A 72,089-nucleotide genomic window follows, 5' to 3' on the forward strand; every position below is an offset into this window, starting at 1 on the left:
TTCATCTATGTCTTTACTCGTGATTCTTGATCTTAGACTTTCCACATTTTAAATCACTAGGCCGCATGTTCTAACTCGAAACAAACTGCCAAAATCCAATGTGCGGGGTTTTTGATTTATTTATCAGGCACATAGATATGAGGTTGGCTGTTAATGGGCTTTTCTTAATGAAATCTTTTCACTTCTGTATTTGTGTGAATTTCCCTATTTCCCTCCCAATTTTCTTGCCTTGGTACAATACAAAATTTTATTTTTTGTTGTTGATCTGCAAACTTCCTGATGCTTGCAGGTGAGGGTCTAGGCAGTGACAAACGTGGCCGTTCAGAACCAGTTATGGCAGGAGAAGTGAAGAAGGACCATTTAGGTGTTGGTGCTGAAAGACCTGGTGAAGTCAATCCCGAGGATGATATTTATGAGCAGTATAAGAAACGAATGATGCTTGGTTATCGTTACAGACCAAACCCAATGGTAACATGCGCCTTTTATTTTAAGTCTGTGTTGTTGCTAGCAGTTTAATGCAATGCGTCTAATGCGAACTTTTTGGTTTACTAATGCAGAACAATCCACGAAAACAATACTACTAGGTGGACAACAGGTGGTTAATGCTGTAAGAATTCTTTCAAGTGTTCTCTTTGATTGAAAAATTTGTACATGTTTCATTTATTGGTGGAGAGCTTTCTTTGTCAGGAGTGTGCCTGAAGAGCTTGGACCTTATGCACAACCGTAGGGACTTCATCAAAATTCTTTGCACTGATCTATCTGCTGAGTTCATCAAGTGTTTTAACATGAACTTAAGTTGTGTCTTGTCAAGGGGAAAGAAGGATGAAACAGAAGTTTCAAGTACTGTTTCTTTTTGTTGAATGAACTTTGATATGTCCACAGCTCAATGCATCCATCTTGATGCTGGAGAATTTATCATTCGATAACATCTTATTAGTTTACTAATTTTGTCTGTGTTTTTCTTTGTAATCAGTTAGTTTTGTTGAAGATGTGTCAATTGCCCAATGCAAAATTGTTCTTTGTTTGATCAGGAAATGGCGATTTGAATTATTCTAATTACCATCTCAAATCCCACAGGTTTCCCTGTAACTAGAACACCAATCACTGATAACTTATGAAGTTGATAACCAGGAAAGAACAGCATTGGTGCCTCTGCAGGGCACCATGAGAAAGGATGACAACTTGCATTCTTGTACCAAATGTATCCTAAATGGAGCACAGGCATATTTGACCCAGCACCGGATGGGGACAACAAGGCCATGACCTTGAGATCGTGTGTGAGAGATCATTGCAAATTTGTTTGAAGACGAAATGTTTTCATATTTTAGTATTTACTGCGATAATGATGAAAATTTCTGATCAAATTATTTTACTCAAATTTATTTTATTTTATTTTGCTTTTAATTGTTCCGGGACGGATTATTTAGTCGGTGAGCAATTTGCCGTCCCACAATCGCCACAGGCGAGCATTTTTTCTTCTGCTTCTCGATCTCCTCTCAGATCTGAGGAAGCTCTCGGCCCGCGCTAAGACCGCCTCGGATTGCTTCTCTTTGCTGGCCTGAGGCAGCCTTTTTCTGCGTTAGATTTCCGGAAGGTGCGCTTTTTCTACCTTTGACCTTCAACTTGAGATCTGCAGGCGCTCAGTACTTGAAGATTGCTTCAACAAGGTGGACATTATACTCAAAGAGTCTTGATGTTCTACACCAGAAGAAAAAGTCGGATCAGAAGCTTGATCATGTTTTTAGTGCAGAAGCAGGAAAAGTATCTTCCTTTTTTTTCCTGAAGAATTGGCTAAAGGATCCAAGCGTACTCGTATAAGTTGCCATTCTGTGGAGCTCAATAGCTAGCAGGAGATCCTATAAAATACAGAGTGATGCAGCGATGGAGGAATGTCTATTTGGCATGAGGTCAACTGTTAGGATGAAGGTCAAAGTTAAAGTGGTCAACGTCATGATGTCAAAGGGCCAAACGGAGGACAATTGTAATGGTCGGTTGGGCGGTTAGGCCCCGACCGGTAGGAGATGAGTCCGAGCTGACCCCCACTCTGGCTCGGGATAATACGCAAGACAATCGACGCTCAATACTGAGCAGCAGGACGTCGAGAGAGACCACATAACTGGTTGAACGGGGAAAGATATGTTACTACACGGTCACCACATAGAAGAACCATGGAGGCCGACATAGCGGAGGAGTCTCGATCGAGTGGCTACCATGCTCGGCCAAACACCGGGACCTGACCATGTACAAAGTGGAGTCCCGGTCGAGCGGCTACCCCACTCGGCTAAACAACGGAACCACTGTAATATCTCTTAGCATCCTCTTGGGAGATAGTGCCGCTGACATGAGGCATGGTCGACAGGCGGATCGTACGACAAAGGCTTTTACTGTTGCGTCAGGGATATACATACCCTGTTAAGGTATGATGTTAGAGATACTTTTCCTGACAAGGCATTTTGATAGGCCACATGGGAGAGCGTGCCCATGCCTCGAGAAGCGTGCATACTGTCCACCAGGACTCTATATAAAGGGAGGGTCCATCATCGGTGGAGGTACGCGTTATTCTTGAGTTCTACTGTTGCTTCGCTTTTCTCCACATTCCGGTGGCTGACTTCAGCGTCGGAGGGCCAACGCCGAAAACCCCTTCCCTAGCCCGGCACTGACGCCGTTTGTTTTGCAGAGCGGAGCGAAATCCACGTCTGGTTAGTGAAGCCGCCACCTCCTAGCTTTCCAGCTTCACTCTTTCGGATAGGATCATTTTGACACCGTCTATGGAAACGTAATCTGCATCCGAACGAGAAGATGGAAGACGCTGAATAATTCACAACGGTGACGCTGACGCAAGAGGAGCTCGATATGTTGATACAAGCTCGAGTTGCGAAGATAGTGGAGTAACAGCAACAACAAGCGTTGGCCGAACGCCAAGTGCAGGAGCCCGCAGCCTCAGCTGTCGGTCGCCTGGTTGAGCAGGGTGACCGAGCGGACCGAGTATCCGCTTGGGGTAATAGCAAGAAGCCAGTTGGCACGTATAGGGAAGCACCCAATCCCCTTTCACTAAGCGATGTTCAGGACTTCATTGGGGGAACGGGGCCGAGCAGACAAGAACCGGGGGTCTTCAGACGACGCGCCTGTTTGGGACATGAGGAAAGGGAAGGCACCTACAGAGGATGATTCGCCCGAGCGGATCAATCAGCAATTTTCAGAGGGGATTCTGAACGACCCTCTACCGAAACATTACACTCTGCTGGCGATCGGAGAGTGCAATGGAACCACCGACCCAGACGACCACTTGGCCAAATTTGACAATGTGGCAACGCTTCAGCAGTACACCGATGGAGTCAAGTGTCGGGTCTTTCTCACCTCCCTCTTCGGATCAGCACAATGCTAGTTCAAGAGATTGCCAGACGGATCGATCCACAATTTCAAGGACTTCCGGGTGACATTCCTTCACCACTTTTGCCAATTAGTCGCCGCCACCAGAAGACAAACGTGAACTTGTTCTTGGTCAAGCAATGGCCAAGAGAGGCATTGAGGGCCTACATCCAACGCTTTAATTAAGCGGCGATGGACATCCCAATGGTATCCTCGGACGTGTTGGTGAACGTCTTCACCCAAGGGCTCACCGAAGGAGAGTTCTTCCGATCGCTCATTCGGAAGCTGCCAAGGGACTTCGGTCACTTACAAAAGAAGGCCAACGAATACATCAATGTGGAAGAAGTCTAGGCGGCAAGGAAGAAGGAGACGCCTGCCGAGCCCACAGGAGCGTCTGAACAACGGTAGCAGAGCAGCCATCAACCCCCTAAGGGGCCTCGGTCGGGAGGAGTCCTGCCACACGAGCCTTGGATACATGTCGTGCAGCATGTGACGGCCGCTCGCCCAAAGGCTGCAAAAGGAAAGATGTGGACGCCGATGTTCTGCTCCTTCCATTAGTCGGTGTCACACAACACCCAGGACTATTACAATCTGGCAGCTAGCAGGTCGGCCCCGTGAGGATATTGCCGCCATTCCCCATCGCCTGATCGGTGACATGAGTACTGATCCACCGATCGAAGGGAAGAAGAAAAGACAATGATTGAACCACGCCACCATCAGCACTAGCGAAGGAACAACCCAAGTCTTGCCAGAGCCTCAGCCGAGCAGAGCAGACATTTGGCTCGAGAAGAGGAGAACAGAAGCAACGCCGCTCGGGGAGAAATAGGAATGCTCGTTGGTGGGCCGACCGGAGGTGATTCCAATCGAGCGAGGAAGTCGCATGCTTGGCGACTTGAGATTCATGCTGTGGGCTGTAGCAAAGAGAGGGCCGAAGGACCCGAGATCAGCTTCAGTCCCAGAGACTTGGAGGGAGTGGAGATCCCTCATGATGATGCGTTGATCATCCGAGCGGTAATCACCAATTACACTATTCATCGAACTTTTGTTGATACAGGGAGTTCGGTGAACATTATATTCAAGAAGGCGTTCGATCAACTGTAAATCGACCGGAGCAAGCTGTTGCCCATGATGACCCCGCTCTATGGTTTCCTGGGCAACGAAGTTTTGCCGCTTGGTCAAGCCAAGTTAGCCATCTCACTCGGGGAGGAGCCACTGAAGAGAACAAGGACCACAAACTTTATTGTGGTGGATGCGCCATCGGCCTACAACATCGTATTGGGCCGACCGACCCTCAACGAATTTTGAGCAGTGGTGCCCACCTACTGCCAAAAGATCAAATTTTCAGTGGACGACAAGGTGGGCGAAGTCAAAGGCGACCAATTGGCTGCTCGGCGATGCTACGTCGAGATGGTCAAATCAGAAGCCAAGGCTGCTCAGAAAAATCCGTGCTTGGAGGTGAACGCTATTACAGAGAAGCCTCCTACACTGGTCTACGAAGAAAAGTAGGAGGTTTAGATCCATCCCAGCCGGTTGGAGGCAACCACCTTTATTGCCGTCGATCTGGAGAGCGTGAAGAAGGCAGAGCTGGTCGCCCGCCTTAGACAAAATTACGATGTGTTCGCTTGGTTGACACATGAGCTTCACGGTATCTCCCCGAGCGTGGCTTAGCAAGAGCTCCACGCCCGATCGAACGCTCGGCCGATAAAGCAAAAGAAAAAGGACTTCATCGCAGAGCAAAACCTGATCATCCGGGTGGAGATAGAGAAACTGCTAGAGGCCAGTCATATACGGGAAGTCTAATTCCCAAGCTAGCTCGCTAACGTGGTGCTGGTCTCCAAGTCGGGCAACAAATGACGGGTCTACATTGACTTCCGCGACTTGAACAAGGCGTGCCCAAAGAATTTCTATCCGCTACCCCGGATAGATCAAATGGTGGACTCCACGGCTGGTTGCGAGCTAATCTGCATGCTCGACGCATACCAGGGCTACCACCAAGTGTCGTTGCTTGAGAGGATCAAGAAAAGGTCAGCTTCGTCACGACTGACGGAACGTTTTGCTACAACGTCATACTGTTTGGACTAAAGAATGCCGACACTACCTACCAGAGGCTCATGAACAGGGTGTTCTGGTGGCAGATCGGCCGCAACATGGAGGTATATATTGATGACATATTAATAAAGTCACTCTCGGATGCTGATCTATGTGTAGATATTGAAGAAACATGCCAAACCTTGAGGGCAGACGGGATAAAGCTGAACCCGAGCAAATGTCTGTTCGGCGCGAAGAGTGGCCGCTTCCTCGGATACATCGTCACTGAACGAGGCATCGAGGGGAATTCGAGCAAGGTGAAAGTGCTACAAGACATGTCTCTGCCTCATAGCTTGAAGGAGGCCCAACGATTGACCGGACTGATCACCGCGTTGTCCAGATTCATCTCTAAGTCATCCGACCGAAGTTTTCCGTTCTTCAAGGTGTTGTGCAGAGCTACAAAGTTTCAATGGGGCGCGGACTGCGACCTAGCTTTGGAAGAGCTCAAGGAGTACCTTAACTTTTTGCCTGTGTTAGCTATGCCGAGCTTGGTGAGCCGCTTTGGATCCACCTGCCATCCACCGAGTATGCGGTTGGCTCGACATTAGTTAGGCAGAATGGCCACAAACAGTAGCCCGTGTATTTTTTGAGCCATATATTGAAAGATGCAAAATCTCGCTACACTTGTCCTGAAAAGTTGACTTATGCGATGGTACTAGTCGCTCGGAGACTCCGCCCATATTTCTTGGCTCACCCGATCGTCGTGATGACCAACAGTGCTCTGGAAAGAGTCCTCTTGAATCCAGAGGCATTCGAGCGACTAATCAAGTAGACGACCGAGCTCAGTGAGTTCGACATCCAGTACTAGCCTTAAACGGCGATTAAAGCCCAAGCCTTGGCTGATTTCGTCACAGAGGTCTAGAACGCTGAGCTGGAAGCAACTTGGAGAATATATATCGATAGTTTGTCCACTCGGTAAGGTAGCGGGATCGACATACTATTAATTTCACTGCGGGAGGATCGGATGTAACTTTTCGTTCAGCTGGATTATCGGACCACCAATAATGAAGCCGAATATGAAGTGTTGATAGCCGGCTTACAGGCAGCACGACATGTTGGAGTTACAAAAGTCCTCATTTACTCGGACTCTCAGTTGGTCGCTTAGCAGCTATCGGGGACGTTCGAGATAAGCAGCGCCCAACTCAAGCTGTATGCAGAGGCCTTCGAGAAGCTGAAAGAAAATTTTCAAGAAGTTATTATACAGAAGATCTCCCGATCAGATAATCAAGTAGCAGATGAACTGACTAAATTAGCTAATTCATTATCCTCGATCATGATAAGCTAGCCGATCGAGCAGGTCTCACTAGTGGCATATATTGATCGGATGGAAGGGATAACCTTCCCGAGTGATTGGAGGACGACACTGATAGAGTTTCTCCAATCGGGTGTCACGTCTGCCGATCGGGAAGAAGCCCACTTATTGAAAAAGAGGGTCGGACGGTTCACTTAGGTCGGGGATTAGCTGTATAAGAGAGCCTTCTCCAGGCCCCTGCTCAAGTGCGTGGGACCAGAGGACGTGGAATACATCCTTCAGGAAGTGCATCAAGGCTCCTGTGGAGGTCATCCGAGCGGCCATTCGTTGGCTCAAAAGATCCTCCTGGCCGGATATTTTTGGCCCACTCTCCAAAGAGGAGATGAAGGCATCCACGGTATCTTGCCTGTTCGACCAGTAGGGGATATATATCGTGGGGCCATTCCCCATGGCGACCGCTCAGCAAAGATTCCTGCTCATCGCGGTGGATTACTTCTCAAAGTGGGTGGAGCCCGAGCCGTTAGCTAAAATAACTGAACAGATGGTCATCAAATTCATTTGGCAAAACATCCTATGTCGGTTCGGCATCCCCCGCCGGCTCGTCTCGGACAATGGGAGGCAATCCGATGGTCGGAGGCTCAAGGTGTGGTGCGAAAGTCACAACATCCAGCAAGCCTTCACCTTTATGGCTTACCCCCAAAGCAACGGCTAGGCGAAAGTTATCAACCGGGAGATCCTTAGAGGCTTACGAGCTTGTCTCGATCACGCAGGAGGTAGCTGGGTTGATGAGCTCCCCAGTGTTCTGTGGACCCTCCGCACGACTCCAAAGGAGGCGGTCAATGTAACACCATTTCATCTTGTGTATAGAGGTGAAGCGGTGGTCCTCGTGGAGGTCGGAGTAGAATCTGACCGGGTACAACTCTACGACGACGGGAGCACCGAGCAGAGACTCATGGAGCTCGATTTGGTGGACGAGGCGTGGGATAAGCCTACCATTTGATTGATGGCGTATCGACAGCGGATGAAGCAGAACTACAATGGAAGGGTGATCCCGAGATTCTTCCAAGTCGGTGACCTATTATGGAGGAGAATAAAGTCGGTTGACGACGTCACCAAGCTCGAGGCACCATGGGCGGGACCTTACAAGGTTGTGAAGAAGCTCCGCTCGGGAGCCTACTAACTAGAGGACGAAGATGGAAGACAGCTCGAGTGGCCGTGGAGCGTGAACCATCTCCAACCCTATAGGGTCGGGTGAGAGGTGCGTGAGTGTATCTGACGTATCAGTATAAGCGTTTGTGTGCCTTCTGAATGTAGGATAAACATGAATAAAAACACAAGTTTTCCAGACCCTTGAGCTGATCGGCCAAGTTAAAAGTCGAGCGGAGACTATGAACCCCTGTCTACACATTTCAATTGTCGAGCGGCGACATTAAACTCTAGTTTTCACCGATCGTCGAGCGGCGACGTTAAACCATAGTCTTCACCGTCCATTGAACGACGATGTTAAACCCTAGTCTTCTTTTCTCTGTCAGATTTCTTTCTTGAAAATGACTCCACCTGTTTATCTTCCATCATTTGTTTCCGTAGTTTCCTTTGTTCAGCGAGCTTTGCAATTTTTTCAGCCCTCTCCCTCGCAACCATTTCAGCTCTTAGCTTCACACGTACTTTTGTCCTTTCTTTCTCTTCTTTGAGTTTTACTTGTTGGGTCATGAAATCTGCTTTCATTTTCTCAAAGTCATCCCATTCTAATTCCTCTTGGTCATCAGTTCCTATTTTTGCTGCTTCAGCAATAGTTCTTGCCCACAATGTGTAGCATTGGGCTTGTAGTCGTTTAATTTTTCGACGCTCTTCCCATATCTTTTTTAGGGAAGAACTAATCCTAGATTTGCTCTGGTCACTACACAAAAGTAATTAATATTCATGAAGATGAAAGTGCCATTGAGATATCTATTCACAGCAATCTTATATGAATCATAGGTTGGAGTAAGATTTAACACAATGACTTTTGCAAACTGAAACAAATTACCTGTGCCTATGATGGAATTGAGACATCTTCTTCCGGACCTGAAGCCACACAAACAAATTATTAAACTTTAAGCGAGTATTGAGCATCACCAACCAACAAACATAATATTATTTACTTAGAATGCACGAGATTGTTTTACATGCCATCACCTTGGGGTTGCTTAAGGCCTCCAATGTTTTTTTCTTAATGCATTCACGAGTCTCTACAATCCACACAACATATAATGTTAGTATCAGCAAGGTCAAATTCGGATCACAATGGATGGGTAAAAATGGATATATGGCAGTACGCCATCATTATAACAAAGATACTAGGGAGAAACTAAAAAGTAAATGTCACCTTCACTGTGTTTCTTTCCTTTGTTCCAAGGTATCCTGCCTCTGTTTGCTGCGCCAATCTTCAGTCTTCTCTGGATTTCTTTATGGGAGACACCTTGAGCACTTTCACAATTAGTGGAACCTTTCTCATACTTCACACTGGATACAGAAGTCTGAAATCCAAGGCTGGCGGGTTTCTTGTCTTCACAATGCTCACTTATTTTCTTGCCTCTTCCCAATCATTCATTAACTAATCTCCTAATAATATAGGGAGAGTACTAGGAGTGGAGGTTGAAGATAAAGAAGCTTGAACAGAGGGTAAGGAAAAAATATAGAAGGGTGAGTCATGTGTAGATAATGGACATTCTCCCTGGAAAGACATAAGAAAGTTGGGGTCAGAGGCGTCGCCTGGTACAGAAGTAGTTTCCTGAATTTGAGTAGATTACGGAGTGGAAAGGGTCGGATAAAGGGCAGAGAATGTTGGTTCAGGAGATTGCCCTCCCATGCCCCCTTGGGCAGGATCTTCTTGTGTGGAAGGTGTTTTCCTCTGGGAAGAAGGGGTCAAGGTAAGTTTTTGCCTTTTCAATTTCTTCTTAGTAGTTACCTCCTCTTCCAAGGGAATAGTCTCGGGTAAGGGAGGTAAATTAGATGGTGGTTCTCCAGAAGTAGTTGTTGCACTAGAAGGGGCTGTCTGATTGCCAAAAGCTTTGCCAGAACACTTTGTGGCATGCCCTACTCGACTTAAAGTTTTTGCTCTTTAGTAAGAAATTCTTCGTCCTCTAGAATAATTGCCTTGTCAACTAAGGCCTCAAAAATAACATCCACTGTATAAAATAAAAAATATTTTATTTAGTTATAAGATAATGGATAATGAGTTATAACTTACTTAAGGAACTAGACAGGCTCTTTTGAATGAGGCTTAAGTGAAACAAATGTAGGAGATCTTCATGCAACCATTTGTGAATGAAAAAGTGATGATCGACCAATTTATTGGAATAAGTAAGAGAAGTAGGATCATGTTTGAGCATGTTCAGATCAGGAAGAGGGGAAAAAAGGGATTGCCATTTGGTAGACCAAGGGGCAGGCTCGGGCAGTCTCATGAAGAAAAGTGAGACTTCCAACCTTTATTGGAAGAAGACATTTCTTCAAAGAAGACCATCTTTGAACGAGATTGAAAAAGAAACACCCCGGATTCCGATTTCTTAGGAAAAGCAAATAGAAAAAGATTGATGAGGGTAATGCAAATGTCAAAAAGATGAAACAACATGTATAGCTCGCACATATAACGAAAAGCATTAGGGGGAAACTGTTGTAGGGGAATGTCGAAGTATTGACTCACCTCCGACATCAAGGAGGGAATAGGAAAATGAAGACCAACCATTAGTTGGTCCTTAAAAAAGGTAACGTGATTAGGAGGAGGGCAATGAGGATAAGCGTTTGTTGGTGCTGGAAGCATCCGACGATCGAACCTGAGTTTTGATAATGACAAAGGATTCAAAGTTAAGGTGTGTTGTGATCTAATGTGCTTGACTAAGTGTTTCAGGAAAGTCCTAACTGTGGTTAGGCAGGTGAAAACCCTAAGTCATAGGGGGTGGTAACCCTATGCGGAAAGTCTTGGTGGGTCGAGTGCTTCAGGCAAAAGTCCTAGGGGAGGGGGGTAACCCTAGGTGGAAAGTCCTGGTGTCACGAACCAGGTGAAAGACTGGACCAGCCGGGAAGCGGAAGTCCAGCAGAAAGTCCGAAAGCATCGAGCATCGAGCAAAAGTCCAGTCGATCTGGAGGATCGCACTGGCATCAGGTAAATCTCCTGAGTGGAGTAGGTGAGGACGCGTTCTCCGTGGAGGGAACAGTAGGCGTCGGGTCGACCTAGGGTTTCCGGTTGGAAATCCGAAGTCAGACCCGGACAGTCCGGAGACTGTCATTATAGTCTGTTATCATATTTACTGTTGTTTTGTGCTAACTTTGTTTTACAGGGTAAGTGTTTGACACTAACACTTTTGCAGGACCAAAGGAGCACAAGTTAACCTCGGATGAACAGTGTCCGAGGCGCCTCCATGGAGCTTGGAGGCACCTCGGGTGCAAGCCGAAGCCAGCTATCCAGAAGGGTTGGAGGCGCCTTGAAGGAAGCTTAAGGCGCCTTGGACTGGAGGCTGAAGGCGCCTTGGAGATCAGTGAAGGCGCCTTCAAGTGATAAGGTTCGACAAGTTCAGCTCTTATCTCCGCGGCTGATTCGGCTCACTCAAGGCGCCCTGGATGGGCTTTAAGGCGCCTTGAGCATGCTATAAAAGAAGGTCACCAGCAGCTCTTCAAAATATCAATCTTCGAGAGCTTTTTCTCCTGTGCGCTACTTACGTGACAACCTCAACGTGCTGTTTCAAGATCCCGACGACCCAGAGCACCATTTCTTTAGATTCTGTCGTTTGGTATATTTTTCTTATTGCACTAAATTGTATTAAGCTTGTAATATTTTCGATCTTATAGTTGTTGCCCACCGAAAGCGGTCAACGACCGCGGGCCTTCGAGTAGGAGTCGAGATAGACTCCGAACGAAGTAAATCCTCGTGTTCATTCTGCGTGTTTGTTACTTTTCTTTTCCGCTGCTTTACTCATACGATTTTACGATTCTGAGAAACGAACCGAGTGAAAGCCGCGAGCACTATTCACCCCCCCTCTAGCGTGTCTCGATCCAACAATTGGTATCAGAGCGTGATCGCGTTGATTTGATGTAACCACCAATCACGCAATTTTTTCGCGGTGTTTTAAATTTTTCGGAGTCAACTGAAATTAGTATTATTACTATATTCCAGTTTTTTTTCGTTCGTATCGATCTCACTCGAGGTTGGTGCAACACCACTCGAGTTAGTTCTTTTTCAATTCCTTACTCCCGCACTACTAATCCAAGACTTAGTCTTGGGACATATTTTTTATTTCTTTTGCATATTCTCTCAATGGCCCAACAAGAGAGTTTCAGCACCGTTCGTCCCCCCCTCTTCTCCGGAGAAGATTTCGGGTACTGGAAGGGACAAATGGAAACCTACCTGAAAATCCAATTCGAAACCCGGATGATAATCAAGACTGGTTTGGATTTTCCAACGGATAAAGACGGCAAGCCTACACCCTGCGAGAACTGGGAGCCATCTCTAATCAAGAAGGTGGAAGCCGACGCCAAAGCTACCTGCACCCTCCAGTATGGTCCTACCAAGGAGGAGCTCAACAGAGTCGGTCCATTTTCAACCGCAAAGGAGCTGTGGGAGAAACTGATAGAACTCCACGAGGGCACCTCCGACACCAAGGTAAGTAAAAGAGATATTTTACTTAATAAACTATATAATCTGAAAATGCAGGAAGGTGAGACGGCAAGTTCTCTACACGTAAAAATTCAAGACATCCTCAACTCTCTCCACGAAATAGGGCAAAAGGTAGAGAATCGGGATGTCATAAGGTACGCACTAAATTCGTTTCCAAGGAGCACATTGTGGGCATCAATGGTAGATGCCTACAAAGTCTCCAAAGATTTATCTTCAATAAAATTAGATGAATTATTCTATGAGTTTGAATTACATGAGCAGACTAATGCACAACCAACCGAGAAGGGGGTTGCTTTGGTTGCAGGTACCAATCGAACACGCGAACCGAGATCACGACAAAGAACTGAACCAGAGTTAGAAGAAGATACCGACGATGAACTCGATCAGACGAGTTTACTCGCACTGATGGCCCGGGACCAGATCGACGAATCCGAGAGCGAGACCGAGTTGGAGGCCGAGTCCGAGTGAAGCCATGGATCCGTATCCGTTTCCGAAGGGCCTAATCCCTCTGTAAGTATCCCTCGCCTTAATAATCTAGTTAATTACTTATTGCGAAAATTAACTAAGTCAAACCTTAGAGTTTAGTCACTTCTAAAGGAAGTAACTGTCCTTAAAGAAGTGACTGACTCCAAATCTTTGACTGAACCAGTTCAGACTGGAAACTCAATTCAAGTTCAAAAACTTGAAGAAGAGAACTCCAGTCTGAAAACTCAAGTCAAGGATCTGGAGAAAACACTAGAACGGTTTTCCTTAGGTTCCAAGAATCTTGACCTAATTCTTGGGACACAAAGAGCCGTTTATAATAGAATTGGTCTAGGATTTAAACTAAAAAGAAAATATAAATCTTATTTATCTCTTGTACAAAAATCAAATAGAAAAACAGTCCAAGCATGGGTCCCCAAGTCCAAATTGATTAATCAAGTTGGACTTGGTCAATATTGGATCCCGAAGGATCAAATACACTACCTCGATAGACTATATCGAGGCTATGATCCAGGGGGAGCAAAAAGAAAAACAATAGTAATAAAATGAACATAATTTCAAAATTTAAAATTCAAAATTCAATTAAAAATTTGAAAATAAATAAAATTCGAAATTAAATTCAAAATTCAATTTAAAATTCGAAAATAAATAAAATTTGAAATTACATTCAAAATTCAATTTAAAATTTGAAAATAAATAAAATTCGAAATTAAATTCAAAATTCAAAATTCAACTTAAAATTCAAAAATAAATAAAATTTGAAAATAAATAAAATTCGAAATTAAATTCAAAATTCAAAATTCAATTAAAGATTCGGAATTAAATTAAACTCAAAATTCAAAATTAATTCAAAATTTCAATTTCAGTCAAATAAAAAATAGAAGGAGGATTCAGAATAGTTGGCACCCACAACTAAACTACTTGACTGGGTAACCAAATTTAATCTACCCGAAATGGGTAAACAAGAGTAGACTACCTGGCAGGGTAATTAAAGTTAGATAAATGAGCTAGGTTTAACTTGACCCACGGTACTGGTGAAGTTTTTGGATGATAGTACGTTAGGGAACCTTGGGCATCGCATGTCTAGGAAGATATGACTTCGACCTGGTGCATTTGGCCAAGTGGAACTGACCGATGCTACCCTTAAATGGATCCTAACCAGTTAGACCAAGGTTTAGTATTAAGTTCAATGGGTAGGACTATTTGAAAAACCTCGAAGGCATGGTTACTTTAATGAGTTCCTTGTGACTCACCATAGCCCAGAAGTTTATTCAAAGAATGCTTATTTGTTGAACCCAAAGCTAAATCTGAATCTAACACAAAGTTAAACATAATCCTAAAATTGAACCTCAATTCATCTCACAAAAATTATAAGATTCCCTGATTGAAAATTTAGATCGGGTGAGATGACTAAGGAATTTAAAATTCAAATTCAAAATTAAACTCATAACTATAATTAATTCAAATTCTATAATCAATTAATCAATTTCAAAATCATTTTAAAAAATCTTTTAAAAACTTAATTTCAAAATTATTTGAAAAATCTTTTAAAAATTATTTTTCTTTTAAAAATTGAATTTCAAAATTATTTGAAAAATATTTTAAAAATCATTTTAAAAATCTTTTAAAACCTAATTTCAAAACTCCTTTAAAAATATTTCAAAATTATTTTAAAAATCTTTTCAAATTATTTTAAAATTATTTTAAAACTAAAGTTCAAAACTCCTTTAAAAATATTTCAAAATTATTTTTAAAATCTTTTCAAAATATTTTAAAATTATTTTAAAATTATTTTAAAATTATTTTAAAAATCTTTTAAAACCTAATTTCAAAACTCCTTTAAAAATATTTCAAAATTATTTTAAAAATCTTTTCAAAATCTTTTCAAAATATTTTAAAATTATTTTAAAAATATTTTAAAACTTAATTTGAAAACTCCTTTAAAATTAATTTCAAAATCTTTTAAAATCTTTTAAAAAACAATTTCAAAATTACTTAAAAGTTATTTTTCAAATTTAACTTAAAATTGTGTTTCAAAATCGACTTAAAATTCTTTTCAAAATTAATTAAATTAAAATTACTTTCAAAATTAAATTATTTTCTTTTAAACTTAATTAACTTAAAATTATTTTCACGATGAATTAACATAAAGAACTTTTATTCAACCATCTCACAATCACTCATAGGATTAACTGATTGTCAACTTAGATTGGGTGAGGTGGAAAACTAGGCAGCCTTCTTCAATTGAGCTATCTATCAATCCATTAAAAAGAAACCAATTCAACTACTTTATGTGTAGGAATTGGATCATTGGATGTTGGATAGTGGATGCTCCAGACATATGACTGTAGATAGATTGAAGTTTACTAAACTCAAACTAAAGAACCTAGGATCAGTTGCATTCGGCAACAACGGTAAACTTAAGGTAATCGGAAAAGGTAATATTGAACTTAGTTCCGATTTTATTATTCGAAAAGTTCTACTAGTTGAAAATTTCAATTTTAATCTTCTAAGTATAAGTCAATTGTGTGATAGTGGATACTTAGCTACCTTTGACAAATCTAGGTGTGTAGTTAAAAATATTGAAAACCCTGAAATCACTCTTAAGGGGCTTAGGAAAAATAACATCTACACAATTGACCTATCCACATCCTCTACAAAGTGTTTTCTAACACAACAAGAGGAAATTGATCTATGGCACAGAAGATTGTGCCACACTCACATTAGACTCATTTCAAAAATGAGTCAAAATGGTCTAGTTAGAGGTTTACCCAAACTAAAATTTATTGAAAACTCAATCTGTAATGCTTGTCAACAAGGAAAATAAACCAAGTCAACCCACAAATCAACTAATCTAGATAGAACCAACTCAAGTCACTAAGCAAGAACCAGTATTGCTTAGTTATAATTGATGACTATTCTAGGTTCACTTGGGTAAAATTTCTAAAAATGAAAGATGAAACCTTTGAAGTATTTAGTAATTTTTGCAATTTAATAGAAAATGAAAAAAATACTAAAATTAAAAGAATAAGAAGTGATCACGGGAGGGGGGGGGGAATTTGAAAATCATAGGTTTACCCAATTCTGTAGAATCAATGGGTATAAACATGAATATTCTTGCCCTAGGACCCCCCAACAAAACGGCCTAGTAGAACGTAAAAACCGAACCCTACAAGAAGCCGCTAGGACTATGTTAAATGAATATAATTTAAATCATCAATTTTGGGTTGAAGCAGTAAATACTGCAAACTATATCCAAAACCGAATTCTAATTAACAAATTTCACAATAAAACCTCTTATAAAATATATTATAATAAAATTCCTAACTTAAACTATTTAAAAGTTTTCGGGTGTAAAGTTCACATTTTAAACACTAAAGATTACTTAGGAAAATTTACACCTAAATCAAACCAAGGAATCTTATTAGGGTACTCTACAACAAGTAGGGCATATAGAGTCTATAATCAAAATACCCTAAAAGTTGAAGAAACAACTAATGTAATATTTGATGAAGAAAATAATCTACCAAATATGGATGAAAGTATTGACATTAATCCAAAAACTGATGAAGATGATGAAATTCATCCCAACACTAATAAACCAGAGAAACCGATTTCTGACCCAAATATAAGACCAACAAGAGCAAGTACCTCTCACCCATCTGACCAAATTTTGGGTGATCCAAACCTAGGAGTCAGAACCAGATCCTCATATAGGAACCTAAGTTAGATTGCGCTTATTTCAAAGATTGAGCCTAAGACTATAGAAGAGGCCCTACCCGACCCAGACTGGATCATTGCTATGCAGGAAGAGCTAGCACAATTCGAAAGAAACCAAGTCTGGGAACTTGTACCTAAACCCATAGATAAGTCCATAATTGACACCAAATGGGTATTTAGGAACAAATTGGATGATCAGGGTGAAATAGTTAGAAACAAGGCCAGACTAGTAGCCAAAGGTTTTAGTCAGGTTGAAGGTTTAGATTATGACGAAACCTATGCACCAGTAGCTAGACTCAAATCCATTAGGATGCTGCTAGCTTATGCAACACATAAAGGGTTTAAATTGTACCAAATGGATATAAAATCTACATTCCTAAATGGGTTCATTAAAGAAGAGGTCTATGTAAACCAACCTCCAAGATTCGAGGACTTAGACTACCCTAATCATGTATTTAAATTGAAAAAGGTCTTATATGGACTTAAACAAGCTCCTAGAGCATGGTATGAATGACTATCTAATTACTTAACATCCAAAGGCTTTAACCAAGGTCACATAGATCCAACTCTATTTGTAAAAACTATAGAAAAAGACATCTTTATAGCCCAAATCTATGTTGATGATATAATTTTCGGCTCAACCAACTCTAAATTTCTAAAAGAATTCGTTAAAGTAATGGAAAATGAGTTTGAAATGAGTATGGTTGGAGAACTAAATTTCTTCTTAGGTCTACAAATTAAACAAACAAAAGATGGAATCTACATTTACCAAACTAAATATGCTAAAGAACTAATTAAAAAATTTGGCATGGAAAACTCAAAAATCATAAATACCCCAATGGCCACTAACATCAACATTGACTCGGACCCAGAAGGAAAATCAGTAGACCCAAAGTACTATAGAAGTATAATAGGAAGCCTACTCTACCTAACTGCAAGTCGACCAGATATAATATTTGCAGTTGGTATGTGCACAAGATACCAATCTTGTGCAAAAGAATCACATTTAACATATGTTAAAAGAATACTTAGATATATAAAAGACACCCTCAATATAGGACTTTGATACCCTATAACTAGCACCTTTGACCTGTTTGGCTATTCTGACTCAGACTATGCCGGGTGCAAATTAGACAGAAAAAGTACAAGTGGTAGTTGCCAAATCCTAGGTCAGTGCCTAGTAAGTTGGTCAAGCAGAAAGTAACATTGTGTTGCTCTGTCAACCACTGAAGCTGAATACATAGCCCTAGGAGAGTGTGCCTCTCAACTTTTATGGATGATGCATACCTTAAAAGACTATCAATTAGAATACAAAAATATAAAAATCTTAATTGAGAATATAAGCTCAGTTAATCTAACTAAAAATCCAATTCACAACTTTAGGACTAAACACATAGAGGTAAAATACCACTTTGTAAGGGATCATGTAGCTAAAGGTGAACTTGCACTCAACTATGTTGAGTCCAAATCAAACCTAGCTGACATTTTCACAAAATCCTTACCTGAACTTGAGTTCAGTGCACTTAGAAGACAAATAGGGATGTGTTGGGTAGAATAGATATTAATTTTCAAAATTTATTGTCTTACTTCAAAACTCATTCTCTTATTCTTTTCAAAATCTAGGAAAAATTATGGTTTTAAAATCCCATTTTCTTAGAATTTTCAAAAAGTGGACTTAGTTTAGGCTCTACCCTAGAAATCCCGTTCCCCTAGATTTAAGCCAGAGCATCTCACAAACACCTAGGTATACCTTGCTCGTGTTTGAAAAACATAGAATGGTGTGAGATGCATAGGGTACAGCCTGGACTCAAGAATGCTTATTTCTGTGCATCAATATGAGTCTGGACATTAAATACTTTATTAACAGTAATCAAGTCAAGTCTTCCAGCCTTAGTCAAATCTAACTGGACTAAATGACTTAATTTGACTAACCAGGTGAAAGCTGCTGCCCTCTAAGCAATCAGCAAGTAGCTAAAGGTTAGACAGTTGGTGAAGGAAATAGAAATATTAATCTTAAGCATGCTTGTACTTTAGGGCTCTGATACCTGATCAAAACAAATTAATTTGATTGCTATTTAACTTGACCCATGCTTGGACTTAAGGACCAATTGAATAAATAAACCTAAATTAAATTTTTAGCTAGTCCCTCTTCGCCCAAAAATTAACAAATTCTTCAAATATAAGTATTGTTTTATTCAAATTAAGCTAAGTCTCTTTTTAACTTAAGCTATATTTTCAAAATTCAATAGTTGCAAAAGGCTTAGCTAAGTAACTTTATAAAATTCTTGCTAAAGATATTTTTCCTAAGTTACCCTTCAGATTCATTCTTTACTTCGCCAAAAGTATTAAAATTTATAGTTTTGCGAAATTTTAACTCATTGATTTCAAAAGTTTAGGTCAAAGAGAAAAATTGAAAATTGACTTATTTTTTGATAAATGACAAAGGGGGAGAGTAGGAAATTCAAAGTAAAAATCAAAATCTATCTAATTCAAAAGTAAAAGGAAGCTCTGTATTAAAGGGGAGCTTCACAAAGTTTAAGTGTTATCTTAAGTTATGCTTTTATTTGAATCTATATACTTAAGCTTGCTCACTTAAAACCTTTTAATATTTATGCATTTGTTTTAACTTAACTTTGAATTCGGGTTGCCATAATAAAAAAGGGGGAGATAGTTGGTGCGGGAAGCATCCGACGATCGAACCTGAGTTTTGATAATGGCAAAGGATTCAAAGTTAAGGTGTGTTGTGATCTAATGTGCTTGACTAAGTGTTTCAGGAAAGTCCTAACTGTGGTTAGGCAGGTGAAAACCCTAGGGGGTGGTAACCCTGGGTCATAGGGGGTGGTAACCCTATGCGAAAAGTCTTGGTGGGTCGAGTGCTTCAAGCAAAAGTCCTAAGGGGGGGGGGGGTAACCCTAGGTGGAAAGTCTTGGTGTCGCGAACCAGGTGAAAGACTGGACCAGCCGGGAAGCGAAAGTCCAGCAGAAAGTCCGGAAGCATCGAGCACCGAGCAAAAGTCCAGTCGATCTGAAGGATCGCACTGGCATCAAGTAAATCTCCTGAGTGGAGTAGGTGAGGACGCGTTCTCCGTGGAGGGAACAGTAGGCGTCGGGTCGACCTAGGGTTTCCGGTTGGAAATCCGAAGTCAGACCCGGATAGTCTGGAGACTGTCATTATATTCTGTTATCATATTTACTGTTGTTTTGTGCTAACTTTGTTTTGCAGGGTAAGTGTTTGGGACTAACACTTTTGTAGGACAAAAGGAGCACAAGTTAACCTCGGATGAATAGTGTCCGAGGCACTTCCATGGAGCTTGGAGGCGCCTCGGGTGCAAGCCGAAGCCAGCTGTCCAGAAGGGTTGGAGGCACCTTGAAGGAAGCTCAAGGCACCTTGGATTGGAGGCTGAAGGCGCCTTGGAGATCAGTGAAGGCGCCTTCAAGTGATAAGGTTCGACAAGTTCAGCTCTTATCTCCGCGGCTGATTCGGCTCACTCAAGGCGCCCTGGATGGGCTTTAAGGCGCCTTGAGCATGCTATAAAAGAAGGTCACGAGCAACTCTTCAAAATATCAATCTTCGAGAGCTCTTTCTCCTGTGCGCTGCTTACGTGACAACCTCAACGTGCTGTTTCAAGATCCTGACGACCCAGAGCGCCATTTCTTTAGATTCTGTCGTTCGGTATATTTTTCTTATTGCACTAAATTGTATTAAGCTTGTAATATTTTCGATCTTATAGTTGTCGCCCACCGAAAGCGGTCAACGACCGCGGGCCTTCGAGTAGGAGTCGAGATAGACTCCGAACGAAGTAAATCCTTGTGTTCATTCTACATGTTTGTTACTTTTCTTTTCTGCCGCTTTACTTGTACGATTTTACGATTCCGAGAAACGAACCGAGTGAAAGCCGCGAGCACTATTCAACCCCCCCTCTAGCGCGTCTCGTTCCAACAGCGTTGGGCTCAGGAATGATAATACAATAATCTTTAGGGATTTCGTACCGAAGGCGGAGGGCGGCTCTATCAGAGTTATCAAAATCCGAGCAAGTATGAGTGTACTAGGGGGAAAATGATTCTTCTTCCATGAGAAAACACAAGAATAAGGATAGGATGGGTTACTTACTGGAATCCTGGAAAGAAGTAGTAAAAAGAAGTGTGAAGAAGCAAGGAAATGCAAAGGGTTGCAAAGAAAAGAAATCGTAGGAGAAGGAGATTGAGGAACATAAAGGGCAAAGTGTTAAGAATGATGGTTGTTTAGGGTTTTTATCTGGTACAATTCAACGACAACCGTTCGATTAAAATGGCAAGAAGGAGGAGGAGCGTTGATGTACATGGAAGAAGGTGTTGTTGATTCATGAGGTAGAGCATGCCATCGCAGTTCATGAAGTGAAGAAACTCAGAAAAGATTGCAGAAAATGAGTGGCGATGCCACATGGCGTTTACCCATAAATGGGTATTTATCAGAAACGTGACGTCCTTAATACTTCTTCCTTATAAAATAGTCAGTTATCAATAAATGGTCTTTGGAAAAGTCACTAAGTGTATAAATACGAGTCTAAGCACGAATGGTGGAATAACCTTAGTAATAAGGTGAGCAAAAGAAGATAAGACTTAGGTCTAGTCAGTCACTTACATCTCCTTTGACTAGACTTGAAGGGGAGGCTAGTAATATGAGTTATGGTTAGTGGGTTCAGGAGATGATGTGGAGGGCAATTCAAGATGAGGTGGTGGTCAATGTGGAGAAAGAGTGATATTCGTTATTTGGTTTTGTTGATTGCTTGGCCTCGGAGTCCCTAAATCTCGTCCGTGTAGCTCCGAAGTAGAACACTTGTATAGGGCCGACCCATTGTAAGCTTGGTAAAATATAAGAATTCTAAGGTTTTATGAGGAAAAAGAGAAATAAGGCGCTTGGTCAGTTAATGGTCGGACAGACTTAGAAGAATTCGGTCGGGTGAAGCTCGACCGAATGTAAGACTTTCTTTGGGTGCTCAACCGAGCAAAAGCCTGAGCGGGCCTAAAGGTAATTAACCTTCTAAAACTCTTAACATACGTTCGATCGGATAAAAGCTGAACAGATATAATGTTCTCTGTGAACACCCGGCCTGACAAAGTCTGAACGAACCCAGAGATACTTAACCTTATATATAGAGATCTCGATACACGTTCGGTCGAATAAAAGCTGAGCGGATATAAGGTTCTCTATGAACACTTGGCCGGGCAAATCCCGAATGGACCCAGAGCTACTTAACATTATATATAAAGATCTAGATACGCGTACGGTCGGATAAAGGCTGAACGGATATAAGATTCTCCGTGAACACCCGGCCGGGCAAAGCCTCGATGGACTCAAAGATACTTAACCTTATATATAGAGATTTCGATACACGTTCATTCGGATAAAGGCTGAATGGATACAAGGTTATTTGTGAACACCAGGTCGGGCAAAATCTGAATAGACCCAGAGATACTTAAGCTTATATATATAGCTCTCAATATGCGTTTGGCTGGGTAAAGGTTGAACGAACATAAGGTTCTCTGTGAACACCCGGCCGGGAAAGACCCGGGTGGACCCAGAGATACTTAACTATATATAGCTCTCGATATGCTTTCGGTCGGGTAAAAGCTGAGCAAACAGAAGGTTCTCTGTGGACACCCAGCCGGGCAAGGTCGGGCGAACCCAAAGATACTTAACCTTATATATATATAGCTCTCGATATATGTTCAACCGGGTAAAGGCTGAATGAATATAAGGTTGTCTATGAACATCCGGTCGGGAAAAGATCGGACAGACCCAGAGATACTTAACCTTAATAGAGTTCTCAATATGCGTTTGGTTGGATAAAGACTGAACGAACATAAGGTTCCTTGTGAACACCCGACAAGGCAATGTCCGGATGGACCCAGGGATACTTCACCTTCTATAGAGTTCTCAATACAAGTTCGGCCAGGTAAAGGCTAAATGAATATAAGGTTCTTTGTGAACACTTGGTCGGGCAATGTCCGGACGAGTAAAGGCTGAACGAATATAAAATTTTCTGTAAACACCCGGCCGGGCAAAGCCCGGGTGGACTTAATAATATTTCATCTCATAAAAATATTTATACATATACTATTGTTCAGATGAGGAAATATTAAAGGTCAGACAAAATATTATATGTCCTAGTAAAGGTCCTCATCTGAAGGTCAGACAATAGTATATTAAAGGCCCGCAATGTCCTTTGTATGACTCTCTGTATAGGCCTGGCCTATTAAAGGTCGAACGAGTTTAAATTACCTTAAGGTATAGTACCTCTAAAATATAGTTCCAACATACATGCTTTATTATATGACTCCTCAAGTGAACTTATGACATAATAAGGGCATTATATTAGTTTTTGAACAAGTTCTTGTAGTATTTAATGTTTGGTTGAGCAGATTAATACAATAATAAGTAGTGTGGCCAACTTGGTGGAGAGGCTGAGATGCATTCAGCAGACAAATAGCAGACAAAATTTTGACAGTCTGTCATAATTATTGAGGAATATTCCCTTGAAATTTCCTATGAACTAATTGATTTTCCATTAGTGAGTCAGTTACAATAGCGTTCTCCTTCAACAACTTTAGTAACGGTGCGAAGCATAAATGACAAACGAGGTATATCTGTGGGTAGAAAAAAGATTTATCGAAACTATCATGAAACACTTAGGTTGTACTTTCTTCCATCACCTAACAAACTCTAACAAATCGGGGACCACCTCACGATTGTGGAGGTTATGTGAGGTGGTATCAAAATGGGAATCCTCTCCGCTGGTAAGGTACGCAAACATTCACATATGAAGCCCTACTTTCTTGCACTTCCATTACTGTTCTTCTTCTACTTTGAAGAGAGGAGACTGACTTGACTGTCGGAGGGCCTAGCCAAGGATTCCCACCTCGGTATTAGGTCACTAACGCTTTATTAGCTCATTTGATTGTGCGTAGAATTGTTGAGGAGTTCCTTCAGATCTTGAGTAGTCCATTATTCTTTGATTAACCACCCATCAGAGCCAACGTGCCATCTCATAACCTTTAGACAGGATCAATGATTCCGATAGACTCCAAAAAATTTAAAAATAATACCATAAAAAAATTGCTTGAATGATGGTTTCACCGATTCGAAGTGGCCTTGCTCTGATACTAATTGTAGGATCGAAAGTGCTCGAAGGGGGGTGAATAACGCTCGTGGCTTTTTTCATGATTTTGAAAAACATTCGGAGTAAAACGTAGTAGAACAAATAAAGAAAATAAAAGCAATGCTGACACTTTTAGTTTTATTTGGTTCGGAGCCTTTGATAACTCATACTCTAAGGCCCACACTCATTGAGTGTTTACTTTGGGCAATTCATTATCAATCCGTTGAATTACAGAAACAAGTATAAGTACAATTGAATTAGAGATTAAATGCTATCAATAAAAGTTATACCGATGACTTAGAGAGTTAGAGTTTCAAGTTTAGGTCATCGGAGTAGCGTTACGGCTTTGTTAACTTATCTTTTGACCAGTACACAATAGATAGATCGTGAGAATTCATTGTTCTGAAGTACTGGTCGAGACCTCCTTTTATAGTCAAGTTGAACCTAATCCAATCCATTGATCTCAAGATCACTATTCATGACTTAACTTTTATCGGTTGACTAATCCACCCCGATTGGTCGACTGATCCTTCTGTATCAGTCGAACTTTCTATCCAGATGCTGTCGCTTTAGATTATATCTTTATTCGGTTGACCTATCCTGTCGTTCGATTAACTGATTCCGCTATCCTCGCTGGTTTATCTAGTTTGATCAACTCTTTGTTTATCCATCATTTAGTCGACTGAACCTCCCTGTTAGGTCAACCGATCCCTCAGTCAAAAGCTCATTGCGAGCTAAAATTTGATCTTTTTGCTTAGGGGTTCGGGCGACTGATCCGGACGTTCGATCGATCGAACAAAGCAAAATCCTAACCTGCAAAATGTTAGGTGACATTTGGTTTAGGGGTTTGGGAATGAGGGAATGTATTCATTCCCAAACCTTGTGTTTAGTTGATGGGAATAGAATTAAAATTTTGGAATGAAACCCAAAAACTTGGGTTTTGATGAAACCAACCTCCTTCCTTGGGGTTTGATGGGAATGAGAATGAGAATGAGAATGAGAATGAGAATTAAGTTTTGGACGAAAATGCCATTAATATATTTGTTCAATTTTTCTTTCATATTACTTTTTCTCTCTTTATTCTCTTTCATCATACTTTCTCTCTCCTCAATTTCTCCCATCATACACTCTCACTCCTCATTTCCTCTCATCACACTTTCTCTCTCTTTAATTTCTCTCCCATCATACTTTTTTCTCATTATACTTTCTCTGATCTCCTCATTCTCTCTTATCATGGTCTCTCTCTCTCCCATCACACTCTCTTTTATCATTTTTTTCTTATTATAGTTGCTCTCTCATCATGCGTTCTCTCTCCTCAATCTCTCCCACCACTCCCTCTCCTCATTTTCTCTCATTATATTCTCTCATCATATTCTCTCTCTTCATCCTCTCATCATCATACTTTCTCTTTCCTCATCCTCTCTCATCATACTTTCTCTCTCATCACACACTCTCTCATTTTTTTTTATCATCATACTTTCTCTCTCATAATACTTTCTCTCTCCTTAATTTCTCCCATCACACATTATTTGTCCTCATTTTCGCTCATCACACTTTCTATCTCTTCATTCTCTCCCATCATAATACTTTCTCTCTCATCACATGTTCTCTCCTCATCCTCTCTCATCATGCTCTCTCCCATCACATTCTCTTTTCTTATTTTCTCTTTCTTCATTCTTTCCTATCACATTCTGTCTCTCTAATCACACTTTTTCTTTCATCATTCTCCCTCATCATATTTTTCTCTCACATTCAACTTTCTCTCACATCTAATTTTTTTTCTTATTTTTCTCTAAGGGTAAAAAAGAAGATTTAGGTTCATTCCGATAGAAAATATTCAACTAACTAAATATTATTTTTAAGAGTGATACTCATGCTCATACCCATTCCCATTCCACAATACTATGATTTCTATTATCATTTCAATTCCTAGGAAAGAACTAAACGTCACCTTAGTCCTCTTTAGAATAAAAGGTAAACAATATATAAAGAATAATTTTGACAGCTTTCAAACTGTCCGGTCCTGACTTTGAGTTTTGCTGAAACTCTAGGCCGAAACGACACCTACTATTCCCTCTTTAGGGAACGAGTCCTCACCTACTTATCTTAGGAGAAATTACCTTTTGCTAGACCGGTCCTCCAGATCGTCTGAACTTCTACTTAGCGTCTGAAACATCAGGACTTTAATTATGTTGGACGTTCGATCTTCGACCTGTCTAATCTTCAACCTGGTGTCCGCTACCCCCAAGATTTTCACCTAGCATCCTCGACTCTAGGATTTTTCCCAATGTACTCAAACCGTCAAGACTTTGCCAGTCCCTCAGACCAGGATTTCATTGCCTAACTGTAGCTATGACTTTCCACCTGCCTAGCGTCAACTAGGACTTTCTTGCCTAACATTACTTAGGACTTTCCTGCACACTTAGTTATACTTGTTAGATCATAAGTTAAACTTAACTTTGAACTCCTGTATCATTATCAAAATAAAGATTTGATTGTCAGGTGCTCCCAACACCAACAAATACCTCTCCCTCCCTCTCCCTCTCCTTGCCACTGACCACAATAAGAGGGTCTCTTTTTATTGCCATGGGTCATCTAAAGGAAGAAGATCTTTGTTTTGCTTCTTCAATTCCTCTTCTTGATCCTTCTCCTTCACTCGTGGTTAATACCTTCTGTAGGCGAAGCTTGTTCTTTTGGAGCTGTCTTGAAGAGCTGTACGTGAATATGAATAGAGGTGAGGTTCGATAGCATCGCAAAAGTTGATGCCCTTCTCGTTACAGGTCATCCGTAAGATATACCCAAAGTAATTATTATTCGATTTCGTTTTATTTTATGATCTTATTTACGTGATTATCTTTTGTATGCGTGTAGTGTGTGTAATATAATAAATTAATTTATTTATCATTAAATCTTCCGCTGTGTTTATTTAAAAAATTTTTTTTAGTATATACCGATCGGACATATCCCAACACAATTCTCTGGATTTGTTGAAATCCACCCGAAGGTAAGTAGATATCAGGCCTACAAATCAGAATAGGTGGTTGTGGAGGAGGGTCGCTGCTAGTCGTGCAGCAACCATCGACTCATTGCCTCCCGTGAAACCTGGGATCTTTGCCTCCCCTGCGATACCTGGGATTTGGACCTTCTCTGAAGTCTCTACCACCGGCTCCTGCTGCACTATCGGAGGCATTGGCAATGGCAGTGATGGTGGCAGGGGATCATTTCATTTCTCTTGCTCGTACAAAATCGCCTCCGCCGGCTTTTTCTTCCTATACAGTTTCCAGTTCGCTTCTTGAACCATAAATTCAAAGTCAACGGTGGCTTTGCTAAGGAGCTCAACCTTGAGTTTCTCCGTCTGAAGGGAAGCGTCCTTCTTCTCCACCTCGAGCTACAGCTCGGAGTCCCTGATTGCATCGCCCATGGTGGCCTCGACGTCGACCACCTTAGCCTGGCAGAACCACTCTGCCTTCTTCACATCAAGTTGCGCATTGGCAGCCGCAACCTCCACCTTGCTGCCCTCCCCCTCATTTTGCATCGAGTATGCCTTGGTCTCTACATCAATCTTGGCGGCGTTCTACAGCGTCTGGCCGCCGACCTCCTTGGAATCCATCTCGCTTTTTGGAGAAAAAGCTTTATCATTCTGTTTTGACTTGTCAAAATTATTTGTTGGAGTATTTTCCTTTTCTAGGTAATTGGAAAGTGCTCCCATTGATATCTTACTTTTTGTTGATTTTGATAATTTATTTTTATCAGAAAAATTAGGAAATATATGTTTGTTTTCGTATTTAGGAGGTCGACCATCTATCTTCTTTTCACTATCAAATCCATGATCGACGTCCTCACCAATAGAATAATCTCCGAACAATGTTTGAGTATAACCAAAAAGAAAGAATTAACTTTTCATCTTCTCTAATCTTTGACCTTGATTTTACTTTATCAGTCTTGTCAGCATCGCAAGTCCTCTCACCACGCCAATGCATTACCCTTGAGTCCGATGATAATCAACTTTATTTTCATCCAATCTAGAATTTACTTATATTTGAAGAAATACTCCACAAAAATTTACTTTCATCCAATCTAAAAATTATAAAATTATCAAAAATAATAATTAAAATATGCAGATCACCCTGCATCACAAATTTAGAACCCACACATCCAACATCGGTGCAAGCAAAACCTGCACAACCAGAACTTGCATATTCAGTATTAGCAGGAGCAGTTTCTGAATTCTCTCCAACAGTCACAGAATTAGGAATACAATCAGAGGCAGACTATGATCAATTCACTGAATCAGGGTTTGACCAACTCACAGCAGAATCATTTTTAGAAACAGACTCAGCCTCAGGTTTAGATTCAGAAGATGTATAAGGAGAGGAAGCAGGAAAGTACAAACAAGACTGGAATGATTGCACAACCAGTAATAGATCAAAGAGGGAAGGCAACAGATTAACTACACATTCAGGATTTGATACCATGATTGGCACAAGGAGCTTACCAGCTAGGGAAAAAAATCTGAGGTCAAGGAAGGCAGCTCATACAAAATTCAGACCCGGGCTAGAGCGTAAAAGAGAAGGATGAATATAGAAACACAAGCGCAAAACAAAAACAAAGAGGGATTGCACAAACTGTTGGCACAGAATTGCACAATGCTTTCTCACCAATTTATGATATGGAGGGGGAAGAAGTCAAGGAGATTACAGGGAACCTTCTGTGTAAAGCAAGGACAAGTTGGAAAGACATAGGGGGCCAATTCACAAACAAGGCAACAACAAGGAGACCGGATCCTCTGGTCCACTTTTTTGGATCAGGGGATGGTTTACAATGTAATTATGATCATGATTCGGTCGTAATTGGTTACAATCCCTCTTTAGGTTCACCTTTCCATTTAGATTATAGTTTGAGTCGGGATGGGAAGGCAGAGGCCGCCCGGTGGCTACCCCGCTCAGTGCCAGGTAGCCCGGCCACCCTCGCCCCCATCGTCGATGACCTCCGAGAGGCTTCCGTCGTCCATCCCGACCCAAACTATAACTTGGATGAGAAGGTGAACCTAGGGAGAGATCACAATTAGTTGCGGCGAATCACAGCCGTGATCCGATGACAATTGCATTGTGGACCATTCCCTGATCCAAAAAAAGTGAACCAGAGGATCCTCTCTCAACAACAAGAGCAGATTCAGCTAGCTTTGGTATGATCAAGGGGCAATAGGGTGAAGAGAGAATCCCAAGGGTCCAAACCAGCTCCATAGGAAGCATGATGTTCCCTCATACAGTGAAGCACAGGGCCAGAAATAGCAACGGCTCACCCTGCAAGGAGATCATGACTCAAACCTTGAGGAAGAGCTATCCAAGTCAATCATAGTGGAACTTACGGCTACAAAATGGTACTAAGACCTAAGAAATGCTGAACAAAATTTAAATCCAGCACAAAATAGAGACTTGAGAAATGCTGAACAAAATTTAAATCTAGCACAAAATAGGGATCAAGGCATGGGTAAGGAACTCCAACAGGAAGGTGGAATGATAGATTTTGGAATGAACAGGAAGGAGAGGGGCAGACACAAGAGGCTAGGTAGAAACAAGAAAGGAGGTCTAAAATCACTACTAGGAGGCATGTACCCCCCCCCCCCCCCTAAACACATATGAAGATAGGGTCATGGAACATTAGAGGCCTAAATACAGGTATCAAATAGAGGGAGGTTAATGTTGGGTTCGGAGCACAGCGGAAGACATATATTGAATCATGGATCTTTTCGTGGTACATATAGTTATTGTTGAAAGAGAGCACTAACACAGTAATTGCACCAAAATAGCAAGCATGCAATAAACAGGTAAATAGATGAGTAAGGTTAAGAAATTGGTATCTCCGGTTGAAGCGTCGGCGTGTCGACTGTCTTTAGAGAATTTATTGCCGCCCACGGTGCAGAGGCTCTCCGGCAAAATTCTCCCAAGATCCGACAACCACTCGCGTCGTCCGTAGGTGCACTCCAAGACGAACGTCGCACTCGGATTCAACCTCAGATCGTGGAACACTAAACCTCATAACAGGGAAAAACTAAACTCTCAGTGAGAAGGAGAAAGCACAGACAGATAGAGAAGGAGGAGAAAGCAGACTGCTTTGTTTTTTGGTGTGAGGAACGATGAACATTGGCGCAACATTTATTCACGCTGAAGCATTGCTTTGCCAGCGAACCGGGCAGGTGCGTCGCTTCCTCACGCGCGGGCAGGTATGCTGAACCAGACCAAACCAGAGACTAGCAAAAACAAACCAGGCCGCCTGCAAGCGCGAGGCCCACGAGCTGGGGATTTGCACCCCCCCTGCGCACGATGATCGCGTGCGTCGTGCCCGGTTTATGGATTTCCCGCTCGAACCCCCCGAAACTACCTGATTTGGGCTCAGCCCGCGTATGCGTGTAGGTCCCCTTAACTTTGCTAAGCAAGCATGGAAGGGCTCCATATATAAGGCCTTCCAACCTTTCTTTGCTTAGCAATGTGGGACTAAATGCATACATCTATGCATTACAAAAAACAAGAAATAGTTTGAATTAAAACTCAAAATCCCCCACTAATTCAAATTATTTTGGTCAAAAACACAGATATGTTCTGAGACTTGGTTGTAATGAGCTTTTAGTGAAAATACCTTCCAGTTTGAATTTTCACCTAAGCACACCAATCTTATTCACATAGATTTGAAGAGAACTCAGTCTGGATCTTAAACCTTTTATATGTGAAAATCAATTGATAACAATTCATCACGGGCGACGGTTGAATCCTTCTGGGTTGGTGCATTACGGCCATGCCACCGAATCTTGTTTCATAAGTGCTAAGGAGAGTTGCCTAGACCCCCCACACTGCGGCCGCACAGTTACACTTTCATAGGTGAGTTCTCCAAGGATGTACTGCGAGGATCCTGTCATTAAGAGCTTGAACTCATTAAGAGCTCCTAAGCTCATCCTTACTAGCAGTCAACCATCTATCCAGGGAAGAGACTATGAGATTACATCTCAATCAATTTGATGCTTACGGTTCACCCTTATAGCTTGTTTATACCACATTGAACCTACTTCTTGGGATCTCCAATCAGATAGGTTGGGTTGCCGCTATAGATGAAACCAGGATAGGCCTCAGTCCCATTCCCTTACTGGATCTCTTGATTTTCTCAGAATCAAGTCCTTTAGTGAGTGGATCAGCAATATTGTCTTTTGAACTTACAAAGTCCAATGACACCACTCCAAGAGACACTAACTCACGAATAGACTTTAATCTTATTCGTACATGTCTCTTCTGTTTCTGGTTATACTTGGAGCTTCTAATCTGAGCTATTGTTGTTTGATTATCACAGTGTATTGAAATAGAAGGTATTTGCTTCATCATCAAGGGAATTTCAGAAAGAAGACCCTTAAGTCAATCAGCTTCAGTTACTGTGGTATCCAAAACACACAATTCTGCCTCAGATGTAGAACGGGTTATAATCGTCTGTTTAACAGACCTCCAAGCAACTGCACCGCCTCCAAGTGTAAAGACATAACCAGTAACGCCTTTACACTCAACAGTGTCAGCTATCCAACTAGCATCACTATATCCCTCCAGGACTGCAGGGAATCTCCCATATCATAAGCCCAAGGATACAGTGCCTTTTAGGTATCTGAGTACTCTGTCTAATGCATCCCAATGCGTTCTGTCCGGACAGCTGGTAAACCTGCTCAATTTCGTTATAGCAAAAGTAATATCAGGTCTAGAACAATTTGCTAAATACATTAGACTACCTATTATTTGTGAGTATCTTAATTGAGACACTGCCACACCACTCTTATTTTTGTGGAGAGTTTTTGAAGGATCATAAGGTGTGACGACAGATTTAACTTGGCTATAGCCATATTTCTCTAATACTCTCTCAACATAGAGTGATTGAGAAATTACTATTCCTTCAGTTGAACGAGTCAACTTCAGCCCTAAAATCATGTCAGCACAACCCATATCTTTCATATCAAACTTACCACTTAAGAGGGCCTTAGTCTCATTAATAATAGAAAGGTTAGAACCAAAAAGTAGAATATCATCTACATATAAACATAAGATAATACAATTATCACTTTTCATTTTAGCATACACACATTTATCAGAGTCATTCATTTCAAAGCCAAATGATAGCATAGCTCTATCAAATTTTTCATGCAACTGCTTTGGGGCTTGCTTCAAACCATAAAGAGATTTGACTAACCTACAGACATTATTCTCATTTTCAGAGACTACATGTCCCTCAGGCTGATCCATATATATCTCTTCTTCAAGATCTCCATTAAGGAATGATATTTTGATATCCATTTGATGGACCTCAAGATGATATATGGATGTCAATGCTATTAACACTCTGATTGTAGTAATTCTGGTAACAGGAGAATAAGTGTCAAAATAGTCAATCCCTTCTTTCTGTTTGAATCCCTTAGCAACTAGGCGGACTTTGAATTTATCTATTGACCCATCAGGTTTTAGTTTTCTCTTAAACACCCATTTACATCCTATAGTGGTACACCCAGGAGGTAAATCTACCAACTCCCAAGTGGCATTAGAGATAATAGTGGTAAATCCTGGCCTAAATCCGTAGACACACGTTGCCTCTTGCTCCTTCTTGGTTCTGTATACTCACTAGATTCATCTAGTCTAGAGTGACTTGAGGAAGGTGTACCTACTACGGATAATGGAACCTCTACTGCAGCAGGATTATCTCTAGTAGTGTAACGACCCGCCTTTTACTGACTAGGCTGTGAGGCCGATCGCTACATTATGCTGTGCTAAATTACTATTGCATAAATCTGGATTGATTAAAATTTTACTAAACTGATTACTGTAAAATCTGAACTTAATATTCTAGGTGTACCTAGGAGTTGTACACATGCTAGGGAAGATAATCTATGCCTCTCGGATGTCCTGCTAGTTGTAATCAGGCATTTCAATCGATCCATGAATCGATTGGGCTGTCGGATCGATCCAGTGATCGATCCAGCACGCTACGAAGAAAATGGATCGGTCGGTGACCGATCCATAAGCTATATTGCTTCAGATATCTGATCGGTCTCCGACCGATCCAGAGTACACCGACGGTCGGCTTGACCGATCCTCAGCGATCGATCGGTGACCGATCGGTGAGCTTCATCTGTGCATCCGGATCGGTGGTGACCGATCTATAACAGATGCTAACTCTCGTTTCGTGTTGGATTGGTCGGTGACCGATCCAGGCACAATTCGATCGATCGTAGATCGATCCGGGTTCGATTTCAATCGAACCCCGATTTCAAAGACTATTTCGTGCCCAACTCATACACATCAAGTCTATAACAGCTAGAAACATTTTTAACATGTATTAGCTAACATTTTAAACATGATATCATGCATGGTTCACTAATTCATGACATGCAAATGTACTATGTGTAGAATAATAAGGTTCTAACAGTTAACTAATTTTGCTGAAAGTTCTAATGCACAAATAAAGCTTGTTAGATCCCTAAGATCTTTTATTCCAAGTTCCTTCCACACACATCTTCATCGCATTGTCCTCCAACCTCCGCTAGTCCATTTTCCCTTTACCTTTATCTGCAGTATAAGAAAAAAGTATCTGTAAGCTTAAAGTTTAGTAAGAAACCAGCTACCTCACAAAACATGCACACGATGCAATTTATGTTTTGAAAACATGCTATTTGAAATACGTACTGAACATAGATAAGCATGACATAGCAAAGTTACTAAGCACAAATACTGAAACATAGCATGCATATCAAAATCTAAGCATGGAGCTAACTCATGGTATCAGTCAGGAAGAACTAAACTGAAACTGAACTAAACTAAGCTGATACTGAATTAAATCCTGATCACATAGGTGACTGAGAGTTTTGAAAACTGTATACATAAGTAGATTAAAATAATAATCATGCTGCTGAGGGCCCTGACAACTGTACGTGCTGTGCGCGCACCCCTAGCTAGACCCGGGATTGCAAGTTCCAAATCTAGTAGGGTTTACTAGGTTATCTGAACCTAGGGACGACTGTGGGAGTCCAACCCAATGGATATCTGATCCTGTACAGTGCCACTGCTGAAAATAAAATACTGAATAGCTGTACTGTTTTATTTAGCCGTTTCTAGGTTATCTGAACCTAGAGCTAGGTTGTCTGAACCTAGAGGCGACTGTGGGAGCCCACCCATTGAACATCTAGTCCCATGAAAGCTGTAATAAAGCTAATTAACTGGATCAATACGTCTATACGGCATTTGACTGAGTTGAATAAATGCCCACTGAATCAAAAGCTGTCCTAATCTTTTTATCGAGCATTTGGTGTGCTCTAACTCTCCTCTCTAGTAGGGAGACCACCTCTAGGCACCCGACAACGTCTAACACCTCAAACTGAAGAGGGCAAACGCGTCCGGCCCATCTAGAGGTGCTCGACTAATCCCTAAAGCTGCGAGGAGGGTTAAATACACCCTAGATGTCGACGAAAATCCGAGTATAACTAATCTAAAAGCATGCATTCAAACGGAAGCTACTTATACTGCAGGTGAGGGGTTTCTTACCTCCTATTCGTAATTTCTTACGATTCTAATCGCGAGATTTTCCGGAGGAGACGATCCTTTCGACGATCTTCTCGCGTCTAAGCGTTCCTCTCGCGAAGGGGAACGTCCTCGTGTCGGAGATGTCGCCGGAAGGTGTCCTTGAAGCCCTAGGAAAGGAACCCTAGGTTTCTTCTTGTGGTTGGCGCCGAGAGAAGGAGAGGGAAGGGGGCGGCGTGGCTAGGGTGAGGAGAAGGAAAAGTCACGTAAAAAAAAAAAATAACTCTTCACCTATTAAATTCCCTATTTATATTAAGTGGGTAATTTCAGCCCAACTCTAATATAAATTTAATTGCCTCCCTTTCCTTTCAGCACGACCCTGCTGGGTTCAACTGGTTACTAACATTATCCGTAAACCGTAGGTCTCGGGTTCAATTTCCGCTTAGGCCGTTTTCATTTTCTATTTATTTTTGCTACTTCCGTTACTCTAAAAATTCTGTAAAAATATCCTAAAATTCCAGAAAAATCATAGAATATTTCTAAAATAGTTTTGAGAATTTTCGGGCGTTACAAGTAGGAATACCATATATAGACTGAGGTGTTCTTGTCTTCATAGGAAATATGTCCTCAAAAAATGTAGCATCGCGAAGTTCTACAATAGTATTTGCATCTATTCCAGAAATTTCAGATTTAATAATCAGAAACCTATATGCAATACTATTTTGAGCATAACCCAAGAAGATACCATCTACGGTCTTTGGACCAAGTTTTTTCCTTCTGTGTTCAGGTACTAGTACCTTTGCAAGGCACCCCCACACTTTAAGGTATTTCAAACTTGTCCTCCGGCCTTTCCAAAGCTCATATGGGCTTTTATCCCTTGACTTCATGGGGACTCTATTTAACACATGGCATGCAGTGTATAGAGTCTCCCCCCACATGAAGTTGGGTAACCCAGAACAGCCTAACATGGAATTAATCATGTCTTCAAGGGTTCGATTTTTTCGTTCTGTTATACCGTTAGATTGAGGACTATATGGAGTAGTTACCTTGTGAATTATACCTGCATCTTGACAAAATTTTTGAAACAGGTTCGAGGTAAACTCTCCACCCCTATCAGACCTTAACCTCTTAATAGATTTATTTGTTTGATTCTCAGCTTCAGATTTAAAAATCATAAATTTATCTAAAGCTTTATCCTTAGTTTTCAGCAAATAAACATAACAATAACGAGAGTGATCATCAATGAAGGTAATGAAATACCGTTTATGGTCTCTCGTTATTACACCGTTAAACTCACAACAGTCAGTATGAATCAATTCTAAAATATCAGAATTTCTATCAACTGATTTGAAGGGTTTACGGGGTTGTTTATATTGCACACAAACTTCACATTTTTTCTTATCATTTATAGCATGCTTAGGAATCATGTCTAAATTCATCATCCTTTTTATGGTATTAAAATTGACATGTCCTAATCTGTCATGCCATATATCATAAGACTCAATGTTATATGAACAACCAATATCAGTATATTTATCTAAGGTAGCATTTTCTATATTGAGTTTAAATAAACCTTCATTAAGGTAACCTTTTCCAATAAATGTTCCTAAATGTAATATTATAACTTTATTGCATTTAAAGTTCAACTCATAACTATCGCAGACTAATTTTGACCCGCTATTCAAATTCCAAAGGACCGCTGGAACATGATGCACCTCATGCAGTGACAGGACTTTTCCAGAGGTGAACCTCAGGTCAACTTGTCATATCCCAAACACCCTGACTGCAGAATGGTTCCCCATGGTCACGGAAGTACCTTCAATTACCTGATAAGTAAGGAAGGCAGAGCGATCAGCACAACAGTGCACATTAGCACCTGTATAAACTAACCATTCATTGGGTTGATAGATCAAGTTTAGTTCGAGTTTGAAGGTAACAAACCTATTGCTGGTGCCGTCACTAGTAGTCACAATATTTGCTTGTGCCTTGGTGTTGGACATATTGCTCTGGTTTTTCTTCTTAGGGCAGAATTTGACATAATGTCCAACTTGTCCATATGCCCAGCATGGCTTGGTTCCATTTTTCTTTTGAATCTTTGGTTTGGGTTTCATCTTGTTCTTCATTTTCTAATTTCTGAATTTTTTCTTGTCAGATTAGACTACTACATTTGCCTTTGGAATAAAATCCATAGGCATTCTTTTATCATCATCTTTATGTTGCTTCTGATGTTCTTCTTCGATATTTAAGGCAGTCATCAAATATTCTAGAGAGATTTTACCTCTCCTATGTTTAAGAGTCATGCAAAAATCTTCCCAACTCGGAGGCAATTTTTCGATGATAGACAAGACCTGAAATTTTTCAGGTAATGGTATATCTCCTTCAGCAAGACCATGAATTTGAACTTGGAATTCTTGTGTCTGCTCAACCACAGATTTGCCTTCAACCATTTTGAAGTTTAGGAATTTTGCCATAGTATACTTTTCTAAACCAGAATATTCAGAGTTGTATTTTTTATCCAAAGATTTCCACAGCTCTTTAGCCGAAGATGTTGAGCTGTATACATCAAATAGTGCGTCTGAGAGGGCAAACAGGATCCTCCCATGGCAGAGGTAATCCCTTTGCTTAAACCTCTGTAAGGCAGCACTATAGGCAGGTTCCTCTTCATCAGGTGAAGGAGGATCTATTTCTATAACGGAGAATAGCCCTAGTGTAGTAAGCTAAAATTTCATCCGTTATTGCCAACGTCTGAAGTTTTGCCCGAAAAATCTTTCGGGTCTGGCGCTAGCCTCATCAGACCCCGTTACCCTATCATTCATCATGTCTATTGATGCTTACAATAAATTCTCTAAAATTGTTGTTGAAAGAGAGCACTAACACAGTAATTGCACTAAAATAGCAAGCATGCAATAAATGGGTAAATAGATGAGTAAGGTTAAGAAATTGGTATCTCCGGTTGAAGCGTCGGCGTGCCGACTGTCTTTAGAGAATTTATTACCGCCCACGGTGCAGAGGCTCTCCGGAAAAATTCTCCCAAGATCCGACAACCACTCGCGTCGTCCGTAGGTGCACTCCAAGATGAACGTTGCACTCGGATTCAATCTCAGATCGCGGAACACCAAGCCTCAGAACAGGAAAAAACTAAACTCTCAGTGAGAAGGAGAAAGCACAGACAGATAGAGAAGGAGGAGAAAGCAGACTGCTTTGTTTTTTGGTGTGAGGAACGATGAACATAGGCGCAGCATTTATTAATGCTGAAGCATTGCTTTGCCAGCGAACCGGGCAGGTGCGTCGCTTCCTCACACAAGGACCAAACCCAAGTGCACTTCCTCACGCTCGGGGACAGAACCAAGAACCAGACCAAACCAGAGACTGACAAAAACAAACCAGGCCGCCTGCAAGCGCGAGGCCCATGAGTTGGGGATTTGTACCCGCCTGCGCACGATGATCGCGTGCGTTGCTCCCGGTTTATGGATTTCTGACTCGAACCCCCCGAAACCACCTGATTTGGGCTCGGCCCGCGCATGCGTGTAGGTCCCCTTAACTTTGCTAAGCAAGCATGGAAGGGCTCCATATATAAGGCCTTCCAACCTTTCTTTGCTTAGCAATGTGGAACTAAATGCATACATCTATGCATTACAAAAAACAAGAAATAGTTTGAATTAAAACTCAACAATAGTTTTATACAAAATAACATAAAAACATACCTCGAGTCCTCGATAGGCATGAATGATATCACAGACAGATAAGAGCCCCACATGTGACTCCTCTAGCGGTATCCACGCGCACTAGATCACGAACTTGATATGATCTATTAGGTGTTAGCCTCTTGGATCGACAAAACCTTGGAAGCACTACCGATCTCTTCCAATGGAAGAAATCGAAGAAGAAGTTGATGAGAGAGAAATGGAGAGAAGGAATTCACCATTTGAATCTCTCCGATGATGGCTACTTATAGCCTCTAAGGAATATGAAGAGTTAAGGTTTCAATTAATTTATCATTTATGATCTTCATTAATTAGGAAGATGAAGAGTTATAACTTTCATAAATTCTTCATTTATGAACTTCATTACGATGACTCTTCAAATTCTCTATTAATCATCATTATGATGACTCTTCGAATTCTCCATTAATCATCATGATTATGATTATTCGAATTCTCTCTTCTTTGTATCAAATAAATCTATATTTGATCTTGATCTAGATCAACTTCCAATATTTTAAAATTAATTAATAATCCAATTAATTCTTATTTTGAAATAATCAATTGATTAATTTTAGTATCCACTAAAATAATCAATAATATTCATATCTACGTGCTATGCATGCGACACTCTAGGTTTTATACATGAAGGCAATGTAAATCCATACACAGACTAAGGTAACCGTCTAGTAATAGTTTTTAGCCACCCAATGTGATAAAATTAATATTAGTCATAAACTATAAACTACCATGAACTGATTACTGTGTAATTCGATCTCTTCATCTAAGCCTACATCGCAATTAATTCGGTACATTATGCATCATACCAAATTAATTATTTTACTTGATTTCTAAGATATAATAGACTCCTCTTGAATAATAAATCATTCTTCCCATGACCATGGATTTTGAGTCACTAATATCTCTATCAAGCGGCCAGGATGTCAACTCTTAATCCAAGAGAGCAATGAAACCTCTATTGACTCAACACTATTCTTTCTACGCTTTGCCATATACCTAACTACCGTTTTAATCATAATCCGATTAAAGATTACTTTTAACGGCATCAAAACACATAACTCCACGCATAGAATAAATGAAGGTCTTAACTCAAAAGATCAGTTATACTTGTTCATAAGAGGAATTGACCAATGATGCTTAATATGTGATTTCCTCTTAAGCGGGTCATGTCCAGTATACCTCTAAACTCAAGGGACACCCAAATACAATTTGAATATTCATCCCTTGGTCTATCTCGACCTAGTTATACTCAACGTTGATCTAGATATCCATGTCCCCTCTAGATATCTATTCGATCAAGGACTATTTTCAAATTAATATACCCATTAATCTGTGGAACTTTATCATTAATTATATACGTACAGAAAACTAAATAATTAAAGATAAATACTTTCCTTTATAAAATAATTATCCATAAAATATATAAGGAATGTCTTGGCACATAAGTGCACACACTAACAGTTAAGAATCTTCTCATGAAGTAAAATTGGAGTGTCTTATGTATCATCGAACTAAACTTGACACCTTAGAAACATCAATAATTAAGAGCAAATTAAAAGAGATAAAAGAGAATTACCAGAATTGATCGGATCAAATCACCTAATCAAATCAAATTAGTATTAAGATTATTCTAATAATTCTATTATAATTATTAGAATAATTCTCAAAATTATTCTTAGAATAATTCTGTTATTTATTAATTGGTCAATTGACCAAGTACTTTTGAACATTATATATTGTATTGTTCTTAGGGTAAATATCAATGAATAATAAGATTTATTATTGCTCTTATATTCTTTCTTTCTTTCTTCCTATTCTTTCTCTTTAACATGGTATCAGAGCCTTTATTCTTCTTTTCATTGCGCGACCACTATCATCTCTTATTTCCTTTTATTATTATCTTTTTCCCTTTCTCAAGACAAAGTTTCCATTTATTAATCTGATTTTTTATTTTTCTTTTTCTATCTTCACTTTCCCTTCTTCTTCATCTTCCGCCACCGCCGCCAAGGGATTTTCCAACAACAGTCGAGAAGTGATTTTCTCCTTTCTCTGTTGTCGACGCCAACTTACTAAGGGTGCATCTTCTTCTGCCATCGAGCCGCTGTTCTGGCTAAGTCGGGCATGACTCCAAGCTAAAGAGCTGACACCCAATAGTAATCAGCCTGCATCCCCTTCTCCTTTGCTCCCACAGCCACTAGCGTCGCCTCATTTCCCGGCACTGGTTTCTCGCCTCAACTTAGAGATTTTACTCTTTTTCTTCTTCACCGCACAACCACTGGAATCTCTAAAGAAGACTGACGCCAGTTTCTTTGAAGAAGCCACCCCTTTCTGAAGAATTCGACTCGAGCGGCCTACTGTTGCCACCCTTTCTAAAAAAGTCAGCTCGTTGCCATTGCTGATTGGCTCTCCTTCTCTATTGCTGACACTAACCAAAAAGGGGATTCGCTGTTGCTGCCTCTTTTATGTAACTACTAGCCACAGGAGCATCTCCTTCGCAATCTGTAGAGCCAACATCATCTACAGGATAAGTTATTTTACTTTAGATGTCAAATACTCAACACCATCAAGGAGGTCAAAAATAAAATTCAGATCGATGTGAGATTTGTCACATTGCTGGTCATACTGAAAATCTATGCCCTAAAAGACTTGATTGGTCTCGAGTAAAATATCAAATTTATCTCAGAAATGGACATTTTGGTATTCAATGTCCTAGTCAATTTGACTCAAATTTCATTGGTGGTCCTACAACCTCAAGACAACCGTCTATTTCACAAATATATCCTAAAGTTCTCTCGTTTGTGCCTACTTGTGCTAAAACCCCATAGTTTTCATCTACTGATTGGTATATTGACATTGGAGCAACTTATCATGTCACATCATATTATAATATCCTTATAGACGTAATGTTATATTATGACTCAGATACAGTTCAAGTAGGCGATGGTTCAGGTTTACAAATTACTAATCTTGGAAATACATATGTTCATTTATCTAATCAAACTTTTCACATGCGCAATGTCTTTCATGTTCCATCTATCTCTAAAAATTTACTTTCTACACGTTAGTTTTATCTTGATAACAATGCTATTTTTGAGTTTCATCATAATCATTATCTTATAAAAGATAAAGGAACAAATGCTATTGTGTTTTATGGGAGAATAAAAAATGGCCTCTACAATCTTCAAAGTTCTTCAATCAAAACTTTTGTTGGTGAACACACAAATAAACCAGCTTGGTATGCTCGATTTGGTCATCATTCCCTTCGTATTGTTCAGTCAATCATCAATAGGTATGATTTACCTACTTCTATTATCTCCTCTCTATCTCATTCAAGTAGGGCTTGCATGGAATCTAAAAGTTATAAGCTACCTTTTTCTTCATCCGATCATGTTTCTAATTTTCCACTTGAAATAATCCATTCTGATGTTTGGGGTCCTGCACCTATTTTGTCTAATCAACGTTTCCAATATCATGTTACATTCATTAATCATTTTAGTAAATATATTTGGCTCTATCCTATGAGAGAAAATATGATTTATTTGATATATTCTATAATTTTCAAATTCAAGTAAAATAATATTTTAATCATAAAATACTCTCTTTTCATTCTGATTAGGGAGGTGAATATCAAGCTCTCTATCATCATCTTGTTTCTTGTGGAATTGTTCATTGAGTCTCTTATCCTCACACTCTAGAATAAAATGGATCTGTAGAGAGAAAACATAGACATATAGTTGAAACTGCCTTATCTCTTCTTCATCATGCATCGGTTCCGCGTAAATTTTAGGATGAAGCTGTTAACACTGCCATATATCTCATAAATCGACTTCCTACTCCATTGCTCAATTATAAGTGTCCTTTTGAAAAACTTTATAATCAAACTCCTGATTACACTTTCCTTCAAATTTTTGGTTGTGCATGTTATCCATGGTTACACCCTTATTCTAAATACAAACTTGACTCTCGTTCACTACAATGTACTTTTCTTGGTTATAATAATTCGCACCATGGTTATCGTTACTTACATATACTAACGGGACGAATTTATATTTCATGACATGTTACTTTTGATAAGTCTCTATTCCCTCTTTCGGTAGCTTCTTCGATCTCTTCTCCAGATACAAGTGGCATCTTCTTGATGCCACCTAATATTGTCAGAAGTGATGGCATCTTAGGTCCTGCTCCGGAACTCTCTAATAACTCCCCTATACCATCAGAATCACCTCAGGTTGCTACTCCAATCTTGGAAGCCTCGTCGGTCGAAGATAATATGCTCTCTAGTTTTGGATCCTTAGATAATGCAAGTCTGTCATCTACATCACCATGTTAGCCTACTTCCTTGTCTCCATCAACAAGTGTTTCAGATGATAATGCTCCTCGTCGTATGCTTCCCATTAGTGATATTTATGAGTGTTTCCCACCAAATGCAACTCGATATCCCCTTCCACGAGCTCTAGTGGCCTCTTCGAAATCTATTGAACCAACTTGTTTTACACAAGCAAGCAAGGATCCAAACTGGCGTAGTGCAATGGCTATCGTCATCTTGTTTCTTGTGGAATTGTTCATCGAGTCTCTTATTTTTACACTCTAGAAAAAGATGGCTCTGCAGAGAGAAAACATAGACATATAGTTGAAACTGCCTTATCTCTTCTTCATCATGCATCGGTTCTGCGTAAATTTTAGGATGAAGCTGTTAACACTGCCATATATCTCATAAATCGACTTCCTACTCCATTGCTCAATTATAAGTGTCCTTTTGAAAAACTTTATAATCAAACTCCTGATTACACTTTCCTTCAAATTTTTGGTTGCGCATGTTATCCATGGTTACACCCTTATTCTAAACATAAACTTGACTCTCGTTCACTACAATGTGCTTTTATTGGTTATAACAATTCGCACCATAGTTATCGTTGCTTACATATACTAACGGGACAAATTTATATTTCACGACATGTTACTTTTGATGAGTTTCTGTTCCCTCTTTCGGTAGCTTCTTCGATCTCTCCTCCAGATACAAGTGGCACCTTCTTGATTCCACCTAATATTGTCAGAAGTAATGGCATCTTAGGCCCTACTCCGAAATTCTCTAATAACTCCCCTATACTATCAAAATCACCTTAGGTTGCTGCTTCAATCTTGGAAGCCTCTCCGGTCAAAGATAATATGCTCTCTAGTTCTGGATCCTCGGATAATGCAAGTCTGTCATCTACATCACCATGTCAGCCTACTTCCTCGTCTCCATCAACAAGTGATTCAGATGATAATGCTCCTCGTCGTATGCTTCCCATTAGTGACATTTATGAGAGTTGCCCATCAAATGCAACTCGATATCCCCTTCCACAAGCTCTAGTGGTCTCTTCAAAATATATTGAACCAACTTATTTTACACAAATAAGTAAGGATCCAAACTGGCGTAGTGCAATGGCTATCATCATCTTGTTTCTTGTGGAATTGTTCATTGAGTCTCTTATCCTCACACTCTAGAACAAAATGATTCTACTGAGAGAAAACATAGACAAATAGTTGAAACTTCCTTATCTCTTCTTCATCATGCATCGATTTCGTGTAAATTTTAGGATGAAGCTGTTAACACTGCCATATATCTCATAAATCGACTTCCTACTCCATTGCTTAATCATAAGTGTCCTTTTGAAAAACTTTATAATCAAACTTCTGATTACACTTTCCTTTAAATTTTTGGTTGCGTATGTTATCCATGGTTATGCCCTTACTCTAAACACAAACTTGACTCTCATTCACTATAATGTGCTTTTCTTGGTTATAGCAATTCACACCATGGTTATCGTTGCTTGCATATACCAACGAGACGAATTTATATTTCACGACATGTTACTTTTGATGAGTCTCTATTATTCCCTTTTTCGGTAGCTTCTTCGATCTCTCCTCTAGATACAAGTGGCACCTTCTTGATGCCACCTAATATTGTCAGATGTGATGGCATCTTAGGTCCTGCTCCGGAACTCTCTAATAACTCTCCTATACCATCAAAATCACCTCAGGTTGCTGCTCCAATCTTGAAAGCCTCGCCAGTCGAAGATAATATGCTCTCTAGTTCTGGATCCTCGGATAATGCAAGCCCGTCATCTACATCACCATGTCAGCCTACTTCCTCGTCTCCATCAACAAGTGATTTAGATGATAATGCTCCTCGTCGTATGCTTCCCATTAGTGACATTTATGAGCGTTGCCCACCAAATGTAACTCGATATCCCCTTCCACGAGCTCTCGTGGTCTTAAAATCTATTGAACCAACTTGTTTTACATAAGCAAGCAAGGATCCAAATTGGCGTAGTGCAATGACTATAGAATTTGATGCACTTCTTCACAATGGAACATGGAGTCTAGTTTTACGCACTTCCTCAATGAATGTTGTGGGCTCTAAATGGGTATTCTGTCTTAAGCATCGAGCTAATGGTTCTCTTGAATGGCACAAATCTTGACTTGTAGCGAAAGGATTTAGTCAACAACTAGGTATTGACTATAATGACACTTTTAGCCTAGTTATCAAAATTACATCTGTCAGACTATTATTATCAATAGCTATTAATTCTAATTGTCCTGTATGACAATTGGACATTTCAAATGTGTTTCTCCATGGCCATCTTGAGAAAATTGTATTTATAGAGCAACCACCTAGGTTCATTCATCCACAATTTCCATCTTATGTTTGCCAACTTAAGAAATCCTTATATAGTCTTTGACAAGCTTATCGTGCATGGTTTCATCGACTATCTAATTTGTTACAAGCTCAAGGATTTTCTGGATCGAAGACTGACTTGTCATCTTGAGGAAACTATATTTATGGAGCAACCATCTAGGTTCATTCATCTACAATTTCCATCTTATGTTTGCCAACTTAAGAAATCCTTATATAGTCGTCGACAAGCTCATCGTGCATGGTCTCATCGATTATCTAATTGGTTACAAGCTCAATGATTTTCTGGATCAAAGACTGACTCGTCTCTATTTCACAAATATAATGATAAATTTATGATATATATTTTTTATTTATGTGGATAACATTCTGATAACCGACAATGATCACAAGGGTATTATAATTTTATTAAATCCTCTCAATCAAGAATTTCCTACTTGAGATTTGGGTATTGCTTATTTTTTTCTTGGTATTAAGCTTATTTCATATGAGGATGGATATCTTCTCTCTCAGAACAAATACTTTACTGGACTTCTTTAAAGAGCCAAAATGGATGGAGCATGTCTAGTCTCTACACCAATTACTATAAACAACTCTCCAACTTTATCCTCTCCTGCTCTATCTGATCCATAGATTTATCAAATTATTGTTGGAGCCTTACAATATGTCACTATCACATGCCCTGATATTACTTTTGCAGTAAATCGTGCTTGTCAATTCATGCATGCTCCAACTGAACAAAATTGGGATAATGTAAAACGAATACTTCGCTATCTCAAAGATACTATTCTATATGGTCTACTTTTATATCGTCAATCGTCTCGAGATTTACATGCATATAGTGATGCAGATTGGGCAAGTTCTCCTGAAGATAGACGCTCTACTAGTGGATATGCAATATTTCTTGGACGAATTCTTATCTCATGGAATTCGAAAAAGCAACCTACGATATCTCGTTCAAGCACTGAGGTAGAATATAAAGCTATAGCAAATCCAACGTCAGAAATTATTTGGCTTCAATCACTTCTCTCTAAACTTCATCTTGCATCAAATATTGCACAAAAAATTTGGTGCGACAATATTGGAGCAACATATCTCACAGCAAATTCAATCTTTTATGCTCGTTCAAAACATGTGGAAATTGATTTTCATTTTGTTCGTGAACGTGTGGTAACTCAACAGTTATCCGTCTCCTATATTTCTGTTGAAAATCAAATCGCTGTTATCTTTACTAAGTCATTATTCAGATAACGTTTCAACAAGTTAGCAATGAAACTTAACGTCAAAGATCTCCCGTTAAGTTTGTCAAGGGGTAAAAGAGATAAAAGAGATAAAAGAGAATTATCAGAATTAACCGGATCAAATAACCAAATCATCTCAAATTAGTATTAGGATTATTCTAATAATTCTATTATAATTATTAGAATTATTCTCATAATTATTCTTAGAATAATTCTACTATTTATTAATTGATCAATTGACCAAGTATTTTTTGAACATTATATATTGTATTATCCTTATGGCCAACATCAATAAACAATAAGATTTATTATTGCTCTCATATTATTTCTTTCTCTCTTCCTATTCTTTCTCTTTAACACAAATAGTTTCCACAATAGATATCTGAGCAACATGTAGGTAGCAATAATAGAATTTGATGCTACTATTCTGGGACCCTCATCTCATCAAGATGGAAGGAACAATTCATTCATACTATTATCTAATGCAAGGTTACAAATATTTATTATGTAGTGACCTTTATATATAGGTAGTTACATCCTGACTTTGATTGTCACATTATCTTGATTTTGACTGTCATGTCATCTTGATTGTCAACCTCACGTTACTTTTGAGATCACTCACAACACACTGTATCACACAGCTAACAAATGGAGATCAAAAAACCATATTCCATCGCCATTAATCATGTTCTTCACAAAATAAGGCAAAAAACTAGAAATGTAGATAAAAATCTAGCCTATCCATTGCTATATTTGATAGATATACATCAATTCACTTATCCAAATGGAATTGAATGCAACTGAAAGCAATTTAGATACATTAATTATAAGATCCTGCTTATTATTATTCTTTAAGGCTAAAATTGAAATCCGAATACAACAACAAGTGGAAGTTAACCTGAATCTATCGTAAGGGTCATTGTTTCTTACTTGTTGCCGAAGTTTCTGCAAGCACAATGGATGGACCTTCTGCAAGACTAGACAACAACCGAATCTTGGTCTCAATAGGGAAGAGTCTAAGGAAGAAGAATTTCTCAAAACTCTCTTGATTCAAGATGTCAAATCAATGAACTTACCATCCACCTTAAGTTTATTCATCATTAGCAACCTATTAAAACACCTTCGACCGCCATGTCATCGCCGGGCCCGTATTCACCGTGATTTACTCCCTCTCATACTCGTGGGGCAGGGGTGAGGGGGCCGCTGGGCGGCGGGACCCGCCTTTTGCAACATCATTAGCAACCTATTAATATTAATAAATCGAGTTAACTGTCCCTTCATGTATAAATCATTAGATCATTTAATTAAGATTTAATTTCTTTAATGATCGTGTGTATTAATCAAGGATAAGCTGACACTATCGAGATTTAAACCCACTAATATGGACTTGTTCCGTCATCTCTTCCTAGGGTTACCATTTACCTCTGTTAATCATGTGGAAGCTGAAGCAATTTATGCCAAAGGAGACAGATGGCTCTGAAGGCTGCATGGTTGAGGTAGGTAATCTAAGGTTACAAGTTAGCAATGCATTTACTTGACTCGTGATTCAGAATGTCTTCGGAAGCACCGTGGTGAGCCTGAGGGAGACGGCGCAGGAGTACGAGGGGACGGAGACGTACGGGGTCCTCGACACACCACCACAAGGCCACCCCGCAAGCATCTCCACCGTTGTCGTCCACGTCGGCAAGTGCATCGACGGCTCTAGCGAGAACCCCGGACTGGTCTCGCCAGTGGCGACGTCACAAGCATTCACAAGGCTCATCAACAATAGCCTCGCCTCGTCGGTGGAGCTCGAGGTCAGGAACGACGCCTACTGGTCGGCGATTCCTTCGATCGATTGATAAGGTTCGTTGAATTAAAATTCTTTTTTTTTTTCTATTGCATTATTTTTTTTCACAAATATTAGGTAAAACTTATACATTCTTATAACTTTATTTATTTATTTATTTATTTATTTGCACACAATGATACAGCATCAAATGATAAATTATGAACGCCACAGGCAACGACTTGAAACAATCAAGTCCTTTGCCATTTGAACTTCAGTCTTCCATACTTGAGTGCCAACTGCACGTAGATCCAGTCAGAGCTCCTGTCGATCGATCGGAAAAGAGCAACTCTTAAGTTCTGCTTCATGAAGATTGTGCCAACATAAGCCCAAAAACCAACCACAAACCCTAGGATAATGCTAATGATTTGGAATATTTTTTCAATCTTGTCACCATTTTCTTTGTCTCCTGCATCAGATGGAGCTTCACTGCTTACATCTCTGCACCGTGGCAATGGCATTCCGCAAAGGCCTCCGTTACCAGCATATATTGAGGAGTCATTCAAGGTGGACAATTGGGTGCCAGTTGGGATTCTTCCTGACAAGTTGTTGTAAGATAAATTCAGGTGGCTAAGGAAGTGCAGCTCCGATATGCCAGAGGGAATCTCTCCGGTGAGACTGTTCCAGGACAAGTCAAGTGATTCCAGTTGTGTCAGGCTGCCAATCTTTTCTGGAATCTTTCCTGTTATGTGATTCCTTGACAAGTTCAGGAAATTCAACCCTAGAAGGTCTGTGAGCTCAATTGGGATCTCACCAGAAAGATCATTGTTTGACAGGTCGATGCTTGCTACGTAACTGAGAACACTGGTAGTGTATTCAATAGTTGTTCCTTTTGTGGTGATCAAGATACTCTCTAGATAACCATCATATGCAAAAAGGTTGCCAGTGTTTGCTCTTACAATAACAGAAGTCAGGTTCCTCAGAGACGACGGCACTTCGCCTGAAAGACTGTTGGATGAAAGATCCAAAACTCGAAGAAGAGCATGATCTGCTATAACTGGGATGGCACCAGTGAATGAATTTGAGCTCAAACGAAGGATCGACAGAAATTCAAAGCTACTTCCGACCCATGTTGGTATTTCACCAGAAAATCTATTCTGACCCATGTCCAATGTAGTTAACATTCCACAATTTCTCAGAAAAGAGGGAAATCTCCCAGAGAGTTTGTTGTTGTTCAAGTGTAAATAGAGCAGATTGTTGGGAGATGAGTTGCTGCAATTGGGGAATTCCCCAGTCAAGTTGTTATCAGACAGATCGAGAACTTCGAGGGCAGTCAGATTGCAGAAGGAGGAAGGAACACGGCCATTGAGCTTGTTATGCGACAACAACAAAAAGTAGAGGGAACTCTCATGGTTAACACTCAGTGGTATAGGGCCAACAAAAGAGTTATTGGAAAGATTGATCCAGCTAATTATAGACCCCAGTTGAGGTAATGGACCAGTCAAGTTGTTGGAATCCAAGAAAACAGCGGCCAACTCGAGATCGGAAAACCAAACTGGAAGATTTCCCGACAGTCCAACGCTTGACAAGTAGAGGAATCTCAAGGTAGTTTGGTTCCGAATCCAGTTAGGAAACGCAGCTAGATGACAATAGCTCATATCAATGTAGAAGACATTAGTAAACGGGGGAATCCAATCACTCGACAGCATCACCTTCAAGGAGTTGGAAGAGATATTCAAAAGGTACAAATTGGTGAGGTTGGAAAAGTGAGTTTCGTTGATGTCGCCTTGGAATGAGTTAGACGACAGGTATAAATTCTGTATTTGAGATAATTTGCCAAGCCTTGTGGGGATGCTCCCGCTCAAGTTGTTGCCCTGAACATTCAATGATGACAGAGGCGTTCCCTGAGCACAACTAGACAAACCATCTAGCAAATCTGTCAACTCTCCATCTATTTTGTTATGGGATAGATCTAATTCTGTCAAGTTGCACATATCGCCCAGGGTTCTTGGGATCCGCCCTGTAATGGAGTTGCCTTCTAAATGCAAAACTCTCAAGTTTGGAAGATTCCCAATCGTTTCTGGAATCTGTCCTGAAATATGGTTATCAGACAAGCGTACCTCCTGCAGCCTGACAAGCTTCCCCAAACTCTCTGGAATCCTTCCGGTGATGTTGTTGTTCGACAGATTTAAGGAGACCAAGTGAGCGAGGCCGTTCCCCAGGCTCTCCGGAATCTGTCCGACGAGGTAACTGAAATACAGATCAAGCCCGGTGATATGGCCGGTGGCGTTGTCGCACGTGACTCCTGTCCAGCGGCAGCAGTCATTACCAGTCCAGGAGGAGAACCCTTCGCCGGAGAGGCCGTTGGAGGACACGTTGGATGTGATAGCAAGCAGAGCTCTCCGTTCGCTTTGTATGCAGTCGACTGAAGTGCCCTCTTCGCCTCCGCCTTGGCCGACGCAGCAGCGGCAGCAAATGGCTCCGGTGGTCAGCAGTAAGATAACGAGCTTTGAGAAACTGCAAGAAACCATTAATTTGCGATATGGGACGACGCAGCAGCGGCAGCAAATGGCTCCGGTGATCAGCAGTAAGATAACGAGCTTTGAGAAACTGAAGAAACCATTAATTTGCGATATGGGAACTGATGTGATGACATTGGAGAGACATATTTATAGTGATGATGTGCAAGAATGCAGATCCATTCAAAGGCAACTGCTACTTTGTCAAACGATTTGACTTTATTTTGTCAGAATAGTTCTTCGGATTTAATGCACCACGACTAATCTTGCATCGGTGCCGTTTGATTTCAGCGTGAAGATTGAAACGGTCAAGTCACTTACATAAATATAAACAACGGCTTAGACGTATTAAATATCCAAAATGCCCTCGCATGCTTCTCTAATTTCAACCCGCGTGGCAGATTTTGTTTTTAATCGGTCGGCCCGAGATCTGTCGGCTGCAGGGACTGCCGGTGTCGATCGAGAAACCTTCTTGTTCTTTTTATCAGGTGATCCGTAAGAGAAATAAAAAGAAATTATAAGAATTGATCAGATTAAATTATCAAATTAAATTAATATTTAAATTATTTTAATAATTTTATTATAATTATTAGAATAATTCTTAAAATTATTTTTAAAATAATTTTATTATTTATTAATTGATCAATTGATGAAATATTTTTTGAACATTATATGTTATATTATCCTTAGGGTAAATATTAATGAACAATAGATTTATTTCTCTCATAGTATTTCTTGCTCTCTCCCTATTCTTCTTTTTACATGGTATCAGAATCATCTTTTTTTTATCTTCCCTCAACTTCTTGAGACAGAGATCCAATAAACGACGAATCTTTTTTTAAATTTTTTTCCCCTCAAGTCTCTTCTTCTTTTCTACGTATTTTAATTTTCTTGTTTTTCTCTATTTTGTTCCGCCGCCAATCCCTTTATTCCTCTTTCCTCTTCTTTAATTTCTATTTTCTTTCTCTTCCAAAAAAATAAAGTTTCTTTAATGATTTTGTCTCTATGGTTTTTCTCCACGGCCGTCGGCCACAAGATAGAAGCTCTTTCTTGTGATGTTGTCCAACAGCTGTCGCTGGACAAGTTATTTTTACTTTAGATGTCAAATACTCAACGACATCAAAGAGGTCAAAAGCAAAGTTCCGACCGATATCAGATTTGTCATATCGTTAGTCATACTGGAAATATATGCCCTAAAAGACTTGATTGGTCTAGGGTAAAATGTAAAATTTGTCTCGGAATTGGACATTTTGATATTCAATGTCCTAGCCCATTTGACTTAAATTTCATTGGTGGTCCTACAACCTCAAGACAACCATCTATTTCACAAGTATACCCTAAAGTCCTCTCATCTGTGCCTACTTGTGGTAAAACCCCAGAATTTTCATCTACTGATTGGTATATTGACACTGGAATAACTCATCATGTCACATCAGATTATAATAACCTTACAGACGTAATGTCATATTATGACTCAGATATGGTTCAAGTAGGCGATGACTCAGGTTTGCAAATTGCTAATCTTGGAAACACAAATGTTCATTTATCTAATCGAACTTTTCACATGCGCAATGTCTTTCATGTTCCATCTATCACTAAAAATTTACTTTCTACACGTCAGTTTTGTCTTGATAACAATATCATTTTTTAGTTTCATCATAATCATTATCTTATAAACGATAGAGGAACAAATGCTATTGTGTTTTATGGAAGCATCAAAACTGACCTCTACTATCTTCAGAGTTCTTCAATCAAAGCTTTTGTTGGTGAACACACAAATAAACCAACTTGGCATGCTCGACTTGGTTATCCTTCCCTTCGTATTGTCCAGTCAATCATCAATAGGTATAGTTTACCTATTACCATTACCTCCTCTCCATCTCATTCATGTAAGGCCTGCATGGAATCTAAAACTCATAAACTACCTTTCTCTTCATCCGATCATGTTTCTAATTTTCCACTTGAAATAATCCATTCTGATGTTTAGGATCTTGCACCTATTTTGTCTAATCAATGTTTCCAATATTATGTTACCTTCATTGTGTTGGTTGCTACTCGGAATATCGTACCGGTTCCCCTGTACAATTTTGTCTAATTTTGTACAAGTCCTGAACCTTTCTAACAACCTATTATATTCTTTAGAAATTAAATTTAGAATCACAAACGGAACTTAACATTATTGATTCCAAATTCAACTTATCTGTTCTTAGTGGTTTAGACTTGGATCGCAAACGATGCTTAACATTATTGATCCAAATTCACCCATGTTACAAATTCGATTAAATATTTATTTCAGAGATCGACTTCCAGGTTAAACATGGTGAAGCACTAGGCCTTCTTGGTTATGAGAGCATCCACCACTTCCTAGACAAAGTCTTTCAATGAAATTTAATATTTAATCTCTTTATAGTAACCCTAGATTTAACCAAAAAGAACAATCGAATCACAAGATCGAAAAACAAAAGAAACACAAATCGAATCATAAATCCGAAAAACCTAGAATCACTAGCCTCTTGTGTTTGATATTTCAAGATCTAAACAAAAGATAAACTAGTTATGATGCGGAAACTAATAACTAGTTATACCTTTCGTAGCTTATAGACCTCACGATCTTCTGTCGTATTCCTCTTCTTATCTCGGACGTCGTGTGGGCGACGATCTACTGAGACGAGAATCCACCCAAGTTTCCTTCTTCTCCAAGCAAGTTTCAGCCACCACAAGAACTCCAAGAGAAGATGAGGTTCGACCACCACCACCAAGCTCCAAGGGATGCTAGAAACAAAGCCTCCTTTCTCTCCTTCTTCTCCAAGCAAGATCTGGCCACCACAAGAACTCCAAGAGAAGATGAGGTTCGACCACAAGAAGAAGAGAGGGGAAGGAAGAAGGCCGTCCACACCAAGGAAGAGAGGAGAGGAAATAATAGAAAATATATTATTAGGTGAGACACCTCTACCCTCTCTTTTATATTCCTTGGTCTTGGCAAATAAGGAAAGTTTTATAAATAAAACTTCCTTATATTCCTTGCCAATGTTTAAGAAGGAAATTTTTATTAGAATTTTCCTTTTAAACCTTTCAATGGTCGGCCACCTCATTGTCCTCCAAATAAGGAAAGTTTTAAACACAAAATTAAAACTTCCTAATTTATTTCCGAAAATTTTTAAAATAAAAATTTCTCTTTTAAAATTCCCTTCATGGTTGGTTATAAAAGGAAATTAAAATCTCTCTTTTAAAACATGTGGATGGTTGCAAAGAAAGTTTTCTCAAAATTAAAATCTTCCTTTCAATCTACAAATGAGGAAAGATATCAAATCTTTCTTTTAATATTTTGTAGAAAGCTATAAAAGGAAAGATTTATAATTTTTAAAACTCTCATTTAAAACCATGAGGATGGTTACCAAATAGGAAAGTTTTATAAAAAATTAAAATCTTCCTTTTAACTACAAATAAGGAAAGATATCAAACCTTTCTCTTAATCTTTTGGAGAAAGCTATAAAAGGAAATATTTATAATTTTTAAAACTCTCTTTTAAAACCATGAGGATGGTTACAAAAAAGGAAAGTTTTATTAAAAATTAAAATCTTCCTTTTAACTACAAATAAGGAAAGATATCAAACCTTTCTCTTAATCTTTTGTAGAAAGCTATAAAAGGGAAGATTTAAATTTTAAACTCTCTTTTAAAACCATAGCTTCCACATAAGAAAATATTTTAAAAACTAAAATCCTTTTAATTTAATTGTGGTCGGCTACCCATCCTTGGGTTCAAGCTAGGGCCGGCCACCATCTCACCTTGGTTTGGCCGGCCCTAGCTTGGGCTCCAAGCTAGGCTTGGCCGGCCACCTTAAGGTGGGTAAGAAGATGGGTATGGGTGGGTATAACACTTTATAAATAAGAGGCTACGACAGGGACCGAGAGAAGAGATTAGTTTTGGTCTCCCGATGAACTTGAGCTTCCCGTGTTCGCCCCGAACACCCAATTCGAGTTCATCAATAATAACTCTGTTAGCAATTCGAGCCGCAAAAATCACTTTTTGAGTTGCGGAAACCTCGAAGCTAGCCACGGATCCATGTGAAAATATATATAATAATCTTGTACATGTTTGTCTACACTAGATCTACCTTAGATCTACATGAAAAGAGCGTTACCCTTGTAGCGATGCCCTTCGCTTATCCCGCTCATGCAAAGGTTGCCGGATCTCATAGAGTGTCAAGTGAATACTCCTCTACACGTATCCACACGGACAAAAAGGTGGAGAGAACAATTTAGAGTGTGCTAGAACCCTTGAGAAGTCTCAGAAATGGAGGATGAGAGGGAGAGAAAAACTAGAGAGGAAGAAGAAGAAGTGAATGAGCACACCATGCAATTCATTCACACACGTTAAGTGGTCGGCCACTTAATGGAGGTTTAATACCTCCATGGAACACCAAGAGTCATGGCTCTTGGTCTTCCTCATGAGGTGACACACAATGATGTAGCCTTGATGATGTGGAACATCATCATTGGCCAGCTCCATGCCAAGTCACAATGAGGTGGCATTTGGTCAAGTCAAACTTGACCCTTCATCTTCCCTCTCAAGTCAAGTCAAACTTGACTTTTTTATCTCCCATGGTTGATCAAACCTAACATTTGTTTCAAGTCAATTTAATTAGACTCAATGGATCATAGTCAATGGATCATCTCTATTTAATTAGTCATCTCTATTCATTGAATTAAATTGACTCAATGGATCATAGTCAAAATTAGACTTATTCAACACATGAATCAAATTGAGTCCAACTCAATTAGTCTAATTTGGATTACTCTTAATCCAATTTGGTTTATCATATGAACCTAATCCTCTTGGTCCATCACATGAACCTAACCTCCATCTAATTGCCCTTTGTGTGTGACCCTATAGATTCTTGTAACGTTGGCAATGCTCCTAAACCCATTTAGAAACATAAGTAATGAGCGGTATCTAGCAACACATCATTACTACCCAAGTTATAAAAATGTTGAGATCCAACATCACCTTTGTGACTACTAATTGTGACTCTCACAATATGTGACAATGTCCTTCTATACTTGACATCTAAATTGATCAATTGAGGTATAGACCGTGTCATCCTCTAATCAATTTATGTCTTGAACTCCAAGTAGATTCACTCTAATCAAATGAGCTCAATATCTCATATTGATTCATTTGGGCATGACCATGCACTTAGTGGTCTCACTCTATCAAGAATCATGATGTCACTCCCGACATATAGGAGGGATAGATCTCATCTACATCACTCACATTGCTCTGCATAATTTGTTACATACCCAGTAGTCGCCTTTATAGTCCACCCATTTACGGGTGACGTTTGAAGAAGCCAAAGTATGCAACTCCTTATGTAGGGAACCATGGTGACTTCAGGTCCAAGGACTGATAGTCATACTAATAGTCACATGAGAAAGTATATGACACTTATATAACAATCTATGATACATTCTCATGGCGGGTCATTCAGTATACATTGTCCAATGCATACCCATGTGTCAACTTGATATCTAATATCCATGACTTGTGAGATCAAGTCATCGAGTTGACCTACATGCTAGTCTCAGTGCATTAACATTGTCCTTGAATGTTAATACTTGACTAGGAATGATTAAGAGTAGTGTTCTCTATATCATCTCACTATCAATTCAACCAATCGATTGATATAGATAAGAATCTTCCACTCAAGGATGCTATTATACTTATTTATTTGGCACCAATACAAGTAAGTATAATAACTGATCCGGCGATGGCATAGGGGAGGGACAGGGCCCCTTCGTTGAGGAGGTTCAACGATCGGATGATCGTCAAAGTCAAAGGAGAGTCAGCTAAGTGACTAGCCGGGCGGCAGGCCCATGTGGCCGATCGGCAGGACAAGCTCGCGATGGTAAGGCCGAGCCCTCAGCCTGGTACCTAACCAGGCTAAAGAGTTCAAAGAAGCTGATCTGAATCCAGGACGAGCCGAGAGAATGAAGCCCAATCCGATCGGAATATTTATATGTAGAATGTCAAAGAGCGGGCTGACCGGATAGATCAAAGGAAGTACCATCAGATTAGCGGCTGACATTTAAGAAGAGAAGGGAAATATGTCTTAAACATTCTTTTGGGAGTCAATGTCACCGGCTGACGGCGCGAATGGACAGGAAATCGTACGGACGAAGATTGCGCCACCCTAGCGTAAATGCGTCTGCCCCTTTAAGGTAAGGTGTCAGGGATCCCTTCCCGAGGTTAACTATTGAGGAAAACGTGGGAAGTCACGTCCGCTCGGGAAGGGTGCAGTCAACCCGTTGAAGCTCTATATAAGAAGAGGAATGGCTATCCGCGGAGGTACGCGCAAAGACGTTTCGGAGCACCACTATTTCACTTCTTCATTCCTTTCTCTTTTCTTCGAGCCGATTGTGTGACTTGAGCGTCGGAGGGCCGTCGCCAGGAACCCCCTCCCGGCTTGGCACTAACAACTTGTGACTATAGGAGCGAGGCGGTTCCACCACACGCGGAGGAGCGAGGCGATTCCACCACACGCGGAGGAGAGAGGCGGTTCCACCACACGCGGAGGAGCTAGGCGTTTCCACCACACGTGAAGATCCACATCAGCGGTACTTCCCGGTAGCCATCCACTTAGCTTCGGGGCAGGATCAAATTGGCGCCGTCTGTGGGAAATCAACCTGAACCCAGAAGTAGAGGATGGAAGACGCCGGACGAGCGACGACTGTCACGCTGACGACAGAAGAGTTGGAAAGGTTAATCTAGGCCGGAATAGCAAAAGAAATGGAACAGCAGCAGCAGCGGATGATATCCAATCGGCCAGCACAAGAGCCAGCCATCTCAGGGTCCGGCCAGCCCGCAGACCCTGGGCGCATGGCCGAACCTATAATCCAGCCAATCGGAGGCAAGAGATCAGACACGATCGGACTAGCGCCAAACGCTCCAATTCCTTTCCATCGAGCGTTATTTAGAACACCCTCAGAAGAAGGCGTAGCCAGACGAGATCGAGGCTCCTCGTCAGATGAGGCACCTGAGAGAGATGCAAGAAAAGGAAAAGCGCCACGAGACGAGGATTCACCCGAGAGGATTAACGGGCAGTTCTCACGAGGTATCATGGAAGATCCTTTACCTCGTCATTACACTCCACTGGCGATTGGGGAATACAATGGGAGCACCGATCCAGATGATCACTTGGCCAAGTTCGACAACGCGGCCACGCTCCACCAGTACACCGACGGAGTAAAGTGCAGGGTATTCTTGACAACACTTTCAGGACCGGCTCCATACATAGCTTCAAGGATTTCCGGGCTGCTTTCCTGCATCACTTTGCAAGTAGCCGTCGGCATCAGAAAACAAGCGTCAACTTGTTTTTGCTTAAGCAAGGTCCCCGAGAAGCGCATAGGGCATACATCCAACGATTTAATCAAATGACGATGGACATACCAGCAGTCTCATCAGAAGTACTGGTAAACGCTTTCACTCAAGGGCTCGTGGAAGGTGAGTTTTTTCGATCCCTCATTCGTAGGCCCCCGAAGGATTTTACCCATCTCCAAAGGAAGGCCACGGAATACATCAATGTAGAAGAGGCACAAGCAGCTCGCAGGAAAACCCTCAACAGGCGCCCGATCGGAGGAGACCCAGCAACCACCTGCCTCCAACCGGTCCTAGGGCCACGGGGCCACAACCATATCCCGAGCCAAGGACACATGCGATCCATATGGAGGTCGTCCAACCCAAGAAAGGCAGAAAGTGGACCCCGATGTTCTGCAAGTTCCATCAGTCAGGGACGCACAACACGTGGGAGTGCCGAGGCGACCCCAATATACATCGGCCCGAGCCCAAAGAGTATAGACGCCGGTCGCCCACGTGAGACTGGCATCCTGAGCGCCGAATCGATCGAAAAATCGAGGGTCGAGGGGCTCAGGAGCCGCGGGAGCACCGTCCCCGAGAAAGAAGCCCCGCCCGAGCCTCAGCTGATCGGAACAAGCGTTCAACACGAGAAGAGGAGAACAGGAGGAACGCCTCCCGTGAAGAGATCGGGATGATCTCAGGTGGCCCAACCGGGGGAGATTCCAACCGAGTTCGGAAAGGCCACGCACGACAGCTGACCATCTACGCTGTAGGATGCAGCAAGGAGAAGGCAGAGGGACCCGAGATCAGCTTCGGCCCCAAGGACCTAGAGGGGGTCAAAATCCCTCATGATGACGCGTTGATCATCAAGGCGGTGATCGCAAACTACACCGTCCGCTGAACTTTCATCGACACAGGAAGCTCGGTAAACATTATTTTTAAACAAGCATTCGATTTATTGCAGATCGATAGGTCTGAGCTATTGCCTATGGCAACACCGCTGTATGGTTTCACTGGCAACGAAGTCTCGCCAATCGGTCAGACGAGATTGGCCGTTTCGCTCGGAGAAGAGCCCCTGGTAAGGACGCGCACCACGAACTTCATCATGGTAGATGCGCCTTTGGCGTACAATGTGATATTAGGCCGACCTGCTCTCAATGAATTTCGAGCTGTGGTATCGACCTATTGCCAGAAGATTAAATTCCCCGTGGGGAATTTGGTGGGCGAAGTGCGAGGGGACCAGGTGGCAGCCCGGCGGTGTTATGTGGAGATGGTCAAGGCGGATGCTAAGGCTGCCATGTGCCCCCGATTGGAGGTAAACGCCATCAGAGAGAAGCCGCCCTCATTGGTATACGATAATAAGGAGGAGGTGCAGATACATCCAAGCCGATCGGAAGCTACCACCTACGTAGCAGCCAATCTGACCAGCCTGCAAAAGGAAGAGTTAGTCGCCTGCCTTCAAAGGAACCACGACGTGTTCGCCTGGTTGACACACGAACTACCGAGCGTCGATCCAAGTGTGGCATTGCATGAACTGCATGTTCGGCCAGACGCCCGACCGGTCAAGCAAAGGAAGCGTGACTTCAGCACTGAGCAAGATTTGATTATCCAAGCTGAGATCGAGAAGCTGCTGGAGGCCAGACACATCAAGGAAATTCAGTTTTCGACCTGGCTTGCCAACGTAGTGTTGGTTTCCAAGCCAGGTAATAAATGGCGGGTGTGCATCGATTTCAGGGATTTAAATAAAGCCTGCCCCAAGGATTCCTACCCGCTACCCAGGATCGACCAGATGGTGGACTCGGCGGCTGGATATGAGCTGATTTACATGCTTGATTCCTATCAAGGCTATCATCAAGTGCCACTCGCGCGTGAAGACTAAGAAAAAGTCAGCTTTGTAACGGCTGACGGGATGTACTGTTACAAGGTCATGCCGTTCGGATTAAAGAATGCAGGAGCCACTTATCAAAGAATGATGAACAAGGTGTTCCGGAAGCAGATCGGATGGAATTTGGAGGTATATGTCGATGACATACTCATTAAGTCACTCCAATCTGTTGACTTGTGTGCAGATGTGGAAGAAACGTGCCGAACGCTGCGAAAGTATGGGATCAAGCTAAATCCAGCTAAATTCCTGTTTGGAGCTAAAGGTGGTCGGTTTCTGGGATACATAGTCACCGAACGGGGAATTGAAGCGAATCCGAGCAAAGTAATAACTCTCCAAGACATGGCACCACCTCGCAACCTGAAGGAAGTATAGAGGCTGACCGGAAGAATCACGACCCTATCAAGATTCATATCAAAATCGGTCGACCGGAGCCTGACATTCTTCAAGATCTTAAGGCGAGCGACCAAATTCCATTGGGATGACAAATGTGACAAGGCGTTCGAAGAGCTTAAGCAATATCTCAGCTCTCTGCCCATCCTAGCCAAGCTGGCCGTGGGAGAACCACTTTTAATTTATTTATCGTCCACCGAGCATGCCATCGGTTCAGCGCTAATCATTGAGAAGGAAGGAAGTCAGTAGCTGGTGTATTTTTTAAGCCATATATTGAAAGATGCTGAGTTACGCTATACAGGGCTCGAGAAGCTTGCTTACGCTCTGGTCCTCGCCGCCCGAAGACTTCGGCCTTATTTCTTGGCTCATCCCATAATCGTGATGACTAATAGCGCCTTGGGTCGAATCCTGCTCAATCCTGAAGCGTCCGGCTGGTTAATCAAATGGACCACGGAGCTAAGCGAGTTCGACATACAATATCAGCCTCGGTCGACTATCAAAGCACAGGCTTTGGCAGATTTCATCACAGAAGTACCAGACCCCGAGCCTGAATCCCCATCGAGGATATATGTTGACGTCTCGTCCGCCCGACCAGACAGTGGAGTAGGTATCCTGCTTATATCCCCGAAAGAAGACCAAATGCATCTGTCCATTCGATTAGACTATCGAGCCACCAACAACGAAGTTGAATACGAAACCCTCATAGCTGGTCTTCAAGCAGCTCGGCAGGTCGGGGCCACCAAGGTACTCTTACATTCGGATTCACAGTTGGCAGCCCAGCAACTGAATGGAACATTCGAGATTAACAGTGCTCGGCTCAGATTATATGCGGACGCCTTTGAAAAGCTCAAGGCGAATTTCCAGGAGGTCGTTATTCACAAGATACCCCGGTCAGAGAACCAAGCGGTGGACGAACTGGCAAAACTAGCCAGCGCGGTGACGCCGATCATCACCGGTTGTCCTATCGAGCAGGTCTCCCTAGTGGCATACGTTGATGGGGCAGTAGGAATATCACTTCCGGAAGACTGGAGGGCACCCATCATTAGGTTCCTCCAATCCGGAACCTTACCAGGAGATCGCGAAGCCGAACAAATTTTGAGAAGAAGAGCCGCTCGGTTCACTATGGTTGGTGAACACTTGTACAAAAAAGCCTTCTCACGTCCTTTGCTCAAGTGTGTGGGTACCGAGGATGCTGAATACATCCTTCAAGAGGTACATAAGCGCTCTTGCAGAGGACATCCGGGCGGACGATCGCTGGCGAGGAAAATCATCTTAGCAGGGTATTTTTGGCCGACACTCCAAAGAGATGCGAGCCGGTCAGTAGCTACTTGCTTATCTTACCAAAAATACAATAATCTGACTCATCGACCAGCTGCCGAAATGAAAACATCAACCATTTCATGCCCATTCGATCAGTGGGGAATAGACATAGTCGGTCCTTTTCCCATGGCAACCGGTCAAAGAAAATTCCTGCTAGTGGCTGTGGATTATTTTTTGAAATGGGTAGAAGCCGAAACATTGGCCAAAAAATCGAGCAGATGGTCAAAAAGTTCATCTGGTAGCATATAATTTGTCAGTTCGGCATTTCACGTCGGCTCATCTCGGACAACGGGCGACAATTCGTTGGTCAGGAGCTTGAAGAATGGTGCAAATGGTACGACATCGAACAACACTTCACTTCTGTGGCGTACCCTCAAAGCAATGGTCAAGCTGAAGTAGCCAATAGGGAGATCCTGCGAATTCTGCGCGTTCGGCTCAATCACATGGGTGGCAGCTGGGTGGATGAGTTACCTAGTGTGTTTTCGGCGTTACGAATGACTCCCAAGGAAGGAACTGGTTTCACGCCATTCCATTTAGTATACGGAGGAGAGGCAGTCATCCCAGTGGAGGTCGGGATAGAGTTCGATCGGGTGCTTCGTTATGACGAAGAAAACGAAAGAAGGCGACGGATGGAACTTGACATGGTGGACGAAACGCGCGATAAAGCAGCCGCCCGACTAACAGCTTATAGACAAAGAATGCGACAGAACTATAATCGCCGGGTAATCCCCAGATCCTTCCAGGTGGGTGACCTAGTATGGAAAAGGGTCAAGCCGGTCGGGGACGTCAAAAAGCTAGAAGCTCCATGGACGGGTCCATTCAAGGTCATAGAAAGGCTAAGGTCGGGGGCATACTACTTGGAAGATGCGGAGGGAAGGAGGTTGGATAGACCGTGGAGCGCAAATCACCTCCAACCTTATAGAGCCGGATGAGAGGTGAGTGAATAAATTCATGTACACATGCACGCATGTATGTTTACTTGGATGCAGGAAGAAAACGATAGGATTGCTCCCAAACTCCTTCCCATTAAAACGCAACCCTCGCTTTATCGAAGGGTCGAGCGGCGACCTTAAACCCTCGCTTCATCAACGGTCGAGCGGCGACCTTAAACCCTCGCTTCATCGACGGTCGAGCGGCGACCTTAAACCCTCGCTTCATCGACGGTCGAACGCGACCTTAAACCCTCGCTTCATCGACGGTCGAACGCCGAATTTCAGCGCTTGCGTGATCGGTCAACAAGTAAAAGCAAGACAATCAACTAGGTACATTCAAAGACGAGCAAAATATTAAAGAAAAGCATCACAGATAACATAGAAACGAGTCACGTCATCAGAGTTTGTGCCAACCGGATACACACGGTGGCCAACCGAATACAATCCAAAACATCACTTAGTGAATTAGGGGGTGTTCAAGGGTTCACTCCAAATAATCCAAAACATCATCGGGAATGGAGGCATTAAGCTGGTCGCGATCAATCGTGGAGCTGGGCAGGTCAGCAGGTAGATGCCCCTTTTTCTGGAGTTGGGCAAAGATGTTCTCCACGGCGCAGCCGAAGAGTTGAAGATCACGGTTGATGAACTTATCCACGAAAGTGTCAGACCGGATGTAAGCCACCTTCATCTTTTCGAAGCGACTGGGCTCATTTTCTTTGTAGGTCACCAGGGCCGACTGGGCTCATTTTCTTTGTAGGTCACCAGGGCCGACTGGGCGCTCTCTAAGTCCGCCTTCACCATCGCAAGGTCGGCATCTTTGTCAGACAGCTGGCTTCTTAAAGTAGCCTCCTCAAACACGCGAGCCTTCTGCTCGGATAACAGCAGACCTTCGAGATTTTTTAATTTGTCTTCGGCTTGATTTAATTTTTGCTCGAGAGCCCAGGCTTCCACATTCCTCTTCTCCAAATTCTTGACAACCCTTTGCTTGCGGTTGGCGGCCAGGGTAATCTTGCCCTCAAAGGTGGATATCTCTTTTTTAAGTCGGTCAATGTATCCAGCTTGCTTAGCACTCTTGCCCCGCTCGACAGTCAGTAGTTCCTTGCTCTTAGCTAGGTCGGCCTGCAGTTGAGCCACCTGGGTGTCATTTAAACCATGAGTTGTTTCCGACTGGCCAGGTGCTTCTTGTAACCGTTTCAACTCATCTTCCACGAAGGCGAGCCTCTGGCTCATGGCCAAGCCATCTACCCAAAACTGTGGAAGTCAAAAGCAGGAGCAGGAATGGGTCATAAGCAAGGCTAAATTAATAAGTGCAAAGGTCAAAAGTGAAGCTTACCCCGGTAATCTGCTTAGTAAAACTGTTGGCTAACATTCCAGGAGGAGCAGCGGCCGCCTGGGCGCAGCATCTTCCCATATCTCCGCTAACTGGCCTCTGATAATAATACGGTGTTCAGTCTGATCAGCCGAGCCGACTGGCGCTGAGAGGTCTTCAGTTGGAAGGTGTAGCGTGGCCGTTACATGTCTTCGACGAGCGGTGGCTGGATGGGAGGAGACCGATCGACCCGCACGGGAGGAGGTGGGTGCCGGGTTGATGCTGGACCTCAAAATGCGGCCTTGAGCCGATAAGGGCGGCAGACTAGCGACGGGAGAGTCGACGAGGGGGTCGGACGGTGTGCTGTCGGACGAGACGTGGGCGGCCTCCGACGACATTGGGCCAGAAACACTAGTCCGACCGGCTACCCTTTCAGCTGAAGTCGCCGAGCAAGCAGCTTGTTTAGCCCGACGCCTTTTACGTGCATTCTTGAGCGGCGCCTCAGATTGGGAGCCCTCCTCCGGGACAAGTTGAGCTGTCGTGGGCTCTGCGATTGGCTCTTCCACCGCCGCTGAGCCGGCTGACACTACATTCGACTCCCTTCACGCCTCCTGGGTAAGCCCCAAAGTGGGTATTGGCTGCTCGGGAAGATCTGAAGGTTGAAACCCCCGCTTGGCCAGGACTTCAACCACTACCTTATCAATATCGGCATTAGTGAGTTTCGATTGCCCGATCAAGCGCGCCCTCATCATGATGTCAGCTGCAAAATAAAAAGAGAAATCAGTTAGATGAAGATGAAAAAGGTAAGGGGATTATATACCTAGGTTGACTGGCTCGGATGGGCTAATCGGGCTAAGGCCGAAAAGGGCCAGAACTCCTTCCTCCAGCAACTTGTGAATGTTGAACTTCTGGCCGGCCAGCATAGAAGCAGCAAGCAAATAAGCAGGAGTATTCTTGTACTGAGGCAATGGGGGTTGAGGACCCAGGGAAAGTTGCCAAGTGGTCTGGAAGGAGGGCCGATCGGGGAAGAGTACGAAGAAGAAATATTCTCTCCAATGTTTATTGGAGGAGGGCATCCTATCAAAAAAGACCAAGCCCGGTCGGGCTTGTAAGAGGAAAGTGCCTGGCTGATCGGATAACTTGGGGTAATAAAAAAAGTGGAAGATCGAAGGGGTTAGAGGAATGCGATGTAGTCGAAACAAGATAATTACCCTGCATAGAAGGCGAAAGGAGTTGGGAACTAGCTGAGAAGGGGATAGACCGAAGTATCTGCAAACATCGAGGATGAAGGGGTGAAGAGGAAGCCGTAGACTGACACAGCCGGTCGGCGGAGCGGAAGGACGATCGGTGGCTAGTGGGACATGTATCTCGTAGCCAGGAGGGAGTTCAAAAGTGTTGGCTAGGGTTCGGGCATCATCTTCATCAAACCGTGACTCCATAGTCTCATACCAAGGTCCCGAAGAAGAAGAAGGATGCGATGTACTAGCCATGATAAAAGGGAGAGAACAAGAAGAGTCGGGAGAAAATGCAAAAGGAAAAAGGAAGCAGAAGCAAGAACAGAAGCCCACCGGAAAATCACAAAGGACCAAGCAGTAAGGCATTGTGGAAGAAGATAATGGACTCACTGGGAATAGGAATGACAAGAAGCAGAAAGATTTGCTGAAGGACGCGAGGGGTTCGCCGAAGAACATGGGAAAGTTCACTGAAAGAGCACGAACGAGGTCGCCGGAAACGAAAGCAAGAAAAAAAGGAGACGACGGCGACGAGCTTATAAAAACCAAGAGACTTCGCTCAGTCGTTTGATCAACAGCACAGACACCTAGACGCAGATCCAGCCGTTTAAAATTCAAATGAACCCAGAGGTCACATCCCAGCCTGTCGCCTCAAACGTGCGCCGTCAGAGAGGGACATGTGGTGTGCATCGATAGGGCAATTGTCAGGATAATTAAAGAGGCATGCGACACATTAATGCGCCCGAATGATACGGTTTCCTAGAGATTTCGCAGAGATTACCTAGGCAACGACCACATAAGCCGATCCAACAGGTTATGCAGCTCGGGCAGTCCTCCGTTCCTGCCGATCGGCCTGCCGAGAGCATTTCATCGAAAGAAGAACCAAGGCCAGGTAACCGAGCGTTGGCTAAGGGTCACAGTCGACCCGACAAAGGAGGTCTTCTCGCAGCTGAGGAGGTTCAACGATCGGATGCTCGTCAAAGTCAAAGGAGAGTCAGCTAAGTGACTAGATGGGTGGCAGGCCCATGTGGCCGATCGGCAGGACAAGCTCGCGATGGTAAGGCCGAGCCCTCAGCCTGGTGCCTAACCAGGCTAAAGAGTTCAAAGAAGCCGATCTGAATCTAGGACGAGTCGAGAGAATGAAGCCCAATCCGATCGGAATATATATATGTAGAATGTCAAAGAGTGGGCTGGCCGGATAGATCAAAGGAAGTACCATCAGATTAGCGGTTGACATTTAAGAAGAGAAGGGAAATATGTCTTAAACATCCTTTTGGGAGTCAATGCCGCCGGCTGACGGCGCGAATGGACAGGAAATCGTACGGACGAAGATTGCGCCGCCCTCGCGTAAATGCGTCTGCCCCTTTAAGGTAAGGTGTCAGGGATCCCTTCCCGAGGTTAACTATTGAGGAAAACGTGGGAAGTCACGTCCGCTCGGGAAGGGTGCAGTCAACCCGTTGAAGTTCTATATAAGAAGAGGAATGGCTATCCGCGGAGGTACGCGCAAAGACGTTTCGGAGCACCACTATTTCACTTCTTCATTCCTTTCTCTTTTCTTCGAGCCGATTGTGTGACTTGAGCGTCGGAGGGCCGTCATCCGGAACCCCCTCTCGGCTTGGCACTAACGACTTGTGACTGCAGGAGTGAGGCGGTTCCACCACACGCGGAGGAGCGAGGCGGTTCCACCACACGCGGAGGAGCGAGGCCGTTCCACCACACGCGGAGGAGCTAGGCGTTTCCACCACACGCGAAGATCCATATCAGCGGTACTTCCCGGTAGCCATCCACTTAGCTTCGGGGCAGGATCAATAACCATAAAAAAAATGCCTTTATATATATAGGAATATGATACATCGAGTTCATACAACAATCATCACATGATTGGCTCTAGGGCTCTCACTAACAATCTCCCACTAGCACTAGTGCCAATCAGTGTAGCCTCTAAGGCCCAATGACCTAGTGTGACCATCATGCTTTCTCTGTGCCAAAGCCTTGGTCAAGGGATCAGCGACGTTCGCCTCTGTGGGTACTCTGCAAATTTTCACATCTCCTCTATCGATGATCTCTCGAATGAGATGGAAGCGCCGTAGTATGTGTTTGGTCCGCTGGTGTGAGCGAGGTTCCTTAGCCTGCGCAATTGCTCCATTGTTGTCACAATAGAGCTCTATAGGATTGGCTATGCTATGAACCACCCCAAGCTCAATAATGAACTTGCGGATCCAAACTGCCTCCTTTGCTGCTTCTGATGCAGCAATATACTCGGCCTCTGTTGTAGAATCAGCAATTGTGTCCTGCTTCGAACTCTTCCAGCTCATAGCACCACCATTTAAGCAAAATACGAACCCAGATTGCGATCTATAGTCATCCTGGTCAGTTTGGAAGTTGGCATCACTGTAACCCTTTACAGTTAGCTCGCCATCGCCTCCATATATCAACAAATATTCTTTAGTCCTTCTTAAGTACTTAAAGAATATTCTTGACCGCTATCCAGTGACGCTCACCTGGATCTGACTGGTATCTGCTCATCATGTTCAATGCATACAAAACATCAGGACGAGTACATAGCATGGCGTGCATGATAGATCCTATTGCTGAAGCATAAGGGATCTTATCCATGCGGTCTCTCTCCTCTCTAGAAGAGGGACTTTGAGTCTTCGAAAGACTCACACCATGTGACATCGGCAGAAATCCTTTCTTAGAATTCTGCATGGTAAACCGTAGTAATACCATGTTAATATATGTACTTTGACTTAGGCCAAGCAATCTCTTAGATCTATCTCTATAGATCTTTATGCCTAGAATACATGTTGCTTCACCTAAGTCCTTCATTGAGAAACAATTCCCCAGCCAAGTCTTTACAGACTGCAGCAAAGGGATGTTATTTCCAATGAGTAGTATATCATCCACATATAATACAAGGAAGACAATTGTGTTCCCAACAACCTTCTTGTAGACACAGGGTTCATCTTCATTCTTGATGAAACCAAACTGTTTGATTGCATCATCGAATCGGAGATTCCAGCTCCGAGAAGCTTGCTTTAGTCCATAAATGGACTTATGCACCTTGCATACTCTGGCAGTATGCAGTGGATCTACAAAACCCTCAGGTTGTGTCATGTACACATCCTCGAGCAAGTTTCCATTCAGAAACGTGATTTTAACATCCATCTGCCAGATCTCATAATCGTGGTATGCTACAATAGCAAGCATGATCCGAATGGACTTAAACATCGCCACTGGAGAAAAGGTTTCATCATAGTCAATACCATGAATTTGCTTGAAACCTTTAGCTACCAAATGACCCTTATAGGTATGCAAATGTCCATCCACGTCAGTCTTTCTCTTAAAGACCCACTTACACCAAATGGGTTTGACGCCTTCAGGTGGATCAACCAAAGTCCATACTTGGTTGGTGTATATGGATTCCATCTCGGATCTCATGGTCTCTAGCCATTTCTCAGAATCTGGTCTCATCACAGCTTCCTGATAGGAGGTAGGCTCATTCTCAACGAGCATAACGTCGTCATGGTCAGACAAGAGAAAAGAGTATCTCTCAGGCTGACGACGTATCCTGTCAGACCTGCAAAGAGGTAGGTCTACTTGAACTGGTTGTTGTTCCTCAACTCCTTATGCAACAATCTCATCATCCACAACATTTTGCAGTTCCAGTTCAACTTCCATCAAGGCTTCAGTGTTATGGTCCATATCTTGAACTACTTCAAGATTGAGTGTACTCCCACTAGTTTTTCTAGAAACAAAGTCCTTTTCTAGAAATACCTCATTCTTAGCCACAAACACTTTATGGTGTCTGGGAATGTAGAAGTAATATCCCTTCGTTTCCTTGGGATATCCTATAAAATAACACTTATCGGATTTGGGTCCTAGTTTGTTCGAGACTTAACGTCGAACGTAAGCCTCACAACCCCAAATCCTCATAAAAGACACCTGGGCATCTCTCCCAGTCCATATCTTATATGGTGTCATTATCACAACTTTGGATGGAACATGGTTAAATGTGAAGGCTGCTGTGTCTAGAGCATATCCCCAAAAGTATATAGAAAGATCTTTATGACTCATCATAGATCACACCATATCTAATAGGGTACGATTCCTCCTTTCGGATACACCATTTCACTGTGGTGTTCCAGGAGGAGTGAGTTGGGATAGAATCTCACACTCAGCTAGATAGTCACGAAACTCATGGCTAAGGTATTCACCACCTCGATCTGATCGAAGTACCTTAATACTCTTGCCAAGCTGGTTTTGTACTTCATTCTTGAATTTTTTGAACTTTTCAAAGGATTGTGACTTATGTGTCATCAGATACACATAACCATATCTACTGAAGTCATCAGTAAATGTAATGAAGTACCTATAACAACCTCTGGCAGTGACATTAAAAGGACTACATACATCACTATGTATAAGTCCTAATAAGTCAGTTGCTCTTTCGCTGTGTCCACTAAAGGGAGTCTTGGTCATCTTGCCCAGTAGGCATGACTCGCATATCTCATATGATTCAAAATCAAATGAGTCCAGCAAACCATCTTTATGGAGATGGGATAAGCGATTCTCATTTATATGACCTAAGCGACAATGCCAGAGATAGGTTCAGTTCATTTCATTTGACTTGAACCTTTTGGTACTTATGTTATAGATAGGGTTCTATAAGTCTAGAATGTAGAGTCCGTTCATCAGAGGTGCACTACAATAGAACATATCTTTCAAATAAACGGAACAACATTTGTTCTTTATTATAAAAGAAAAACCTTTCTTGTCTAAACAAGAAATTGATATGATGTTCTTTGTGAGAGCAGACATATAACAATATTCATCTAATTCTAGTACAAGCCCAGAGGGCAGAGATAGAAAGTAAGTTCCTACAGCAACAATAGTAACCCATGCTCCATTGCCTACTCGTAGGTCCACCTCGCCCTTCATCAATGTCCTGCTATTTCTCAGTGCCTGTACATTAGTACAAATGTGAGATGCACATCCGATATCTAATACCCATAATGAAGAAATAGAGAGATTGACTTCTATAACACATATACCTGAAGTAGAAACCTCATTTCTCTTCTTCTTAAGATCTTCCAAGTATACTTTGCAGTTCCTCTTCCAATGTCCGGTCTGATCGCAATGAAAGCAGGTAGCATCTTTGGCAACCCCTTCTTTAGGTTTCATTACCTTGCCTTTGCCCTTGGCTTGAGACTTTTCCTTACTTTTAGGCTTGCCCTTGCCTTTATGCTTTTGCACCATCAGAATGGAGTTGGGCTTTACCTTCTTAAGGTTGAGCTTAGCAGTTCGCAACATGCTTAGCAGCTCAGGCAGTGGCTTATCAATTTCGTTCATGTTGTAATTCATGACAAATTGACTGTAACTTTCTGGCAAGGATTGCAAGATCAAGTCAGTGACCAGTTCTTGGCCAAGTGGGAATCTCAACCTCTGTAGGTTCTCTATGTACCCAATCATCTTGAGTACATATGGACCTACGGGTGTCCTATCTTACATCTTGCACTGAAACAGTGCCTTAGAGATCTTGAATCTCTCGTGCCTTGCTTGTCCTTGATATAGTTGACGAAGATGTTCAACCATATCATAAGCAGTCATCAACTCGTGTTGCTTCTGAAGATCAGAGTTCATAATTGCGGGCATGAGGCATGACACATCTAATGCATCATCTTGATGCTTCTTATAAGCATCTCGGTCAGCTCGCGTGGCAGTGGCAGGAGGTGCCTCCAGAATGGGCTGCTCCAGGACGTACAGTTTTCTTTCTTGTGTGAGAAAGATTCTCAGATTCCTGTACCAGTCCAGGAAATTAGCTCCATTGAGCTTGTCCTTGTCAAGGACAGAACACAGGGAGAAAGTGTTCGTGTTTGTCGACATGGCAATTTACAACATAAATAAAGCAGAGAGTAAATATCATATTCCACTTATCATTTAATTAGGCCTTTAACTAAATGATGCTCCCATTGAATTATAGGATTTTTGTAGAATCAAGTCATGGATGTGGTCAAACCACACTACTAGATTCATACCTATTAGTTATAATTCTCATGGGACAAAATCCACATCATACTATGCCTTGAGTTAGCTTTGGCTAAATCGTCCAAGACTTAGTATGATCGGTAGATAACTAATTATCAATTACTTCTCTATGCAACTCTTGTTTATCCAACCGTTGGAAAATGGCTATAGTTTTACTCGATCCAATTGAGTTAACTAGTTATACTCAATCTAATTGAGTTTGTACTCACCCAAGCTTTGATAGGTGGGACTAAGATTGTCCCTCCGTACCCTACCAAGATAAAATGCGTTTCTCTGCTTTGGCAAATTCAACAACAACAAATGATCGAGGTAGTGATGGGTATCAAAACTTGGTAGGCATTTCGAGTTGACTTGATTAAGATCGAATCTAATCATGAATGTGTATTATATACGCATTAAGACACTAATTACCCTACAGTAGCATGCATTACATACACACAAGCAAATTAAATTGTGATGAGGTCATGCCCCTACTACGATCTTCTCAAGCCAATGAGAAGATTGGATGGTCAACCTAGGGATAACGGCTTCTTCAAGCGCCTCCTTTGACCGCCATGTGTTGACAGCATCCTCCTCGTAACTCCTTCTTGAGTGGACCTTCCACCACTTCATTTTGTACATTACAAAAATGAAACTCGAGTTACATTCAAGTCTAAAATCTATTTACAACAGGAACATAAAAGGGGAGGAACGACACGCAGGTCGTATATCATATACAACACGCACAATACAAAAATGGCGCACATGCCATATTATGAATTACAACACAATATTATCCAATCAAATTGAGTTTTTGGGTCATGATCATCACAATATCATACATAATTCTAAATTATGTATTTTACATAAATTTCTATAATTTTACTATTGTTTTTATCAATTTTATGAGTCACAACTTCCCGGCGGTCTCGATTAGCGATTTTCGGGCGTGATCGTGAGACAATGCCCCTTGTGGGGTTAGGGGCAGCGCCCCTTCTCATGAAATGAATATCACGAGTGTCCCATCTTGATCTAACAGCGCCTTAAGTTGCTGTCCCAAACAAAAATAATTTTGTTTGGGCGAGACCTTACCGTTTCGGAAGATTTTTCTTGATAGATGAAGCCTACAAGTGTCCAAGCACTTGTTGCTTCGCCTCTACAAGAAAAATACTCAAAAAATCCATAAAAATAGAAAAATTACATAAACTTACAGATCTGAAACCTTTTCATAATAACAAAAATAAAACATGTACAAGTTTCGCACGTGGCTCTGATACCACTATTAGCAATTCAAGTCACAAAAATCACTTTTTGCGTTGCAGAAACCCCGAAGCTAGCCACAGATCCGTGCGAAAATATATATTATAATCTTGTACATGTTTGTCTACACTAGATCTACCTTATATCTACATGAAAAGAGCGTTACCACCTCATTGTGACTTGGCATGGGGTCGACCAATAATGATGTTCCACATC

At 41.7% G+C, this 72,089-nt stretch overlaps 3 protein-coding genes across 11 annotated transcripts in view; 1 reads left to right on the forward strand and 2 right to left on the reverse strand.

The window, feature by feature from the left end:
* Window positions 1-1,030, forward strand: part of LOC121975445 (SURP and G-patch domain-containing protein 1-like protein) — a 6,025-nt gene extending 4,995 nt beyond the window's left edge. For 7 of the 9 annotated variants that reach the window (XM_042527098.1, XM_042527099.1, XM_042527097.1 and 4 more), the window contains 3 exons: window positions 290-468; window positions 558-607; window positions 688-1,030. In XM_042527098.1, coding sequence (XP_042383032.1) covers window positions 290-468; window positions 558-584 — 206 coding nt within the window. In that variant the 3' untranslated portion in view covers window positions 585-607; window positions 688-1,030. The remainder of the gene's footprint in view (window positions 1-289; window positions 469-557; window positions 608-687) is intronic. The other 2 variants (XM_042527100.1, XM_042527096.1) reach the window with 2 other exon arrangements.
* A 7,182-nt stretch (window positions 1,031-8,212) lies between these two features.
* LOC121978374 lies at window positions 8,213-27,235 on the reverse strand. The gene is made up of 5 exons (XM_042530728.1): window positions 27,093-27,235; window positions 9,075-9,283; window positions 8,885-8,937; window positions 8,736-8,773; window positions 8,213-8,606 (listed from the first exon to the last, which is right to left on the reverse strand). Exons 1-5 carry the CDS (start codon window positions 27,233-27,235, stop codon window positions 8,213-8,215), a joined length of 837 nt encoding a protein of 278 aa, XP_042386662.1.
* A 20,618-nt stretch (window positions 27,236-47,853) lies between these two features.
* LOC121977697 (receptor-like protein EIX1) lies at window positions 47,854-50,254 on the reverse strand. Its single transcript, XM_042530144.1, has one exon. It carries the CDS (start codon window positions 50,174-50,176, stop codon window positions 47,897-47,899), a length of 2,280 nt encoding a protein of 759 aa, XP_042386078.1. The 5' UTR covers window positions 50,177-50,254; the 3' UTR covers window positions 47,854-47,896.
* Window positions 50,255-72,089: the final 21,835 nt, after the last annotated feature.

Source organism: Zingiber officinale, chromosome 4B (genome assembly GCF_018446385.1).
Source record: "Zingiber officinale cultivar Zhangliang chromosome 4B, Zo_v1.1, whole genome shotgun sequence".
Classification (NCBI taxonomy): Eukaryota; Viridiplantae; Streptophyta; class Magnoliopsida; order Zingiberales; family Zingiberaceae; genus Zingiber; species Zingiber officinale.

Bases quoted from the DNA above. Each gene is read 5' to 3' on its own strand.
- LOC121977697 (XM_042530144.1), bottom strand. From the start codon at position 50,176: ATGGTTTCTTGCAGTTTCTCAAAGCTCGTTATCTTACTGCTGACCACC.
- LOC121978374 (XM_042530728.1), bottom strand. From the start codon at position 27,235: ATGCAAAATGAGGGGGAGGGCAGCAAGGTGGAGGTTGCGGCTGCCAAT. The intron at 9,284-27,092 runs GTAGCTCGAGGT...ATGATTGGGAAG, and splicing joins GCAATCAGGGACTCCGAGCT to AGGCAAGAAAATAAGTGAGC. The intron at 8,607-8,735 runs GTAATTTGTTTC...ACTTTTGTGTAG, and splicing joins CAATTCCATCATAGGCACAG to TGACCAGAGCAAATCTAGGA.